The 70,537-nt window shown below is 45.8% G+C and overlaps 5 protein-coding genes across 7 annotated transcripts; 2 read left to right on the forward strand and 3 right to left on the reverse strand.

Annotated features, from left to right (window-relative positions):
* Positions 1-21,415: 21,415 nt before the first annotated feature.
* On the reverse strand, positions 21,416-25,615 carry LOC136459853 (inactive leucine-rich repeat receptor-like protein kinase CORYNE). Its single transcript, XM_066459686.1, has 2 exons — positions 23,853-25,615; positions 21,416-22,096 (listed from the first exon to the last, which is right to left on the reverse strand). The coding sequence occupies exons 1-2, from the start codon at positions 24,809-24,811 to the stop codon at positions 21,787-21,789; spliced, it is 1,269 nt and encodes a 422-aa protein (XP_066315783.1). The 5' UTR covers positions 24,812-25,615; the 3' UTR covers positions 21,416-21,786.
* A 3,907-nt stretch (positions 25,616-29,522) lies between these two features.
* LOC136459854 (uncharacterized) lies at positions 29,523-34,072 on the forward strand. Of its 2 annotated transcripts, XM_066459688.1 has the most exons (3): positions 29,523-29,683; positions 29,835-32,176; positions 33,037-34,067. In XM_066459688.1, the coding sequence occupies exon 2, from the start codon at positions 29,836-29,838 to the stop codon at positions 32,137-32,139; it is 2,304 nt and encodes a 767-aa protein (XP_066315785.1). In that variant the 5' UTR covers positions 29,523-29,683; position 29,835; the 3' UTR covers positions 32,140-32,176; positions 33,037-34,067. The 2 variants fall into 2 exon arrangements, with proteins under 2 accessions (XP_066315785.1, XP_066315784.1); XM_066459687.1 differs by having other exon boundaries at positions 29,835-34,072.
* Positions 34,073-34,925: 853 nt separating this feature from the next.
* LOC136459855 (uncharacterized) lies at positions 34,926-38,814 on the forward strand. Of its 2 annotated transcripts, none has more exons than XM_066459690.1 (3): positions 34,926-35,249; positions 38,132-38,213; positions 38,486-38,814. In XM_066459690.1, the coding sequence occupies exons 1-3, from the start codon at positions 35,091-35,093 to the stop codon at positions 38,671-38,673; spliced, it is 429 nt and encodes a 142-aa protein (XP_066315787.1). In that variant the 5' UTR covers positions 34,926-35,090; the 3' UTR covers positions 38,674-38,814. The 2 variants fall into 2 exon arrangements, with proteins under 2 accessions (XP_066315787.1, XP_066315786.1); XM_066459689.1 differs by having other exon boundaries at positions 34,929-35,249; positions 38,483-38,814.
* Positions 38,815-40,337: 1,523 nt separating this feature from the next.
* On the reverse strand, positions 40,338-41,939 carry LOC136459856 (trihelix transcription factor ASR3-like). The gene is made up of 3 exons (XM_066459691.1): positions 41,384-41,939; positions 41,223-41,276; positions 40,338-40,687 (listed from the first exon to the last, which is right to left on the reverse strand). The coding sequence occupies exons 1-3, from the start codon at positions 41,937-41,939 to the stop codon at positions 40,338-40,340; spliced, it is 960 nt and encodes a 319-aa protein (XP_066315788.1).
* A 698-nt stretch (positions 41,940-42,637) lies between these two features.
* Positions 42,638-54,171, reverse strand: LOC136459857 (histone-lysine N-methyltransferase, H3 lysine-9 specific SUVH4-like). The gene is made up of 16 exons (XM_066459692.1): positions 54,081-54,171; positions 53,486-53,936; positions 53,321-53,404; positions 53,099-53,179; positions 52,946-53,000; positions 52,696-52,805; positions 50,787-50,966; positions 46,899-46,997; positions 46,612-46,710; positions 46,185-46,234; positions 45,112-45,200; positions 44,164-44,326; positions 43,975-44,080; positions 43,457-43,636; positions 43,066-43,296; positions 42,638-42,987 (listed from the first exon to the last, which is right to left on the reverse strand). Exons 2-16 carry the CDS (start codon positions 53,927-53,929, stop codon positions 42,874-42,876), a joined length of 2,085 nt encoding a protein of 694 aa, XP_066315789.1. The 5' UTR covers positions 53,930-53,936; positions 54,081-54,171; the 3' UTR covers positions 42,638-42,873.
* Positions 54,172-70,537: the final 16,366 nt, after the last annotated feature.

Here is a 70,537-nt window from a genome sequence, read left to right on the forward strand (position 1 = left end):
GCATCTCCGCTGCTTCTTCTGACTAGACACGTCGGTCCTACCGAGACCTGCATCTGATCACTTACAGTGACCTCCATCTTTTTTATATAGGGCACCGGTGGCACCGTTGGACTATCCAAGCGCCATCTGCTCTAAACGTCATATTGACTGGACGCTGGACCTCAGCGTCTGGTCACGCGATGTGTGCCACATGTCCCCTCTCTTCAAATGTTGATCGCCCGATCTCAACGGTCAAGTGACGACTGGATGCAGCAGCTCAAACTGATTGGACGCTAAACCCTAGCGTCTGGTCATTTCCAGTAAGCATCCAGAGACAACTTTTCACGATCGGATGCGTCCGGTCATGCTCGACCGGACACACCCAGCGTCCAGTCACTCGACGACTCCTGTCTACTGCCATGTCAGTAGGATCGGACGCACCCTGTCAGCGTCTGGTCACTGAGTGACCTAGCGTTCGGTCAGAGACCGACGCTGCGCGCCCTCTGCTGCCACTGACTGGACGCGCCGGTCCAACCGAGACCAGCGTCCGGTCTTTTCTGTCTAGGGCGCTGGTGGTACCATCGGACTGCCCGCTAAAGATGGTAGTGGGTCGGGTTCGGGCGGATATCCACGGATTTCGGGTCCGTAGGTTTCAGTTTTGGTTCTAGGTTTTCGCCCATGGATTTTCGGGTTTGGATATCCAAAATCCAGCGGGTTTGGGGCGGATGTTTATTTTTACCCGTGGAGCTCCATCCGGGGCCCGAAACAAACAGCGCACCAGAGGCCCAACTAAAACCATAGTATATAATGCTAGAATCCTCACTTCCTCAGCCCTCACCTGTTGCCCTCCCACCCTCCCACTCGACGGCGGCAGCGGCTCAACGCCTCACCCTGACCCCGAGTCCTCGAGACCCCGGTAGGCTGGCAGGCGATGGCGGCCTCAGTGACCAGCACCTCACGCCCTCACCCCGACAGGCTCACGATGCTCAACGGTGGGTGGCCTCCTTGAGTCCTCAGCCCCACCCCCATCTAAACCGGAGCAGCTGCCGGCATCGGTCGCCACCGCCACCAGGCCTAGAGCGCACGCACCCTATAGGGGCGGCCCACCGGCACACAAGGCCTATGGGGGAGGCAGGAGGCAAGGACATGGCGAAGCAGAGGGCGAAGCTATGGCCTCATCTGCCCGCACCCAGGCGTAGTCCCGCACCGCACGGTGGCCGCACGCCGGCACCCACCCAACGCCCTGAGCCCCCGATGGGCGACCTCGTTGACCTCGGCGCCTCGCCAGTCCATGACCTCACCGGCTTCCTCTCTCTCCCTCGTCCCCACGGTGGATCCAGCGCGCAGACCCTGACGGCGGGCACATGGCGGACTCTACCGGCGGCGAGGAGCTGCAACGGCGGCAGGCGCATGAGTAGGCTCTACCGGCAGCGGTGGACCAACACATGGTGGCTACGGCGGTGGGCGTGCCCTCTCTCCCTGCGGCAGCGACGAATCTGCCCCCTCTCTCCTAGCAGTGGCGCGGCAGCGGGCGCTCGACTCCGTGACGGTGGCTCACCCTCTCTCAGTCTCTCTCTCTCTCTCGGTCGCGGACACGGAGTGCCCCCATCAGCGCTTGACGGGTTTCGGATTATTCGACAGGCTTTGGGGATCCGTGGGTATCAGTTTTGGGGATGGATTTTCACCTGAATTGGTGTTCAGGGCGGATTTGGGTTTTAGGTTCGGGTTTCGGTTTTGGCCAGACACTCCACCCGATCCGAACCCGCCCCGTTGCCATTCTTACTGTTTGCACTCTACGGACGGACACTCCACCGGTGAAGTTCCTATCCCTTGCTCAAATGTGCCAACCACCAAGTGTATCACCTCGTGCACATTTGTTAGCATATTTTTACAAACATTTTCAAGGGTGTTGGCCTCCACTAGATCCTAAATGCATATGCAATGAGTTAGAGCATCTAGTGGCACTTTGATAACCGCATTTCGATACGAGTTTTACCCCTCTTAATAGTACGGTTATCGATCCTAAATGTGATCACACTCGTCAAGTGTCTCGATCACCAAAACAAAGTGGCTCCTACCATTTATACCTTTGCCTTGAGTCTTTTATTTTTATTTTTCTTCTTTTCAAACCCAAGCACTTGATCATCACCATGGCATCACCATCATCATGTCATGATCTTCATTTGCTTCACCACTTGAAATATGCTACCTATCTCATGACCACCTTGATAAGCTAGGTTAGCACTTAGGGTTTCATTAATTCACCAAAACTAAACTAGAGCTTTCAGTGGCGTTGCTCGGACCCGTGACTGTACCTGAGTTGTACCAAATATGACCTAAGACTACCTTGGCGCAGGTATGTCTGAGTTTATGTTAGGAATAACTCCTCAGCTGGTTGGAATCGATTCGAGTCGTCGTCTCTCTCGGATAGTGAGAACTTGACTAAGCAGCGGCAACATATCATTAATGGATAGAATTTGATGGTTATGATGAATATGGAAATGTTACTAAGAATATGGTTACTAATGCTTGTTAGCTTAATCACATGATTGCTCTAGTATAGGTGCTAATCTAGAGATGAATAGCTATAATTAACTTGGTTACCAAATTATAAAATGTATAGCTCAACTTATGACTTTTATGCAAAATTTTGTCTAGCTAGCTCCACCTATAAAGCCTTGCATAGTACTTGTTGTCACTTTATTTCTGGTTTATGACAGGTAAGTCTAGCTAAGTACATTCGAGTACTCAGGGTTTATCCCACCATGTTGCAGGTGAGGTTCTCGGCCTGCTGAAGATGATGGCTAACTGTCGGTGGGCTCGGTGACTCTATATTTATTTCTCATCTATATGCTTTTACCAGAGGATATCATTTATGCTAACAATGTATTTAGAACTTATATTAATGTAATCATTTGAAAGCTATGTTGTTTTCCTAATTTGTTTTGAAACCCATACTTATACTATTATTTGTGAACCCATTTATAATATTATTTTCACTGTAACTCTGTATATGTGATGTGTATTTGTTTAATCATGCGATCTTGTTATGATGTTGATTTATCGAGGTCCTTCATAACACTCGGTGGACTACCAGGTTTATATAGGTGAAAGTACGCGTGCGTCGATATGTTAAACGGGGACAGACGTACATGATCTTGTATAAATTAGATAGTTATGTCACATGTCCTAGCTGATAGAATCGCACTGATAGTTTTTTCTTTATTCAACGGGAATAACCAATAGCTTGGCCCTGTTCGGTTGGCTAGAAAATAACAGATGCTAATACTAATTTGTTATGAGAAAAAATACTGTTATTTCGCTAAAACAGTATAAGTTGAGGCTACCACGGCATTACCGCGCCGCCAGTCCATGGTCCGACCGACGCGACGCTTTTTCATGTCTTCGACGAATTTCTAGTCCACGTAAAAAAACTACTCTTTTTTTAAAAAAAATCAGGAGATATTTTTCGGGTGGCGGAAATTTATTCCGCCCAGAAAAGGCAAGGCAGGGCGACGCCGTAAACGGAAATCGATCGATGGAGAAAAAACGTCTGCCTGCCTGCCTGCCTGCTCCTGCCTTGCACGGCCCAAAAGTCATGCACGTACGAACGCGCACGGTTTTTTTCCACCCCTGGGCGGTAAGAAAGGAGGAGCGCGCCAACGGTGGCGGCAGGCATGAATGGGCGCCGGGGCGCATTGACGAGGACACCTTGCTCATGCACAACTTTGTCATTGCCGGGCCTGGGCCGCTGTCGGAGATCGAGCCGGACCTGGAGGAGGACGCCATCGACGTGTATCGCACCAACGGCATCGCGCCGGTCCGTCCCCCGTTGCTGCTGCTGCTTCTTCTTCTCTATTTTGTCATTGCCGGCCGCGCTTAGAACACGCAGGAAAGCTGCGAATCTTGACGAAGGTTGTGCCACGAACTCTGAAGAACGGATGACGTTTAGTTCGTTCATGGATAATACTTGAGAGAAACTGTGTTGTAGGAGGACGTCGTGTTAGGAAAGTACGATGGACACCACACCTATTTCGAAACCCAAGGAATTTGCTCTGTTCGCTTAGGTTTGGTTGGCTGATAAGTCATGGCTGAAAGTACAAGGCTGATTTGATGTGAGAAAAAATACTATTCGTTGGCTGAAAAAGTACGGCTTATAAGCCAAACAAACCCAAACAAACAGGTGCCTGCTGATGGTACTGTTCCTAGTTTGTCTAAGTTGGTGGGGCCAGGAGCTTACACGGAGAAGATGGGTATACTTGTGAGCTTTATGCCTGCATGCAAATGACTCTGTCAGAGCAATGGCGGCAAGAGTCTGTTCGGCTGGTATTAAAGTCAGCTGATAAACTGGTTGAAGCTGATTTATTATGAGAAAAAATACTATATATTCTAGCTGATAATTCGACCGATAGGTTCAAACGAACCGGCCCGGTACGTGGCCAGTGCTGCCTTTTTTCCCCTTCACTTCACGCCCTGGCTGTCATTAGCGCATAATGGTGGTGGAGAGGAAATACTAGTACTAAAATGCAGATCAGGTCAGCAGCCAGAGCTCACGTGCGGGCGCACCAGCACGGCGAGGGAAGAGATAATAATATAGGGAGAAACCAAGGGAGATTAACAACCTCATCGCGAGGATTAGTTTAACCACGACCATCAAAGAAGAAAGGAAGAAGGAAACGGGGGGCAATAATTGCTGTGTGAAAGGAACAGAAAGTGGCGTGGCGAGGGGGTGGTGATGGGTAGTAGTGATACGGATACTACTGCTGGGCGCGGCACGGCACGGCAGGCTGACGGCGACGGGGCGGCCGCCCGGGAGAGAGGAGGCAGGCGCGTCGGTGTCGCGGCACGCGGGGCGCGGCCTGCTCCTGTTCCCGTCGCCGGGGGCGGGGCCTCCAAATCTCCAATAAACAAGTCCCCACTGCTCCACTTCTTCGGTAGCAAAGCCGGCGAGGCGAACAGTGGCAGCATCACGTCTCGGCATCTGCACCGGGCCCTCCCCTCCACGATTAGTACTCTAGATAATTAATCCATCGGCCTCCTCACCTAATCGCGATTAATTTAAACTAAACAGCCCCGTGGCCGTGCGTAGCGTCCGGCTGGCGCCAAGGCCTAGGCACGCACATGGCTGCAGCAGCAGCGGGCAGCGATCATCCTAGGAGGACCACACCAGGAGGACCGGGCGGGCTGTCTCCTGTGCCCTCGCAGCCGCGGCCGCAGCTCCCCCGGCCGGCCTCGTCGCCCCGCCCGCCCTCATCATTACCGGCTCATTACATTAGGCTGGATTAGATTAAGATTAGCCACGATAATTTGCCTCCACCACCACCACCACTGGCGTGGTGCCATTTAAAAAAATATAAAAAAGTGCCGTCTCCCGACGTGAAGACCTAACCTGGCCTGTGCTGTGGGCCTGGCCTACCACCACCACGGCCGGTGCGTGCTGGAGCTACTTGCTGCTGCTGCGTCCAAGGAGTCGAGGCGGATTAGCCTAGCCGATTAGTATAATAACTAACGGATTAATAATTAATTGATTACTCTGCCGGTTGGTTACTGGCCGTGCCTGCCCTTTACTTTTGGCGCCTACTTTGAACAACACCTCCCCTCACTCCTGTTGCAAGTCGGCACGGCAGAAGATGGATCGGATCGGATCCGATCGGGTCCAGTGGCACGGCCAGTTCACTGTTCACCTGGGTCTTCATAGGCTGGGCAGCGCTGAATTTACCGGAGAGAGAGAGAAGCGAGAGTCATTGCTTGAGCAATCTTTCCAGCTCGGCAGACAGTGCCACGTCGGAAAGGGACACGCACACCAAAGTCTCAGTTTTTTTTTGGAGCATGTAAATTTCAAGCTTGGACAAATCTGTATAGAAAAATAGTAATATTAGTATTATATCAAATAAAAAACATTAGGTTAATCATAAAATGTAAACCTATGGTAAATCTATTTATACTTTAGAGACATTTGATACATTTTTCTATAGACTTCGTTAAATTTTAAAAATTGGATTGGTTCAAAAATAGAATGGTATTTTTTTATGGAGGGAGTAAGACTTGAAGACGAGACGACCTCCAGCCAAGTAGACAGCCATGGTAAGCTCCGTCACCATGCTCTTGGACTTGGACTCTACTCCTGCAGTCCTGCACCCAATTAATTATTTTTCCTTTGCGAGGCTCGCCTGATTAATTAATTAATTATTGCTACGCACAGGTCGATGTCACCTCTACTTATGACAAGAACGATAATGGAGACGGCCCGACAAAGCCCTAATCCCCCTGTAGAGCAGACACTGTTCTCTTTTCCTATATTTTTTGTCCTAGATTTTTTTATTTAAATGCAGTACCGCTAGTGGTACCCGCAATTCAGCGAGATCCGCATTTATTTCCGAAGGAGAAATAAACAACGCGGGAAGAAAAGAAATTTAGGTCACCTTCGTTTATCTTGTACTTTTCAGCTTGTTTTTTAACTGAAACAATATTTTTTTCTTACAACAAATTAATTAAAACAATACTTCTACTTGTTTTTTTTTCAGCGAAACGAACATGTCCGATGGAGTTTGGTCTGATTTGGTTGGGATTAGTTTTGACCCGACTGGCTGATAATTCCCACGCCTCCGGGCTCCGGCCGGCATGGGGCCGCCGTTGGTGGCCAATTTGCAGCGCGGGGACTGGAACGCCGACGGCGACGGCTTTGTCGCTGCCGGCGGATCCTAGCGGCCTCGGCCGGGAGGCGCCTTCCCGCCTTGTAGCTTGCTGTGCTACTACTACTGGGCCGCGCGGGTCGTCTAGATCACCATCGTCTCGGTGACCGCCAGCGCTTGCATCGTTTTCCCCCTCCTCGGTTCCGTTTGAACACTTCGTTGCACGCTGCATCCACGGGTAGCTAGAGCTAGGCTAGCCTAGCTTCTTCTCTGTCTCGTCTGGAAGAAAGAAAGGAAAAAAAGTAGCTTTGCTGGGAGCCAGCTGACGAGCTCCCTATGAACACATTCTACCTGAGCGCGAGAGCGATTTCCCACGGTTTCCTGAACCACCGAAAAGTCTGGGCAACCTAGTCATCTCCGACGAAAAAGGCTCCTAGGAGGCTAGGAATATCTAGTATAGCACTGGTAGTAATGGTATATGGTTGTTGCTAGCACACTGTATATCAGACAGCAACGTGAAAATGTTAACTGACCAGCCACGGTTTCCAGTGCTACGTTTTTTTCCTCGTCTTTTTCCTTGTGAACCAAAAACGAGGCGTGAAAAGTGGAGGGTCTCGGGTCTCCGGAATCCACACGCAAACGCAGTGCGGTTGAGAGGAGGAGGAGAGGTGGGATGGAAAAGGAAGGAACGTTCAACCCACGCGCGTGTTGCTGGTCGCTGTCCGCCCCCCGTGTGCTTCCCGTCCACACCCCGGAGGAACAAGGGAACAACCAAGAGCTAAGAGTCACGGCACAAAACGCCACCCCTGCCAGTTCGAATCCGGCCAGGATATCCAGCGTTACATTTATCACAGGAAGTAGTCTGAGACCGTTTCCACGGAGCGCCAGAGCAAGAGGTTAGGCGAACGAGGCGAGCAGAAGGACACGGATAGCTGAAACAAAGCTAGCAAAGCAGTGTCTGAGGCCCTGTTTGGTTGGGCTTTTGGCTTTGGCTTTTGGCCCTAAAAGCCAAAAGCCCAATCAAAGGGGCTGCTTTTGGAGGGTGCTTTTCAGAAGCAGCTGCTTTTCCGTAGTTTATTTTTGAAAGCTGGGTTGACCCTGCTTTTGGCTTTTGGCTTTCTGCTTTTCGAAATTGGTGGAATAAAAAGTTCTTCCATAGTTGTTTCAAGAGAGATAAAGATAAAAGGTATATTTTATACTTGTTTAACCAAATAGCTTTCAGCTTTTCTACAGCTCACAGCCCACAGTAACTTTTTCACAGCTCACAGCCCACAACAGCTTTTTCCCACAGCCACAGCTCAACCAGACAGGGCCTGAAGCTGTGAAAATTGCAGACATTACGAAGGTTTTCCAACAAGTATAGAGTAGTAGTAGTACTCGTTGAGTAGTGACGGAGTGAGTGAGGCAGAATCCAGCACTGGCGTGGTGGGCCCGGCCCAAGAGTAGACCAGGCATGAGAGGAGGACTCGAGTCAAAGCTGCTGCTGCACCAGTGCACCAGCATCGCCCACCCACCGCCCGGAGTCCGGAGCTGACGGCACGAGAGGAGCAGGACGGTTGCGGAGAGACAGACGCCGACAGGTCGTGGCGCCGTGTCGCACGCCCGCCCGGCCCGTGCCGCTACAGGGCGCGTCGCATGGTACGCAGGCACGCCGATGGCGACGTGTGCGTGCGCGGCCCGCGACCCACCCGGGGCCCCCGCTGCCTGCAGCGCCGTGCACGTACGCCGCGACCGCCGGTGGTATGGTATGGTACCGGCACATACGCGCCCCGTCGCTGTCGCTGTCTCCGTAGTGATGGCGGATACGTACGTACGCTCTGGTAGGTATGATGTGATCTGATCTGATCTCCCTCTCCCTGGCCTGCGATGGCGACGATCCGATCGCCGCCCCGGCCCACCTCTTGCCTGTGCTGCACGCTGCACGCTGCACGCACCCCCGTCCGTCAGTGGACAAGGGAGCGCGGACGGCCCACCGCCGCTGTGCGGTGCAGGCAAGGCCACAGGCAGGCAGAGAGAAAGCGCGCGCAATTGCGCAAAGCACAGGACAGGACAGGACAGGAGCGGAGCGTACACACACCACGTTTCATCGGTCGCCTGCCTCGGCGACCGGGAAAAGGGGCTCGCGGGCCGTCCTCCGTCGTGACGTACGGCCCGACAGGCATCTCGGCCTGGCACACACGCCCCCGACGACGGTGATGCTCCTGGCCTGGCCACACGGACCACGGGCACGGCATGAGCAGTTGAGCACGAGAGGCGAGGGTGATCCGGGCCGTCCATCCCGGGGTCGGACGGCCGGGATGTGGCGCGGTTCCGTGGGCCGTACAGGCCGCAGCCTGGTGGGTGGTGGGTGACCCAATGGGCAGACATGGCCGAGACCCGAGGCCCGAGGGAGGGGGACTCACGGGTCTGCCTGCCTGTCTCTCTCTGTCGCCACCGATGCCCGCCCGCTGCCGCTGGCCGGCCTGCTCTGGCTTCGGAGCACGCCGTCCTTAGCTTGGGCCCTCATGCTCGTGCCTTCCTAGGGGCACGCCCATGCTCTTCTGCCCCCTCTCCCTCTCTCTAATTATTTCTCTCTTCGTATATGCTGTTTTCTCCTTCTGGGTAATGTACTATATATAATACATTTTAATATATTTTAACACATTTTTTTCAGATACATAATTTTTATTATATATTTTAATATATACTATATCTAAATATCTAAACATATAGTAAAAGTAATGTAGCTAGAAAATCAAAACATCGAATAATTTAACAGAGGTAATATATCTCAACAAACATGTGGCTCGAGGATCGCCTCATTTTTTTCCCTGAGCGGTTTTGATATTTTAGGTCTACTCTAATACATGCATGGTCTGCAAAAGCATTTCCTAAGCATGAAGTGATGCTACCTTTAGAAAATCTCTACAAACGATTCATGCACCAAGCGGGCACCCGATAGTGCCATGTCACCCTCTAACCCTTGAGCCGTCGGATCCGGCCAAGACGCGATATGGATCGTCCGATCGAGGGCGTAGCGGGTCTCGCACCCGTTAACCGTCCACCCGGACGGTCGTGAATCCTCGCGGCGCGTCCTGGCCATCCCGGCGTGGGAGGAGCCCCAGCGGCCCCGGTGACCCCGGCGCAGGCACGGCGGCGCAGGCCGCTCCAGTCCCGGCGTAGGCGGGGGCCCCAGCTGCCCCTGCGACCCCGGCGCGGGCGGCGGTGCGGGCGCAAGCACGGCGGCTGCGGCCACCCCGCCGCAGGTGTGGGGCTCGAGCGCTGTAGCCCCGGCGGTCCCCTCCCAATCCCGTACGCCGCCTCACACGGCCTCGCCGTGGGCTGCCCGACCGAGCTGTCTCGGGCAGTGCTCAGACGGACGCAGGCGCTCCTGCGCCACCACCGCACACGCGCGCAGGGCAGGACGACGCTGGCGGCGGTCGTGACGAGGGATGCCGCCACCACCAGCTGCAGCAGCCAGTGGTAGTGGCCCTCAAGGCCGGCATGCTCCGCGGAGTGCAACCGAAGCAGGAACAGCTCCTGCCCGAACACCGACGCGGCGAGCAAGCGTGGCCACCACGTCGCCGACCCCTCCGGCCGTGGCGGCGTCAATTTATTTGTGGAACTTGCTTTGATTCAATTTTACAGATAGATATAGGTTGAACCATCAAAATTGTTCAACGGTAGCCAATATATTTCTTGGCTATGCTAGATATTTGTCGAAGAAGAATAATTCTCTCCTTTCCTTTTTCTTCAGTCTGATCGTCTTCAAAAGGTTTTTATATATGTGCAGTCCTTGGGATGGATTTTGCAAAGAGGTCCACCCAAGTTTGCATGGAGCCAACTCTGAAAATTCAACAAATATTAGTGATAGCACTCTTGAAGGTCTTACTCAGACCATCCTGAAGCTTATAGCAGAAAAGAAGACGAGTTTTAAAGGTGATTCCTTGTAGTAGAACTGGCGTTGGTAGCTCATTTTTGTTTTGGTAGCTTCTCTAACGATTTGGTCAATGTGTTCAGTTGCAAGAGACTGTAGAAAAACATCACAAGTTATGGAATTTGGAGTCTACAGTGTTGGATTTCGTAGGACTCAATCGACTCAAGTTCATCAGATCGGGTACACAGTAATAGGAATACATGTACACAGTGAAGTAGGGGTACATGTTCTTGAATCCCAGTAATCAAAGATCCTAATACACGATCTACAAAGAGGCAGAGAGAAGGGGAGTGAGAGGTTGCAGACCATCGAAGGCCGTAGTGATCGAAGCAGTCGGAGTGGTGGAAGCGTCGGTCGGGATCTCGTTCGCTGATGCCATCTGCGCGCCGACAGCGACGTTCGGTGGAGAGAGGAGTCGGTGCAGTGACGTCCTTGGCGGCGGCGTATGCGTCGGGGTGGCGTTGCCGGCGTCGGTGGTGCTTCCCGTCGCTGGCAGCGCCCCTTCTCAAGATCGGGTTAGGGTTAGGAGGTCGGTGGGGTGTCTGGCGGCGCGGTGAACCTCGTACAGCGAGCCCTGGCCCCCACCTTTCCTTTATAGCACTGTGCGACGGGGACCCACCAACCATGTAGGGTTGGGCGCCCCCGATCAGGGCGCGAGAACAAGGCCCAAAGGCTGTTGGGCCTAATGGCGTGGCACTTTCTTCGTTCTTTAATTCTTACTCAAAACTTTCGATTCATATTTTTCTTGCTTCCATCCTATTTTATCACAGATTAGTGCATAGAACTGTCCTATCGTCACAGCAATTAGTGCCGTTAGACTAACAGCCACAATATACTTCTCCGTTTTGAAATGTAAACTTTCTTTGGGCCCTTCGTATGTTCGGGAATCATAGGCTTTCCCTTAAACCCATGCCGGCTACGTGTTCTCTAAACACGTTGGGTGGTAAGCCCTTTGTGAGCGGATCCGCGAGCATTTTCTCTGTACTTATATGCTCAAGATTTATTATATGATCCCAAACTTTATCTTTCACAACATAATACTTTATGTCAATGTGTTTGGCAGCACCACTTGACCTATTGTTGTGAGCGTACTGTACCGTTGGATTGTTATCACAATACAATCTCAGTGGTTCATTTATATCATCAATCACTTTCAATTCGGGTATGAATTTCTTCAGCCAATTCACCTGCCATGTTGCCTCATAGCATGCTACAGACTCGGCCTACATTGTCGAGGATGTAGTTACGGTTTGTTTGGAGCTTTTCCACGATATAGCCCCTCCTGCGAGAGTAAATACATATCCTGACGTGGATTTTCTTTCATCTCCCGCATAATCAGAATCTGAATACCCCTCTATCTATAGGGAATCAGATCTTCTATAAGTAAGCATGAGGCCTTCGTACCCTACAAATAACGCAGGACTTTCTTCACTAATTTCCAATGTTCAATTCCTGGATTCTTTTGATATCTGCCAAGTAACCCGGTAACAAAAGCTAAGTCAGGGCATGTACACACTTGAGCATATTGTAAACTTCCAACAGCTGAAGCATACGGTACCGCTTTCATCTGGTCAATTTCATATTGGTTCTTGGGACACTGGTGTTCCCCAAATCTATCGTCCTTGACTATAGGAGCAGGTGAAGGACTGCACGTATGCATACTAAATTTCTTCAGAACCTTTTCTATGTATGCCTTTTGCGATAATCCTAGAACCCTCTTTCTCCTATCTCGGTGAATCTCTACTCCCAAAACGAACGAGGCCTCACCGAGATCTTTCATATCAAAGTTTGAGGACAAGAATGTCTTCATTTCTATTAGTAGATTGATATCACTACTAGCAAGCAAGATATCATCCACATACAAAATTAGAAATATGTACTTTCCATTCTTGAACTTTGCATAAACGCAATTGTCCTCAACATTTTCTTTAAACCCAAAACCTTTTATCGTTCTATCAAACTTCAAATACCACTGTCTTGAAGCTTGCTTCAATCCGTAGATTGATTTCTTCAGGCGACATCCCATATTTTCCTTTCCTTTTACGACAAAACCTTTCGGTTGTGCCATATAAACATTTTCTTCTAAATCTCCGTTTAGAAAAGCCGTCTTTACATCCATTTGATGTAACTCCAAATCATAGTGGGCTACAAGTGCCATTATAATTCTAAAGGAATCTTTACATGAGACTGAAGAAAACGTCTTATTGTAATCAATCCCTTCTCTTTGCGTGAAGCCTTTCGCCACAAGTCGCGCTTTAAATCTTTCTATATTCCCTTGTGAGTCATATTTCATTTTGTAGACCCATTTACAGCCTACTGTTTTAGCTCCTTTAGAAATATTTTCTAAGTCCCAAACTTTATTGGTACTCATTGATTTCAATTCAGCTTCCATGGCCTTAAGCCACTTTGATGAGTGGTCGCTTCTCATGGCTTCTTCAAATGAGGGGGATCATCCCCCATCTAAAATTCTTCTCTTTCATAAACTTCATAGTCATCAGTAATAGCTGATCTTATTCTTTGAGACCTTCTAGGTGCCTCTAGCACTTGTTCCACATTGGGCTGTTGTTGTTCTTCCTTATGTGCAACATTTGGTTCTATAGGTTCCTCAAGGATAGGTTCCTCAAGGACAGGTTCCTCATGTTCATTCATTGTCGTCACGAAAGAACTTGCAATAGGTGTTGGCACTACAGTGTCCTGCACTATTGGTGCAACAGCAGCAGGTAGCGTGAAGAATGGTTCTTCAACCATCGGAGTGGGTACATGTACCCACTTTTCCTGTAGACTGATTTCTCGTACTACCATGCTCCCCCTGATCATGTTATCCTCCAAGAACACAGCATGTCTTGTTTCTACAATCTTCGTATGTCTGTCAGGACAATAGAAGCGATATCCTTTCGATCTTTCTAGATAGCCAATAAAATGGCAGCTGACTGTCTTGGAGTCTAACTTTCCTATGTTTGGATTAAAAACTTTTGCCTCGGCTGGATAGCCCCACACACGCAAATGGTTGAGTGAGGGTTCCCTTCCTGTCCACAATTCATATGGTGTTTTAGGCACCGACTTGCTTAGTACACGATTAAGTATATGAATGGCGGTTTTCAGCGCCTCCATCCATAAACTAATCGGTAATGTGGAGTAACTTATCATGCTTCTTACCATATCCATTAAGGTACAGTTACATCTTTCAGCCACTCCATTCTGCTGAGGCTCCCCTGGTGTGGAGTACCGAGCAACTATGCTATTTTTCTGTAGGAACTTTGCAAACGATCCAGGAATTTGGCCATAAGGGGTATGTCGCCCATAGTACTCTCTACCTCGGTCTGATCGTACTATCTTGATTTTCTTATTGTGCTGATTTTCAACTTCAGCTTTAAATATTTTGAATTTATCCAATGCTTCCGATCTTTCTTTAATTGGATAAATATTGCCATAACGAGAGTAGTCGTCTGTGAATGTTATAAACGAATCATAACCATCCACACTTTTCACAGAAAAAGGACCACATATGTCTGTGTGGATTATTTCTAAAATTCCTATGCTTCGTTTGGCATCTTTCTTAATTTTCTTGACATACTTTCCTTTGATACAATCAACACATTGTTCTAAATCTGAAAATTCTAAGTGCGGGAGAATTGATTCCTTAACCAATCGTTCTATTCTCCCCCTCGAAATATGGCCCAAGCGGCAATACCATAATTTCGAAGAGACATAATCAATTCTCTTTCGCTTCTTAGTTACATTCGCAGATGGAGAATCATTCACATTGTCATTGCATACATTGTTCGCATTCTCAGCAAGAGATAATAAATAAAGTTTGTCTTGTCGGAAGGCAAGACCAATACATTTATTATCAACCAGTATCTTACACTTGCCACCACCAAAGTGGCAATCAATTCCATCATCATCAAGTTTCAAAACGCTTATCAAATTTCTACGCAAAGAGGGAACATAAAATACTTCTTTAAGTCTAAGTACAAAACCATTATTCAATTCTAAAGAAAAAACTCCAATGGCTTCAACATTGGCTTGCACTCCATTTGCAACTTTAATCGTTCTTTCTCCTCTTTGCAAGGTTCTCGTCCCACTTAACCCCTGTAAGGAATTTGCAACATGAGTAGTTGCTCCTGAATCAACCCACCAAGTGGATTTATCATAACATAAATACAGGGATTCATCTACAAATATAATAAATTCATCACCTTTCTTTAGCAGAGATTTCAAGAAGTCTGGACAATCCCTCTTGTAGTGTCCTTTCTTGAAGCAGTGCTTGCACTGATCTTTTTTAGCTCCACCATACTGCTGATTCTCAGAATCCTGGAGTTTCTTTCCCTGTGAATTGGAGGAAGAGGCCTTATCCCACTTGGGGTTCCCTTGTGGTTTAGAATTCTTGCCATTAAAATTCTTTCTTTTGTTATCCTTCACAAAATGAGTGGATTCACCTTGTGAGGACTTTATCCTCTCCTCTTCTTGAGCATACATTGAGATGAGTCTTTCTATGCCCCATCTTTCAGGCTGCATATTGTAATTAACAATGAAGGTGTCATATTCTTTTGGCAAAGAAGCAAAAATCAAATGAATCAGGAAATCCTCCTCCTCCAAATTCATTTCCTTTAGCTTAGATGTCGTAGTGTTCATCTTCAAAATGTGTTCTCTTATGCTACCACCAGTGAATTTCTCATTCACAAGCTTCTTAATCAGTGAACTTGCTGTGGCCTTGGTAGACCCAGTAAACTGACTCTTGATTTTCTCAAGATATTCTGTTGCAGTAGCACATTCAGGGATTGAGCCCCTTATCTGTTCTTCTATGGTGGCCTTGGCCACCAACAGGCACTTGCGGTTGGAGAGAGTCCATTGCCTATGTTCAAGGTCATATTTCATTCTTATTTCAGCATGATCACGCTTTCGAGCAGCGAAATCAGCGTCAGATTCATTTTCACCTCTCACTGGGTCCTCTGGCTCAGTAGGACACGGTGAGGTGATGGCAAAATCGACCTCTCCCAATGCAAGTTCTAATTCATACTTCTCCCGCCACACACGGTGATTGGTCCCATTGAGTGTCGGGATGTTGGCAATGTTCACAATGCATTTGCCTCCTGAAACCACACCAGAGTAAGTGAGAAACATTTATATATACATATAAAACCGCATGCTTTAACTCAACGTTGGTCAAATTAAAACTTATAATTCATCCATGCAAACATTTTACATTACCGTTGGGCAGAAGTAAAATTAATGTACAATTTCTCATGGATCAAATTATAACATTGTTATTAACAACGTTGGTCAGAAAATAACAACATCATAATCTCATCAAAATTATCAGAAATTCATCACTTCTCTTAAAATTAAATTATCCCGTTGGTTCAAATTTAATCAAAGGAGAACGAAAATTATCATGCACAGCGAAAACATTAATAATCTTTCATATTATTATTTTCCAGAAGCACTGAGTACTTTACTGTTTTCTGGCAAAATATCGCTGGATAATATTTGCACAGAAAAAATTGTATCAAAATCATTCAAATTCATCAAAAATATGCATTAAAATTGCTCCTGGAAAATAATAACAAAAAATTTTCTTTTCACTTCAGCCCAGCGCGGCCCAGCTCGCCCATGCGCGCGGCCCGGCCAGCAGCGCGCGCTGCAGCTGCCCAAGACGGCCCAACGTGGCCCAGCAGCACGCGCGCTAGGGTTTCTGCCCAGCGCAGCCGCATCTGAGCCGTTCATCATATCCGACGGCTGTCCGGCGATTTTGCCAGATCAAAACCGACAGCTGACCTCCGCCCCCGAAACCCTAAAGTTCATTTCCTTTCTTCTTCCCCCGCCTCTCCCAGCCGATTCCAGAGTGAGGGAGCAGCAGCGGTGGAGCCATGGCGTCCACGGTGGCCGGAGGAAATCGGCGCCGCCGCGGGCCCCTTCGCCGGCGGGCGTGCTCGCCCGTGGCTGAGCACGTCGCCGTCGAGTGGCCTCGCGGTGGTGCCCTGCACCCGCGCGCCACGAGGGTGGCCTCGGCTTCATCCCGCACGCTGGTGCGGGTACGGGGAAGTACCGCACAGCGGCGGTCTCTTCCTCTCTTTGATTTCTCTAGGGTTAGGGTTTCTTTGACCGATTTGAAATTGGTTCGATTTGATTTCTTTCTTTCGCCCGATTCGAAATCGAGTGTCTCTGTTCTTCTTTCTATTTTCTTTTTCCCGATCCGCATCAGATCGGTCAGTTTCATTTCATTTCTTACCCCGATCTAGTTTCTTCTCTAACCTAGCTCCGGTACCATTGTTGGATTTCGTAGGACTCAATCGAGTCAAGTTCATCAGATCGGGTACACAGTAATAGGAATACATGTACACAGTGAAGTAGGGGTACATGTTCTTGAATCCCAGTAATCAAAGATCCTAATACACGATCTACAAAGAGGCAGAGAGAAGGGGAGTGAGAGGTTGCAGACCATCGAAGACCGTAGTGGTCGAAGCAGTCGGAGTGGTGGAAGCGCCGGTCGGGATCTCGTTCGCTGATGCCATCTGCGCGCCGGCAGCGACGTTCGGTGGAGAGAGGAGTCGGTGCAGTGACGTCCTTGGCGGCGGCGTATGCGTCGGGGTGGCGTTGCCGGCGTCGGTGGTGCTTCCCGTCGCTGGCAGCGCCCCTTCTCAAGATCGTGTTAGGGTTAGGATGTCGGTGGGGTGTCTGGCGGCGCGGTGAACCTCGTACAGCGAGCCCCGGCCCCCACCTTTTCTTTATAACGCTGTGCGACGGGGGCCCACCAACCATGTAGGGTTGGGCGCCCCCGATCAGGGCGCGAGAACAAGGCCCAAAGGCCGTTGGGCCTAATGGCATGGGAGATCAATCCAACATACAGCAGAACAAGAGAGGATACACTTCTCTGAAGTAGCTGCTGTTCTTGGATCTACTGAGGAAGAAATCAATTCACCAGGCATTCTGTCATTGGAGACAATTCAGGAGGTATGACAACTATTTGTTACTTTAATTGTCTATTGATAAGATGATTTAATTCTCAGTAGCATTATCTGTATTGAAGAGGAAGTCGAAAGGCTAACTATACAAAAAGCTAGTAGAATGAAGGAGCTTGTTCTCAAGAAAAGGTTAGAACTAGAAGACATCTGCAGAAATACACACATGGAGACTGATATGAGCACAGCACCAGAGAAGATCATTGCGCTGATTGATTCACACCTATATCTTATCCCTATACTCATGTTTCGTTAATTATTATAACTTCCCAACAGATTGCCATCTCAGGTGACACCAGTTCAAAAACTGGAACTCCAAAGTGAAGACTGCATGGAGCAAGGTGTTGAAGAAAAAACTCTGTTTGACCTCAAACAGATAGATCCTTTGACTGACAAGGTAAAAACACAACTCCTTGTTACATAGAAATAACAATTGCTTCAGTCTCTGTACATTGGCCAGCACTCATTATATTATTGTCTGTTAACTATACATATTCACAACAAAAGATTTCAGTGTATAGTCACACTGATATCTTTAGCAGAAAAAGAGCAATGCTGCTACAGAGCTTCCAGGGTTTGCAGCTCCAGAATAATACTAGGCGATGATGGATATGACTGCACAAAAGATGGCTGCTCATGCAAGCAATATGATTGGAAGTAAGAAAACTCCTCCATAACCAACCTGTAACATAGATTCAGTAATTGATCTTTAAAAGGTTCTTTAGCTGTATTTTCTATATGCTTCAGGTACAAAGTTTGTTTCATTGCAGCAGATGACACTTATAGCCTTCAGTTCATGTTTTCCGAGAAAAAAAGGGGTACATTAAATTTAACTGCACTCCTAATCCTTTCTGATAGGTCAGCATCCTCTTCTCTTGTCCTGCGTTCATCTGCACCAGACTTCAATGTATGGTTACAGATGAGGAAAAAAAAACTCTTGAGCAGGCAGATAAAATAGGGCTATAAATGCTGATATATAACACTGAAATCAGAGCGTCTTTTCCATACTACTCATGATATCATTTAGTTTTAGAGTACTTACCCACAAAATGACATGTGCAACGACAAGCAGTTTAGCTGTGTTGTCAAACAAATAGAAAAAAAAAAAAGATTAACCTCTCCCTATTTCTAAGAGTCTTATTTCCATTTTTGCCATGTCAACGAGATCAACCCAAACATTTTGCTATGTCAACTATAAATTGAAGAGAGCTCAAGGCTTCTGCTACAGCTTGGAAACCACATAATTTGATACAAATTTTCCTATGGCTTGTAGACAAACAAAAATCTGTCCAGTGTCTTAGAGATCTCATATTTTTGGTTAACTGCTACATTTACTAATGCCTTATGATCATATATTCATGTTAATTTGGATTAAACTTCCATCTACTAATATTCTAGGGATATCATGTTTCTCCCTACACCTGGATCCCACTGATTTATCTGGAAGATATGCCCTAATTTAAAAATAGGTAACATAGAAACACACATATCAAATTAGATGTTCAATACAACACACAATATTGTATATTTTAAATGAATTTATTAGTTCTAAGCATACATATATATGCTTCCTTATTTTTCTTCTCTGTGGCAGGGCTAGACAGCTAACAGTAAGAAAACCAAATGGAAGGATATTTTGGTGTACAGGGCACGTCAATGTAGACTGCTGCTTTTGCTTACAGTTGTGGATACAACTTTTGTCACCTGACGCTCTTACTATGTAACTTTTGGTCAAAAACACAGCTTTCGACAGCCCAGGAAATTTTTGGGCAACATGGAACAATATAGATGATGAGATGACAGGTTATAAGATATCTCCCTTTTGAGGAGAAAGATTATGTTCACTGCCTCTGCATAGGGTTACTATATCAATTTCTGCAATGCCAAGGTTGTAAGCAGTATGCTTTGTTGATAATTTCTCACCGCACACGATGTTGCCATGGTTCTTCAATTAAGGAACTAAACCTTAGGTGCTAAATTAATACCATCCTGGTTGATGAATATTACCAATCTCCAATGATATATTTCTCACTTGGGGATAATTTGATCCAATAAATTTGATTACTGGGAACAAAAATGTATTACTGGAAATAAATAGTTATCCTACTACACTCGACAAAACAACCCGTACGAAAAAGGAAGCTTTACTCTCAAAGAACAGTATCCACCTCTTTATAACATCACTATCAAGAAGAATGATTCAGTTGCTACTTGCTAATGTCTTTGATTCTAGACCACCTAATCTTTAATTTTACTGAGCACTGATGGGTGATATGGCAAAATGGAACAAGTTAATTGGAAAAGTAGCTTTTGTGCAATTAGATGACCAACGAGGTTTGATTAAATGGAATCCCAATAACAAAGGTTGTTTTATAGTATAACCCATACATTTGGTAACCTAAATTGTGTCGCCTCCTCATAAGGCATATGGGAGTTTAAACTGTCCCTTAAAATTAAGGCTTCAACATGGCTCCTTATGATGAAGGTAATTTTACCTAAAAATAATTTTATTAAGCAAATTTGGGAAGATTTTAAAACATGCTTTTTTTTGCAACAAATAAGAAACTACTTAACATTTGTTTTTTGATTGTAATGCGGCACATTTTGGAGAGTGGTTCAGGTTGCCTTTTGTTTTCATCCACTAGGAAACATTTTTTTTTTGGCTTTGGCAACTATAAGTAGACTCTAAATTGCAATCCCAAGTTTATGTGGGAGTAAGTGCAACCATCTTATCTATTTTTGTTGAGCCGAAATGATGTTTTTTTAAGAAACATATAATTTATTTTTACTTGCAAATTTCAGAGTCACGTACTAGACACACTTTTGGTCTATTCTTTAGAAGGAGAATGGTAGATCAATTGTGTCGTAGGTTAGAGACCGCATCAATAGAGACATTTTCATCAAAGGGAGATCTTCGCCAAGCTATCTTCTAATAAGATTAGCGCTTAGTTTAGTGCACAAGTGTTTTTTTAGGAGGAGTTTAGTGCACAAGTGTTCTTTTATCGTTACTTTCTTTGTTTGCTATTATCAGCCGAACTCGTAATAGGGGATGGTTACGGGCACGACGTATAGAGGTTGTAAAAAAAAAATCCATATTTTGCGCCTCTAGCTCATGTTCGGACTTCGGAGCACTACTGGTCTCCTGCTTCATCTTGTCGAATGGAAAGGTGAGCGCCGGGAACAGCCGCGCCGTTCAGTGCCCACATGCAAAGCCTGCGATGTCGCATGCATGCTGTACTCGTGCGATGCTCGTCCTGCCACTGGGCCCCATCAGCGCTACATGCATGGCCCACTGGCATGCATTGCATCGTACCCCCCCTAGTGCCAGTGTGCTACACCATCTCTGCTTCACACGACCCTAGCAGTCTTGGCCTCTTGGGGAAGCATAGGGCTTGCCACTGCATCACTGCAGCCTGCAGGCCTTGGCCATCCCGATCCAATCCTGCTGCGTTGTGCAAGTGCGCAGCTCATCATCTCCACGAGGCCCACGGTCCATCTCATGCATGCCATTCAGGCCATTGCAGGTAGACAGGATCACAGGAGTGGTTGGGTGGGCAATAAAAGCCCTTCAGAAATGGTGCTTGCAAATTGCAGTGCAGAGGAACAAGGGACCAGAGTCCAGAGCAAGGGACAGAAGATAATTTTAAGGGTCCGGTCTCAGTCTCACTCTCACATAGGATTCTTCTCGTTACTTTCAGCGTCTGACAGAGTCAAGGAGTCTACAAGAACAGGCTGCACATGGAGGCAATCAAGCGAGCACAGTGGCCAGCAGTTCATGACCACGGCAGTGCACCTCTCCTCTCAAACATGTGAGAGTGAGACGCAGAGAAATGCCATGGGAACTGTTGGCCCCAACAGCCTGTTAAATTTTTGGCATCATAGTCTTTAGTGTCTCAGGCAAGCAGTGGAGTGGAGCCGGGTGTACATGATGGGTCATGGGTCTCAGTGCACAACACATCTTTGTACAGGAAACAGGCTACAGCTAACACCAACAGATCCACGGCACAGAGCTTTCTACAAAGATATACAACCCATGGGCAAAACAACCCAACCACCAGCATGTAGCTACTACATGAGGGACTGAATCATACAGGGAACAGCTGCTGCTTGTTTGAGGCTTTGAACTGTCGGTTCCCTCGTCGACCATTTCGGCTTGTGGCTCACAAGCACCAGACACTGAGAGCTGCTACACTCACCAGTGCTAGTTGTGCAACAGTAAGCATTGATCCAACATGACATGATCCGGCGCCGCGCCCGTGATTTAAGGACATGCACAGCACTCAGGAAATTATGATGATTATAAGCTGTGGAGCTGCATTAGCATTGCGACGAGCTCATCACTGGATGGCCGATCGGTTGGCGAATCCGAGAGGCAGACAATGGCAATCCTGATGGCCATCAGCATCTCCTCTTCTTCTCCCTCGTCCCCCAAGATGTTACTATCCAGTGCTTCTTTCGGATCCGCAGATTGCTGCATATGCCGGAGCCACCTTGCGAGGCCGCCTTGCCCAGTTTCTCCGGAGAAGAAAGAGTCTGTTGGGTCTCTCCCAGTGAGCAGCACGCCCAGGATCATGCCAAGGGCATACACATCACTCTTATCTGTGTACCTGTACCATCAAATAGTTGAGCTTATATGAGATGAGGCACCTACAAATGCAAAGTCATTACAGTCTTAAATCATCAAGAAGGAAATACTTGGACAGATCAACTACAGTCTTGTACAGAAAAGAAAATCAATTTTATTCAAAACAGTCAGAATACTCCTTACTCTCAAGGGGCGAAATTCAAAATCCATCACTACCATGACTGAGGCAAAGCATTAATCAAGCCCTTATACATGGCTTAGATAAATGAGTCTGTTTTTTTTTCTGTGAGAAAGATATCTCGTGGAAAGTAATTGCTTAGAAATGAACCCTCTAAAAAATTACTGACATAGCTAGGTTTGTCAGGAAAGAGGATGGAATATGAACAGTAGAATCAGAATGCCAATCCTTAAAGGATTTATTCTTTGATGGACATATGGAAGGTCTGAGTGAAAAAGATGGCAATAACGTTTTGGAGATAAAAAAGGGAGCAGACCAGTATTCTGTATTCTGTATGCGCGCTCATGCAGGAATTTATGAAAGGCGGGAGCATCAAAGGCAGGCAAATTGAGATCCTCTAGCAAAGCAAAGATTCTCATGCCGTGAAAAGCAAAAGTTAGATACTTTCATTAAGCCCTAGGGATAATCATCATTTTTATGCTTTATGCCTTCTCAGTTACTCTTCTGGCAAGTTTAACGACAAAGAAGACTACTAGTAGTAACTTGGAAAAACTGAATGGTAGCATCCACAAGTCAATGGATGTATACTATCTAGTGGGTTAAGAAAATTTGTAATAAAAAATATATAAAGTGGAAGTAAAAAAAAAAAAAAGACACCAACCTAGGAGGAATAGGCACTTTTCATTGTTATTAATCATTAAGAGGAAAATAAATACTCAAATTCGAGTTGAAGAGGGCTTGAACCAGCATGGTTGGGTGCATGACCACACCTCTCAGGCTCCCACCCAACCAATTGAGATAGACTTCCTATATAAAGTGGAAGTTGTAAGCTTAACATTTGTTTTGCCAAACCAAAGACATCAAACTGCCACTATGTATTCTAAAACAATACTCAGATGCTTGTGGTATCACTCCAAATCCAGGCGGATGTCAAATACATAGAATGATCGGGTAAAGTCACTACAAGATATGTTTCCCTACAATGTCAACTAGCTAGACAATGCCAAACTAAAATATTAAAGGAAACTCTATATACGTCATAGATTTCTACAATTCCTTTCTTATATCCATGTTTCTATAATGAAATGCCTTTGGTATTTGTATGGTCCAAGAATTTTATTAGAGCAGTTGAGATTTGATATCAAAAGGTGAACATATACACACCAGCCATCTGGTTCTAGACTTTATATACATGCATAGCAATTAGCAAAGAACTCAAAGTCTGCAACATATTCTTCTTGTTCATGGGGTAACCATTGACCGAGCAAGAATGATATATGATCACCATCCATCAAGAATGCCACATAAGTAACATTCAGCTAATACTATAAAAGCTTGAATCACTTAGATTTATGTTTCCTTCTTCAGTTCAAGAGTAAGTACCACAAAATTTTATTTGTATGATCAAATATCAACAATAAGCTAAGGGCCCTTAGAATGTGGGTCCATTTTACAATACTCATACAAGATTTGGATTGTTTCCTGTAAAATTTCATGCTTTCCCACAGGGTTGTAAGAATGTTGATGAGATTATTCAGGAATTTAACTGGTTCTTTATATCGACAAAAAAGCACTGAAAATGGTAATGCATTGACGGTACCTGCTGCTTTGGTAGCATTCTGGAGAAGCGTAGAGGCCACTGCACAATTCTGGATCACCTGAACCTGCTGCAATCAGCCTTGCGACACCACAATCTGTCAATATTGGCTCAAAACCTTCATCTAGCATCACATTCGACGGTTTGAGGTTGCAGTGGAGTATCCTCGGATTGCACTCAAAATGCAAGTGCCTCAATCCCTTGGCAATCCCAACAGCAATCCTGCTCCTCGCATCCCAACTGAGGCTGACTTGCTGCGATCTCACCCTCTTCATCACATCCTCGAGGCTGCCTCCAGGAACGAAGTCGTACACGAGCGAGAGGCGGTCCGCCTCACGAACGTACGCCTTCAACGACAACACATTCTGGTGCCTGACGCGAGCAAGGGCCTCAAGCTGCTTCTGCACCCTCCTCATGTCTGACTTGGACGCGCTCGGGGGCATGGACGGCGAGGCCTCGGGGCGGCTGGCCGCCTCGAGGCGCTTGACGGCGACGGTGAGGTCGTTGTCGAGCGCCAGCTTGTAGTACTTGCCGTGGGGCCCATGGGCGAGCGGCTGCGCGGCGGGGAGCGCGGCCAGGAGGTTCTTGGCGGAGATTTGCGGGGCGAAGGAGACGGGGCCTTTGGCGATCGCGGGCGTGCTCTTGGCGTGCAGGATGGCGAGGCGGATGGAGTAGAGGAAGGCGACCGCGAGGAGGAAGCCGGAGAGGGAGCCGAAGAGGACCCCGAGCGTGATGCGGCGGAGGCGCGCGGCGCCGCCGGCCTGCGCCCGGGGAATACTGGACTGCGGCGGCGCGGGCGACGGCGGCGGGGACTGCGTCGCCATGGGCTCCGAGTGGAACGGCTGGGAGGAGACCGGCGCGCACAGCGCGAGGAACGCGAGCAGGAGGAGGAGAAGGGTGGTGGCCAGGAGCGGCAGGGCTTTGGTAGGGTTCCTGCTCGTCATCCTAGCTCCTACCACCATGAAACAAGTACACAAGACTTGCTAGAAGAAAGGAGCAAAATTCCTTGGGCGAGAAAGGGGGTGAAGAAATCGATCAATGCTCAGGTTTTCCCTGTTCCTCGTCCACCTCACTCACACACCCAGCAGCTTTCCTCCATGGAAATCAGAGAAAAACAACTGGAGACAAGGTGCAAAGGTTGCAAGAAACGAGGAAGTTGCGGAGCCCCAAGAACTCGCGCATGGCGCTCGTGATCTTTACCCGCAGAAACTGTTCAACAAGGAAGACGAATAGAAAAGGCAGTCGCCCAAGGCGCGTGCGGCGTGGAGCTTGGAAGGAGGAGTACCTGACGACGACGAAGAACCAAGACAGAGACAAGACCGAGCGAAGGAGCACGCCTAGTCTCACCGCCTCCCGCGTTCCCAAGCAGGCGGCGGCTCACGCACTTGTCGCCTCCCACCAAGAAATCAACCGAGGTTAGCGGCTCTCACCGCAGCACGGAGCACACTATGCAAGCATGATCTCTCCCTTTTCTTTCACTCCTCTCACAGTGGTACCGAGCTGTGTCTGTGTGCTCTCCCTCCAGAAAGCTTCAAACCAAAACGACAACAGGGAGCAAGAATTATCCAAAGCTGAGCCCTCGCCCTCGCCCTCGCCGGCTCTCTCACCTGGGGCACTGCTCGCAATAAGTTACTCGGAGAGCAGAGCAGTGTGGCATTGGTGTGGGCGCCCGGAGCTAAAAGCCGAGAGCTTTCGTGACGCATCCCTCTCCCCTCGCGGGCGGCTCGCGCCCACCACCATGCCGTGCGACCGGACCGGACCAGCCAGACATTCTCCTCCTCCCCCCGTCCCCGCTCCCCGGCGCGCGCGCGACTGGATGGCTTGGAACTTGGACTCTTTCTCTCTCCCGTTTCTACCCCTCACCCATGGGGCCCGGGGGTGCAGCGCGGCGCTAGGCCGTATAGATGTTCAACGGGCCGGCACGGTCCGATGGGGTTCGGGTCGGCACGGCACGTCGTGCCTACCAGGCCGTGCCGAGGCGGGCACCGTGCCTGACCTACGGCCCAGGCACGACCTGCTGGGCCATTTATCGGGCCGGGCCTGTCCGAGAAGCACGGTCAGTCCAGCGTGTCGAGCCAGCCCAGGCCCACGATGAAGCGCCAGCAGCCAGAGAGAGGGGAAAGGGAGGAAGCGCGAGCCGCCGGAGTGGAGGCGGGGAAGGGGCGTCCGCGTGGGGGCGCAGCATTGGCGCCCATGCGCGAGGGCCGAGGGGAGGGAGGGGCGTCCCACACGGCACCGGCCTCGATGCTGCTCGTAGATCCATGAGCTACGACCACCGGAGCAGCTGGGCCACGGACGACGTAGTAGGGCCATCGGAGTAGCCCGCGTGGCTCCCGCGCCGCCGCTGCACCACAGCCCCGCCACCGCACCACCGCGCTGCCGCAACCGCCTCCTGCCATGGCACCGCAGATCTGCGTGCCGACAGACCGGATCCGGCCAAGGGGACGACGGATTCGAGCATGGCTGGTGACGGATTCGGAGAGAGAGGAGGGAGGAGAAGGGCCGAAGGGGGGGGGGGAGACCCAGCCGGCCTTGAGCTCCGGCGGCGTCCGGGGATGAGAGCGCTGGGAGGCTCGGAGGCGGGGGGAGGAGTGGAGGCCGACGACTCGGGGAGGGAGCGAGGGCCGAGGGGTTGTGGCTGCGCGGCTGCCCGTGCGTCTCGGGAGGGGGTGTTAGGGTTAGCCGGCACCAGGCTGCGCGGACGTGGAGGCGATGGGGTGTTAGGGTTGGTTAGTCGGGCCGAGGGGGGAGGCGGGGATGGTGGGTGGTGGGCCGCACTGGGCCGTGGGAATGGGAGGAAGGAGTGAGGAGGCCCAGGAAGGGGAGGGGCAGGCCGGACCGCTGACGGGCCGACCGCCGAAGGCCAGGCCATGCCGTGCCAGTCCACGGGCCTGAGTAACGCCCCAGGCACAACCTGCACCCTCGGGCCGGGCCAGCCCGAGCCCGCACGTCATCGGGCCGGGCTGTGCTCGTGTCGGGCTAAACAAGCGGACTTCGTGCCATGCCGTCGTGACTCAAGGCTGCATAGATATTTGTACGTGGCCGTAGCGGAGGGAGAGAGAGAGGAGGAGCCCGAGACGGAGCAGAGATGCTTTGATGCCCGTGCACAGCAATTGCCCACACTGTTTCGAATCTCTTCTTTAATCTGTCCTCCGTCAAAGTGAGAACTCTCGCTTCTCCCCACAGTACTGCCGCTGCTGGTAGCAGCGGTGCTGGGAGGAGTAAAATTTTGAGTCGCACAGCCATGTGTTTTATATAATTAACACATGAATTTTTTATATCATAAGATTAAGGTTCAGCAGTTTTCATTATTTTTCTACCTCTAACCTTATACCTTTAGACAATCACAAGATTATAAATCCACAGATCATAAATCACATAGGATAGAAAACAATTTTTTTCAATGAAAGATCAAATTACAGAGCGATTGGTTCCATTGCTGTCCGTTCGTCATGAGTCACGTCATGGGCCACCTGACACCTGACATATTACAGAGCAATTCGCGTTCGCGTTTAAGGCCCTGTTTAGTTTCCACCCAAAAATAAAAATTTTTCAAGATTCTCTGTCACTTCAAATCTTACGGCACATGCATGGAGTATTAAATATAGATAAAAAGAATAACTAATTGCACAATTTACCAGTAATTGGCGAGACGAATCTTTTAAGCCTAAATAGTCCATAATTGAACAATTTTTGCTAAATACAAACGAAAGTACTGCAGTAACCAAAAGCCAAACGGCCTGCTCACTGGTTGGTTTCTGGGCTGGTTTGGGCTGGCTGATGCTGATTTATTGTGAGAGAAAAATACTGTTGGCTGGCTGGTTTGGGCTGGCTGAAACCAACAAGCGAACAGGCTGAAAAATTTTCGGAACTAAATGCGCCCTAAGTTCTCTCTCTGACTGACGCGATCAGCCACCTGACATGACCACGCGCATCGTCTCTGTCTGGCGTTCGCGTTTACTGCCTTTATATAGCATTTCTAAAAAAAAATTCTTTTCACCTAGAACACAGTACAGTAGTTACTCTGTACTAGTACTTACCGGCAGCAGTAGCATTCCGGATTCGGTAATATCACTCGCCGTGTAAAACACCGGTCAAAATACACAGCAATTCAGTAGTACGCGCAAGTGATGCCACTGATCCTATAACGACTCTTTTTTTACCGCTTTATGTAACTCTCTCACCTGGGCCTTGTTTAGATGCCATCCAAATTCTAAGTTTTTTCATTCTCTCTCTATTACATCAATTTTTAGCCGTTTGCATGGAGTATTAAATGTAGGTAAAAAAATAACTAATTACACAGTTTAGTTGGAAATCACGAGATGAATCTTTTGAGCCTAGTTGATCCACGATTGGACAATATTTGCCAAATAAAACGAAAATGGTATTATTCATCGGGTTCACTTTTTTTTTTGCAAAGTGAACGAGGCCCTAACATGAATTTAACTCGGCCGAATGGGATCTCGTCACACTGTTTGATAATGGTAATCTTGCACTCCTCCTGCAAGTGGATTACTGCTCCGGAACCGGACGAGCAAAACAACTTTATTTGGGGTCCTTTGGCTGCTGCTTTGCACTGGGAGAAAATAATAATAATTATAGGATATTTTTTTCTAAATTTGAAAAAGTATTAAACTTATTGCCTGGCAACCGATATTTCTCACAGAGAAATGAACAAGTCTTATATCTCCAATTAAGTTTACTATAAACTTATAATTTCTCCATTTAAAATTAGGATTTATCTCCTCAGTAGGTGACTGATGGAAAGATTATCCATCAGTCACCTTCTCAGCCGTTGCGTCGCTCCCGCCCGTCTCTCCGCAGCGCATCGCTGCCAAGCATGCATCCCGGTGCTCTACCTCTGCCCAGCATGCAGCATCGCCGCCCAGTCTCACAGTCGCAGACCACGCCTGACGCCCCCACTAGCGGCCCGGTCTCTCTCACAGGCAGAGGAGTTAAATCCTCCAGCATGCAGTCTCTCAGGCAGATGACCGATGAATTTACAAATTATCAGGCGACTGCGTTCGAGGATTTAAAATTATAAGGCGCTTTGACCTTTTTTAATATAAAATTTTGCTATATATTTAAATATACACTATGTCTATTTATATAGTAAAATAATGTATCTAGAAATATCAGAAAGTCTTCGAATTCGGAAGTGGAGTAAATATTTATTAATATTTCTTAGATATATAAATGTTAATGATTTTTATGTATTTGATCAAAACTGAAATGTTCTCCGGAAAGCGAGAACTGTGTTTGTTTTCGACAGAGGTTTGCAGTAAAAAGCATGGGACGTCACTGACGTGTGGGGACGTACTTTGAGGCTCCTTTTTCCTTTTCCCGCCGCTTGTGTTCGGCCCCTCTTTTCGGTCGCCGCGACGTGATTCTCACTGACGTGTGGGGACCTCGCTGCACCCCCCCACGTGCCGCGGAGGCGACGGCGAGACGGTCAGCCCATGTGAGGACCTCTTCCCAGATGGGCCGTCGTTAAGTGAGATCGCATGTCGACCCATATTAGTAGCGGGCCAGGCCACAAAGAGGACAGAGTAAACAATATGGGCCGTGCCCATGCTGTTCGTTACGACTCCTTCGAGGCCCAGTTTTATTTGCATAGCTCAGTATCGTAGAACTGGAAAGCCTCGGTTTCTTCTACACTGGCAGGATAGCAAACAAATTACGAGTACTAGCAACACCCAAATCGATCCGGTCGGTTCATCCGGCGAGATAATCCATGGCTGGCTGCTGTGCTAGGGTTTAGGGCTTCCTCGCCTAATTCCATCCGCACCCACCCCTCGGCGCTGCGGCCTCGTGGAGCAGAATCGATCGGTTCGGTAAGGACCCAATCCCCGTTCCCCATTCCCCATTGAAGGCCCATTCCCGTCTGATCGAACGCGTAGGCTAGGCTCTGGCGCGATGAGTTCGGTTAAATTCCAGTTGGAATCCGCGGCGCAATGCTTGGCTCTGACGGTGGTTCCGTCGCAGGATGGAGGACGGGGAGGCGGAGGAGGCGCAGCGGGACGCGATCACGGCGAGGATGCGGGCCCAGGACTACGCGGGCGCGAGGGCGCTGCTGCTGCGGACGCTGCAGACGAACCCCAGGCTGGAGGGCGCCCTGGAAATGCTCCCGGTGCTCGAGGTCCTCTGCTGCGCCGCCGGCAGCGCGGCCGGCGGCCGTGGGTGTGTGGACTGGTACAGGGTCCTCCAGGTGCTTCCCGGGGATGACGCGGCCAGGATCGAGGCGCGGTACAAGAGCATCGTGGCCCAGGTGGAGCCGGCCATGGGGGCTCTGCCCGGCGCCGAATTGGCCCTCAAGCTCGTGGACGAGGCGTACATGGTGCTATCTGATCCCGAGAAGCGAGAGGGGTTCGATTCAAGCAACGTTTTCAGTCGGTTCGTCCGGTCTGGTGTTGTTGATGCGCCAGCGCACGGTGGTACACTCGTCCGTACTGACAGGGTGAACAGTCTCCACACAAAGGAGATTAGGGCGGCAGATGGTACTAGCAATGCAGCCTCACATATCAACCGCGCCACGGACAGGCCATGCTTTGATGGAAGGGATCCCCTTCTTTCAAATGTGGCAAGTTCTTCCGGGACTAAGAGGATGGATCCTTGCTTTCTTGGTGATGACAGCGAGTTGCAGTCACCTGACGGCACTCATGTTGACAAGAGGCAAAAGAGTGTCTGTGAAAAGGATGTTTATTGCATGTCGCCCTCACAGGAAGATTGGAATGCCTGCTTTGATGATCCATCACCTGCCATGGAAGAAGATTTGGATGCCTGCTTTGATGATCCATCTGGCGTTAAAGAAGATGAGCTCTGCAGTAGTAAGCAGTATGAATACCATAACTTTGAGGAAGATAGAGCGATCGAGAATTTTGCTGCTGGCCAGGTTTGGGCAGCATATGACTGGGAGAGGTTTCCTCGTAGATATGCACTGATTGTTAAAGTACTGACGGATAAGATGCAGTTATATGTCTCATGGTTCAAGCCCTGTCCGCAAACTCCTGAAGAGAAGAAATGGTCCCATGCAGGCTTGCCATTGATTTGTGGAACTTTCATTGCAGAAGAACACTGTATCTCATTAACATGTTCAACTATGTTCTGTCACCAAATTTTCAGCGACAACCTGAATCAACATCTTGAAGTGCATCCCCACGAAGGTGAGGTATGGGCCATTTATAGTAATTGGGATATTGGGTGGTACACTGATCCTAAAATGTGGAAGAATAGTGCCTTCTCTATTGTTGAAATTCTTACCAGTTATTCTAGTGAATCAGGATGCACTGTTGCACGTTTGGTAAAGGTAGATGGGAATGGAAGTGTTTTCCAGAGGCAATTCAAGAGTGGAACAGAGCACTTGTTACACATACACAGGGACAATCTGATCATGTTCTCTCACAGGATCCCTTCTTTCAGATTTACTCCTGAGGCCGGAACTATGTTCGAGCTGGAACATTCCGCGGTACCAGAAAATATTCACCAAGAAAATACATCAGCGTGTGTTTCTCATTTTTCTGAGCTTTCAGGTTTGCATGATGACACAAATGGCTTCCCTGAAACTACTGTTGCAAAATTCTCAAATCCTTCATCAACAAGCAAAATGGAAGCAGGTTCCCCAATGCAAGCCATGATGAGCTACAATACCAAGTGGTCCCCCAAGGATTTTCTAGAGGGTCAAATATGGGCTGTGTTTGATTCTCAGGACAGGATGCCTAGGTCTTATGCCAGGATTATCCATGTGGTTTCATATACTTCAGTTTTTGTTTTGAAGTTGGAACCTCACCCTATGCTTAATGAAGAGATACAGTGGGTTGAAGATGGTCTACCAGTTGGTTCTGGGGTATTTCGCGCTGGTACTGAAACTACTTACAAGGATATCTGGGAATTCTCACACCCTGTAGAGTGTGACTGGAGTGCAAAAAGGTCTTTTTACCGAATTTTCCCCCAAAAAGGGGAAATATGGGCAATGCTAAAAAATTGGAAGATCACCTTGAATAGCACTGACATTGACAAATGTGAACCTCGCATGGTTGAGATCCTCTCAGACTACTCTGATGAAAATGGAGTAAATGTGTGCAGCTTGGCTCGGGTAAAAAGTTGCTTTACCATTTTTCATAGGGTAGTAATGGAAGATTTCCATTTGACAAGGTGGATTCCAAGGTCTGAAATGCTCAGCTTTTCCCATCGTGTTCCTGCTTTTGTGATTGTTGATATCAAAGATCATGATATACCAAAAGGGTCATGGCATCTGGAACCAAGTGCCCTTCCTACAAGGATCATACATTAACACATGTATAGTAGCAGAAGTAACCAATAGTCCAATTGTAATGAACTAATGACTCCACCCTTCTCTATTGCTCCATTTTAAATTGTTCTACTTGTCTCCAGTAATTATCTTGTCCTTACTGTCTCATTTGTGAAGATAACTGTTTGACCAACTCTTCAAAATTTCCATGTTTTACCAATTGCAGATCAGGTCTGTCAGGTGTTAAAATTTGGAAATGAATTCTTTTACCATGAAATAATGAGCCACAATACAAAACGAGAAAGTAATGTAACTTAAATTAAGGTTAGCATTGTTTTACCGCTGGCATCAACTGCCAATTGGTGCTGCTACAGGATCCCCGGTTGGGATTATCTGTTGTGTCAGCCTTTTCTGTTCATTTAGTTGCTTCATGATGAGCACTGTATGCAATCACCAACTTCATTCCTGATTAATATTTTGTGTAACGGAACATTAATGTAAAGGAAAATATCTCTTTATTGGATCTGCCGACACTGCAGTACTGTTGAAGAAAGGAAACACATAATCGTCAACCAATGATGTGTTTCAGTGTTCCTTGTGACATTTACAGTTCCAGTACAAAAATTGAATTGTGATAAATTTACTGAATTTCGTTCAATTATTGCGTGCTGGATATCTTTTTCCTTGGTTCCAGCCTTGTAATTGCCCCATTCAAAGGAAATGTTAGGCAGGAATAAGTAGCGTATTTTGTGGTCCTTTCATATGATGTAGGCTGCTTAGAATAAAATTAGACGATACCTTGGTATTAATGTACCCTTTTTCAATCTGACTTTTTTGGTCTGCACTTGTATACTATTGTCAAATGTAGTACGCAACTAGTTTCCTATAACTTTAAATGCTTCTGCTGATTTAACTTACTATTTTTCCCATTTTTTTCAGACAAGACCTCACCAGCTGATTGCTTGTTGAGCGAGCAGTCTATGTGTTTTTCTTGTGCTCAAGTGCAACTGTTTTTAAGTGTTTTGGCATTCAAATACGAAGTTTCCTGCCTCCCAAGTGGATATAAGAAACTTGAGAATGAGACACAGATAAATTCATGTTTGAGCAAGAGACTTGAAGCATTCTGTGGTATTCACATGCAACACTGGAGATTATTTCGAATACCATCCAGATGTCAACATCACACCTAAATTATGCTGAGAGTCGCATATTACTCTGTAAATTACACGTTGCTAGTAATGCTCGAAGTGGAAGTTATTGTCCTTGCTGACGTTGGAACCTGAAAATGCAATCTTGGTCAGTAGCGTGCCTATGAAGGGTAGTAGGTGCTAGGTGGGCAGAGGCATGCCCCCCCTTTTTTTACATGGAATTTGCAGCATTGTCTGAATTTTCATTTGGGTACTCTGGGCCTTCAGCTATTTATGGTGATTTGCTGTGTATGTTTTTAACAATCTACTAGGTGCTAACAGTTTTCAAAGTTTTTAGGTAGTGTGTCGGTGTGCCCTTAAAAATGGGTGCAAGTACATCAAGAAAATGATAGCTGCTTATCCAATCAGGGTGTATGTCTGTCTGATGTTTGACATCGTCGTGGTTCAGTTTTTGTCATCCTTGTCTTTGGAGATTCAAGGCCATTTGATTTTCAGTTTCCTTTCACGTTTCTTGAATAAAGTTTCTGCTGAGTTGCATTGAGCGATGAATATGGAATTTCAGTGGTTTTTATATGTCTGAATCCCCTCTTCTCGGTTCTAACTCCATCGTATTGGTGAACACGGAATGCATGCCAGCTATGATCTTAGGTTTTTTGCTTTAATTCTGGCCTTCTTGGGTTTGGGAGGTTGATGGTTCCTCTTTGCCTACCATTTAAAGAACAGTAGCATGGTGTCTCTTATCCTGGCCTTTATGTTGTAAGTTTGAAGGATGAGGCACTATAGTATATGCTAACAGAAGTAAAGGTACCTAAAGATTCAAGAGAAAATATGTAGCAGAAACTACATACTATTTAGGTGTACCTAAAGAGCACTTCGATTCTCCTTTTTATATCACTGCAACTGCTGTTGCTCTGTTCCTTTATTTTCAATATCAACTCTACCTAGTACATTATAAAACCATCACGCTATATAAGGTGTATATGCTGGTGAAATATGCAGAGCTGCAGGAGCATTTTCTTGCAGAAAGGGTAAAAGATCCTAAATTTCTAACTGAAACCTATTTTGTTGTTCCAATGTTACATTTCACCATCTTAGACTTTGTAGGCCTTTTTTTTTTACTTTTTGCACTGCAAGTAACCTCTCTGATGTGGTGATTTCCTAATCTGTTACTGTAACAATGGTCACAGTGAAAACAAAGAGGAGGGAGGAATCCAATACAAGGTGGGGCCACCTTCAGTTGGAAATTGGCACTAGCCTCCAAGACAAGTGACATCATATATGGGTGTGTTTAGTTCGCGAATTTTGGGAATTTGGTTATTGTAGCACTTTCGTTTTTATTTAACAATTAGTGTTCAATCATAGATTAATTAGGCTCAAAACGTTCGTATCGCAATTTCCAACCAAATTGTGCAATTAGTTTTTTTTTCTACATTTAATGCTTCATGCACATATCGCAAGATTCGATGTGATGGCTACTGTAGCACTTTTTAGAACTAAACAAGCACTATACATATAATCCTAGTCATCCAATGAAACTATGAAAGTGAATGACCTTGACACATTGGGATGGACTGAGTGGGTCTTTGGAAAGGAGATACATCAGCAAATAAGCATGATTGCTGGAGTTCACCTTCCATTCATCCTACACCAACTTCATTCACAAGTGATTAAAATAATCCGCCCTTCTCAGTGGGTGGTCTCGGCAAGTAACTGTTGTGAGTTGTGACATGACATCCTTTCTCTCTCTTTCTAGAATAGCTAGTATAAAAAGGAGAGGCCTTGGGTGCTGTCGTTGGACAGGAAAGTGGGAGCTCAAGCCTCAAGAAGAGCCCACGCAGCGCCGCCATGGACATGGAGCTGGAGCACGGAGGGGATGAAGACGAGAGAGGGAGTGAGTCCTCCTCCTCCAAGAGGAGCTTCGGCGCTTCGTCGGACGCAACCGTCAGCAGCACACCAAGCAAGCTGCAAGCTCTGAGGTTTGCAGAGGACCTCTCTCTCCCATCGGTACGCTCTCTCCCTCTCTGTCTCATCAGTCTTAGCTAGCTGATCAGTACCTAGAAATGAGAAATCTGCAATGACCTGTCGTTGGGTTCTTGAAACCAAGCTGCGATTATTACTCTGTTAGCTGAAACTAGAGCCATCATCTTTCTGCCGAAGCACTCTGTTCTTACTGCTTCGTTGAGGATGCTAGCCTTTGCCATTCCAGAAACCGTTAGCCCTGTCCATCTTTCTCAATGGAGCTGGAGCCCGTCAGTTCAGGCTTCCGTGGTGGTATGGTAGTAACAGTAAAGTCACTCCATCCTTCACTGCATTTTGACAGACAGTCTCCATCTCCATCTCCACACGTTCAGTGTCCGTGGTCCCACTGTATATCGAGGGAGAAGAGCTCTAGTTTATCTCCTTGGATTCTCAAAAGGGACCCCCCGTTTGCGATCGCTTTTGCCCTCCAGTCCGGCTTTTAGCGTAAAGGTGAAAGGCCCTGCCCCTGTTACTGTTAGTGCCAATCTGCCAAACAACTCCACTGCAGGGACTGTCTGTCTGTCTCTCTTTCTATCTCTTAACCTTGCTCTGCATGGAAATGGAAAAGCAAGTCATCTGATCAGCCTGGAAATCAGAAATTTGTAAAAATCTACACACTACTGTTCTTGTTCACTTGGAAATCAATGGAGAGAGTAGCATGTAGTAACTTGTTAGCATGACTGAATCTGGTAGCTGACACCGGGCACGCATGCAGCAACTGTAGCCTGTTTCTTGCGCCGGTCTATGCTATGCTATTGCTGCCGCTTGTTTCTTGCACCGGTACCGTCTCGGCCACAGCTGAGCTGTCGGCTGTTGGCCGTTGCTGGGAGCTCGAGCTGCTTATCTGGCCACGACAAAGGTGAAGCCGTCACCGATTTCGGTGTCTCCTCTCTCGCAGTGTTTTTGACTTCTGACCATAAGCAGTAGACAAGGCTAAGGCATGAGCATACATCACGTGCCAGGCATGAGCAGGCAACAACTGTAGCCGCCATGCCTGATGAATGCTCCTCGTTTAACTCTCACCAACCACTACCATCTTATTCCTACCGTTGAAGATTACTACATACTAGTAGTAGGAGTATTAGCCTTTGCTTTGACCGACAAGTTTCTGTCCCTTTTTTCAAAACAAAAAAGAAATAAGAAATGAATTTAGGTGACAGTGCAGGAATGTTCGCATCCTATTCGTGGAGCTAGGTTGCTTCAGAGTCATTTTCTCCGGGGTAGGCTATCTGTCTGTCCGTATTCCTGCGTGTTTATGCCGTCAAATACATGGCATGTGCTACGCAACACGTACAAGTACGCTTGCTTTGACCTGATATGTACACGCGCATGCATGTGGAATTAATAAATTTAGTAAACCATCCCCTTCACTCGTTAATCCATTCTCTTATCCCATTTGATTTTGACCATGCATGCAAGTATACACACATGCGTGCTCCCATTTGATTCAGTCCAGCATTTGGCCATCAGTTATAGCTCTGACGGAACATTATATATATTTAATCTCCAGCATCTGCACAAGTTTCTTACGTTTGGACGAAGGGAATTTCGATAACAGATACTACAATGATTCGTTCGATCGCTATCAGAGTATCAGGATGGATGGATTTGTAGTAGTAGATTACACTGTAGAATGAACAACAGAGCGTCAGCGACACTGACGCTTTCCACATCCTGCTTCTTCTTCTGAAGATTCTTTAGAGAGACGTTGTTGCGTACATGCATTACTGACATGCGTCATGGCCCTGCTACTTATATATATCCTCGCAGTAATTTTTATCCCGACAACATGGGATGATGACCACATGCATTTGCCCTGCATGGTATCTGAAAAAGTCTTGGCCTAATCACTAGACCAAGAGAAGATCACAACGGGCATGCGACTACTCCAGACGACCCAGCCCAGGCCACACTGCAAGTATTCATACTATAACGCAAGTGGCTTGCATAGCCAATAGATTAGCATATACTATATGTTAGCCTGTTCGCTTGTTGGTTTCAGCCAGGGCTTATCAGCCAGCCAACAGTGTTTTTCTCTCACAACAAACCAGCACCAGCCGGGTTTATCAGTCCAGAAACCAACCAGCGAACAAGCCGATTGTTATGATGTGCCGTGGAGGCAGAGACAAGGAGATATAATACCACTGCTGGCTGTCTGACAGGACTATAGGAGCAGTACAATCTGCATTAGGGTTCAAGAGTGGCAGCCATGTGACTTTTGGTATTTGAGAGAGGAACATATATGTACCCTATATGGCTATATCATAGTTCTCTTCCCCTGTGGTACGTATATTCCTCGCAAATAGTTTATAAATATACAATGAACTATAGACGTACGTCCTGATTAGTGGTAGGTGGATTAATGGTTTGGTGTGATGGAAGCATAGGTAGCTAGTTACTAATTAACTAGCTTTTAATTAGGATATAAGTCTGTGACCACTTAACCGTTCATGATTAATGTCAACAGAGCCTATCTATCTAACCCAACTTGCATTGGCCAGCCGGCGTTGTAAACAAGCATCGATCTGATCGATCCATACGCGCGTGCTATCACTGAACGCCTGAACGGATCGGTGGTTGGCTAGCGAGCTGGTCCATACTCATGATCCATGCCTTAATACCTTATACCTTGGGTGCCGTTTTTGCCAGGGATTTAAGTTTTTTTTGGAGAAAGAAATAACACGAAGGATCCCTATCATATGCACCCTTACTCATTACGTAGAAGCAATGCAAATGCTAATGATGCATGATGAGTTATATATGGTGGTGATGGATGCCAATAAGTCAATGGAGAGTGGATGCCAGTGTTGATGACTTGATGTGGACATGAAACTGATAAAGAGAAATTGCTGGAATAATGCGCGCAGGTGCAGGTGGTGGTGATGAGCGCCAACATGGGGTGTTCGCACTGCCGGCAGCGGGTCGCCAACGTCGTCTCCAAGATGAACGGTGAGCATCAACATTCAAAGATGTCATGTACTCATGTCGGTTAATGCACATAAATACATATGGACCCATCACCACTAATTACCTGTCATTAGGAGTTTAGGACGCATCATGTGATGTCCGTAATGCGTTTACCTTTACTAGCAGTGCTAACCAATGCATCGTTCTTCCTTCTTACGCATCCATCTTGGGCCACTGGCCGGCCATTGTACGTACGTACTGCTGCCTGCTCATCCATCAGCTCATGTACGTGCTTGGCTTGTGTCCATTAGCAGGGCTGCTGGACTACATGGTGGACTTCGGGAAGAAGGAGGTGACAGTGCGTGGGAAGGTGGTGCACACCAAGAAGAAGAAGAAGCACAGGAAGGCACTGCTGGGTGCTGCAGGTTGGGACGACGCCTCGTCTTCGCCCGGCGGCCTTGCCAGGACGCTGTCCTGGTTTTTGGGATGCTACGGCTCATGACCACAATAGCTAGTATATACGTACTCCTACCGCATGCATAGAGTATCATACCGCTGTATGTGCATGCTATATTTATATGTAACTACTAGTAGCTGCATATATAGCTGTAATAAATAGTCTGTTAGTAATCTATATTTCTTCTTCCGGTCCCTTTATTTCCATTTCATTCATTGCTTTCTTTTCATTCTGAATAATGTAGCAAGCAGCCATATGTATATATGTATATGCCACACACGTGCCCGTGCTCCACGATCCCCGTGTCTTCTTCCTTCACGCATCCATTCAGCGGAGCAGACATTTTGCTTCCACGCTGTATGCCTGTATCGATCGCTATCGTCTCACCCACTGCATGCACTGGCCGAACAAGACCACCTCGCGTCGCGGTCTGCTGAACTGAACTGCGCACTAGCCGTAGGCCCCCCAGCACGGCGGAATAACCGGATCCGTGCTGGGGACACGCCGGAGCACCGCACCGCCACCGGGCTCCGGAGTGACGACTCGGATCGAGAGTTCCCATGGCATGCACCGGTGTCGCGGCTGCAGCGACAGACAAGGCGAGAAGAACAGAGCAAGAGTTAACTGACTGCTGACTGGTCGGCTCCTGTGTCGTCGCGGCGTCGCCTGAATATTCCACCCTCACGTGAGCTGCTTGTGAAGCTGTAGCCACTTGTCTGATGAGCGAGCAGAGCAGAGGCAGGAATATTCAGGCAGCAGTGTCTCAACCCTGAACTGATAAGGAAAGGCTCGGCTGAGTGAGAGCGCTGTGCAGTGCTCACTGCTCACACCTGGCCTGGCCTCACTGTGAACTCGGCATCACAGCCTCAGACCACAGTCAGTACCATGAACACCGGCACAGTCACAGTCAGTACTGAGTGGCATGATCCCACAGGGAAGGGGTTGTTGTACATTTGAGTTGTAGTACATGTACATGACCCCTCAAACTCAAAAAGGAGTAAAATAGCGAGTGAATTACGGATGAACAGAGCAGGGGTAGATTCAGATTCAGTCGGTAAAAGCACGGACCAAGAACCGATCGCTAATCATAGCAGGGAGAGGGAGTGAGGAACCAATGCCTTTTCAGAAAGACAGAAAAGCTCAACGCAGTCTCTTCGGAGACATCCGATAAAATATGAAAAGCTCAACGCACGCACTAGCAAAAGCGAGAGTGATCCAGCCATCCAGAGCAGCTCCAAGCCCTGGACTGGAGCCACGCCACAGCCCACGGCCCACGGCACAACGTTTCAGACTTTTGAGCAAGACAAGATAGCAGCATGTTCATCCATGTTTCAGAGTTCCACTCAAAAAAAAAAAAATCCATGTTTCAGAGTAGGAGATAGATAGATTCAGAGCAGAGGAGACAGGGCAGGTGGGTAGAGATCACATTATTTCAGTAGGATTCTAAGAGTTTCCAGTTCCCAATTTCACAGCTGCAAAATAATCTGATGTATTTTTTTTAGATAATAAGGGAACAAAAAATAATCTGATGTATATATGCCAATGGTATACTTCATTGTATATATATATCGTCCTTGCTTCATGTGCACTGCTATCTGAAATTCTGAATGCATCTATGCATGCATGTCTTGTACTTTGTCATTCTTCATTGAGTCCACGGCGAAGGCAACCGAAGCATCCCATGCAGCTCGCGTCGGCGACCCGGACCCTCAGAGCTTATCGGCGATCCTGCAGACGGCGTCGGCGACCCTGTCCATGGCGCGGAGGAGAGCTGCCCGTTGCTCCCTGTCGGCGTCCCAGCTGCGCCTGTGCTCCTCCAGCTGCTGCGCCAGCGCCCGGTTGCCCCTCTCCAGGGCCTCGATCACCTGCTTCCCAATGCTGGCCGTCGCCGTCGCCACCGGCGTGGCCGTCGCGGTGCCCTCTGCCTGATCCGCCACGAACGTCGCGTCGCTGTCCTTGAAGCCGCCGCCGCCGCCTACGCCACCGCCGTCGTGCTGCGACGACGTCGAGTTCTTGTCCGACGCCGCCGCACCCGCCTTCTTCTGGTCACTCTCTGTCACTGCCGTGGCCACACGCGAAACAACTTATCGTGCAGTTCATTGGAACTACGATTAATTTCACAGAACTGCAACTATTTGTGATGTCATAAAACTACAACCTATGTTGATCATTTCACAAACCTCCAAAATTTTCCAACCACAGTAACAAATGACTACAAATTTCAGTAAAAAAAAGTTGTGAAGCCTACTTGTCATCCAGACGTCCTAGTGTAGGAAAAAAACATATCACTCAATTCATTGGATTGCCTGAATACCATCATTTTTTTTAATGAATCTCAAAAATATAATGATTTTGTACATTTTGAAACTAGAATTCATACCGACCATTTCATTGGAGCTAAAACAATGGTTGTGGCGCCCACTTGTCATCCACATATGAAAAGAGTCCACATCTATTTGGATGATATGTTGACCCACGGTAGCCGGGTCTTATAAAAGTTGTAGTTTGCAGAAATTTGCTTTCTTTTTCATAAAATATCACGTGATAATGGCATAATGCATGTATGTAACATTGATGAAACAATTCCGGCGCACCTGGACCAGAGCATTCGTGTTCAGAAGAGGCAGGAGGGGGCTCGTACTTCCTCACTGCATGCAAACCAAACCAAATATGTGATCAACTGATGCCATGGCACGGCGCACGGCAATCACAGATTCACGTGCGCATACATGCCATTGCCAGTACGAGTGCTGACCTGATATGGGCATGACCATGATGGGTGGCTGCCGGTACACCCCTTCCAGCTCCCCGTCGCCGAAGTCCGGCGGCACCACGGCCGCGGCTGCGTCCTCGCCGTCGCCGACGGACGCGCCGCAGACGAGCGCGTCATACACCTCGCGGTCGAAGGACGAGGGCAGCTGCCTGGCGCGCCGCTGGTCCCCGCGCATGTCCCAGAACGACTCGTGCTGGGCATCGCCGGCAGCGCCGGCGCCGGCGATGGCCTTCCCCTCCCACGCGACGATCTTCTTGAGGTCCCAGGACAGGTTGCCCCACCGCTTCCGGCACTGCATGGGCCCGCGCTCCACGCCGTGGCGCCGGCAGTAGGCCGACACCGCCGCCCACTTGGGCCGCGGCCGCACCGCCGGCAGCTGCAGCCCGCGCCGCTCCATGGCGCGCCTCGCCTGGATCAGGACCAGCGTCTCGTGCCGCGTCCACCGCGGCAGCCGCGACCGTGGCGTGGACGCGGCGGCGGCGGCTGCAGCTGCAGCTGCAGCGGCCTCCACCGGCGGTGAGCTCTCGTTGGGAGACATCGTGCGCCGCGCTATGACTATGAGGCCTCTCGCCAAGACGCCAGACCCGGCTGCGATTTATCGGCTGCTTTTTCTTAGCCTTTGAATCGACATCAAAGCTTGCGGTTTTCAGCAGTGAGCATAATTTTACAAGAATTGAATGTGGTACAGCAAATGCAGTCTGGCTTAGTGGTATTACATATCCATCAGATCAGACAATTAGCAAGAAGTTTTTAATTGCTGCCAATTAGCAACGAGTAACAATTAGGAAGGATTAAAACCAGAGATCAAATGAAATCTCACAGCTAACATCCTGGGAGATATGCAAATTACTAAATTAGTGTCATGATCAAATCATATGAATGAAAGCATGACATATTAACAATTTGACATACACCAGCAGCAACACCAACACCCGAAGCCTTTCCAGCTATTGACAGTACTGAGACATCGAAAATTCATAATTTAAGTCATTAGAGACCATAAGACATCCAAGATGCGATAGAGTCAGTTGTAGTACCTATTTCAACAGGAGAAAATGCTACATAAATCGATAACATTATATTTGTCGCTATTTGACAACTCAGTTGCCATCACAATTTGAAAAAAGGCATCTAGGTAGTCCATGTATCCATTGATTAAAACACACACACGATGGCACATGATAGAAAATACACAGATCCAAGCCACTGAGGAAACATATATATATTTATCTAGAGGTTAAGTGTTCCAGGACCAGATGTCCAGAAATATAAGTTAATAATTGGTTGTCTGCAAAATATGCTACCATGACCAGCATGTCCTCTAATTCCCACAAAATAAGAATGCTCTAATGGAGATTAAGTTACTCCTCTTTTGCTATATATCAGAGCATGTCAACTACATAGATACCATGACTGCTTTCCTACAATATAAGTTGTTTCCTCCAAAATCCAAATAGAAACACACTGCAGGTCTAGTAGAGGCGCTTCCGGCAATCTGGAGCACCACAGTGGCAAGGCAGCTTCACAATTTTTCCATCAGGCCCAACAACACTGTCCAAGCGATAACCGTAGTCATAGGATAGCTCCTGAAAAGCACATGGTAGTCAGAAGTTTTCTTTTGGTAGAGTCTACAGTTTTGTTAAGTGAACTCAAACACTTCTCACCTGAAGAGGAAGTATAGTGTCAGCAGCAAAAAGCGTCACTTTTGCCAGTTTAACATCATTGTGTGAGCTCAAGACGCACTGGACGAAAAGGTTCGGTTGGCAACTGTGATTTATAAATCTAGCAAAATTGCCAATAGAACTAGCGTCTATGCAGTACTCAGGTGCAGGTGGTGCGTCTGAATCATTCTCAGGATGAAGATTAGGCAGGTGCATTTCAGATCCAGCTCTTTTCTGCAGGACAGTGTACATAGTATGAGTGTCAAGAACAAATGCTCTAAAGGCATCTGATGAAATTTCAGCACACCTAAAATATCTATTACAGCAAGGACTAGTGATATATAGGAGTAGAATTTGGCAATATTTCATGTTACAGTAAATGAGAAAACTTTACCTCCCTTCCATCCAAACCCTTCATGGTTTGAAGACAGTCAATGTCAAAACAATAGTTGTTCTGTGAACCATCCAAATCTTCGGTCCTCCTCAACACCCCCGTGTACTCACAGATAGGAGCCCCAGGGAGGATAGTGTCCCAAGTCCTGACTCCCCAACCTTTTGAAGCTGTCTTAAATACCTGCAAAATTCAGCCTGTTAAGCAAAATATAGCTAGATACAAATGCTAGTAAGAGTTGTCACTCCCAACAGAAGAATTGTGAAAGGGGCGTATTGTGGAAGCACAAGAAAGAATGTGTTTTCACTGGTGCAACCCATATGTTTCAGTAGTCCTGCAAACAGTAGCTAATGGAAACAGCATTCAGTGTCCACTTGGAGCATATGTGTTCAGGAGGGGAGGGGGTTGACCCCTCCTTTGTACTTTATTCTGTTCTCTTAATGAAACAAAACACAGCTCTCCTATGTTTTTGATAGGGAAAAAGTCTAAAATAGATCTCTCTTTGAAAGAGAAATACCAACCTCTAAGCGATACTGCAAACCCTGTTGAGATGTTCTGTTTACGCAATCATGGTTACAGCTGCAGTTAGCCCCACATTCAAATACAACTGCTTTGGGTTCCACCAACCTATAGAATTAGAGGTAAAAATATGGAAAAACAATAGTTGCAAAATGCATCCAAGTGCTGAAGCATTTAAACGTTGCACTTACCTGCCAATGTTCTTATATGATACATAAGGCAGATCAGAACCATTGCGCTGAGCACATGAACAATTTTTGTTGCTAGCACAATCTCCTTCACAATCACAGCCAATAATACTAGACGGGATCTTGATGTCCTTTGGAATTTGTAGAGACTTCAAGTATGTGAAACCTAAAATGTTGCCAAAGGTGACACTAAGCAATCAGCCACTGATGATTAGTGTATAAATTGAAACAGGAACAGGAATAGAAACTACAAACAACAGTAGAACAGGATGACAAGAAAGCAGATCTGCTAGAAGCAACACGAGAAATTCTCATAAAACAAGAAACATTTGTCACTGAATTTGGGCAGCTTAGTTACTATTATGTTTAAAAAGTTTCACAGAGCACTTCATTGTATTATCTTGTTTGTTGGTACAACTTCCAAATATTCTTATTTTTTACTGAAAACTTCCAAATATTCTTGTTGGGCACCTTGGCTAACTGTTGTTTGTAAACCAAACTGCAAACGGAAGTATTGTTATATTCTACTCCCAACAGTTACAGAATAAGCTATGTTTTGGACATAGACATGATCATCAAAATACAACTTTGACTACTGACTTTTGTTGTCAATAAATTTATAAAACATAGCAAAAGTATAGTGTTATGAAACTACATTTTGATACAATCTACCTGTATCGGGTCGACACCCAACTCAAAATGTCACTTATTTGAAACTCGCAGAAAAATCAGTGCAAGAAATGTGGAAGGAGGAAGAGCCATTGGATAGTACAAGTTCCAAAAAGCTGATTTGCGATATAAACAGCTATAGTGCTATTTGATGTATTCTAGGATGTAGCTGATTCAAAATTTAAAAGTCACACTACACATTTGTTCTAGTTTATTGGAACAATGCAAACAGCCCTGCGACAAAGAAAATATGAAATAGACAATTGATAAACTTGAACATACGAGATGGAGGAACAGGCGGATCATCAACCAAGTTAGTAGCAGGAATTGGAATATTTTCTTGCCCTCCAGAGATGTCGTCACAAACCAGTCTATCAAATTAAAATGTGACATATGATTAGTTTCATTCAAGGAAACATAACCTCTGTATCACTAAGACTAAGGTGATAAAAGAATACATGGATGGATGTTAGCATTGCACCAGTCGTGAAACTACCACAACCATTCATGTTGATAGAGTAGAGTACCGTCTAGTATGACAATCTTTAAAGATATATTTAGTTATTAAGATTTCTATATGGTACAGATCCTTCCTTATCTCTAGTAGATTGGCATGTTTATACAGATACTTGAACTAAAAACTACTACTGTTTCAAAATGCAGGTCAGTTTAGTTTTGGTCTAAGGCCCTCTTTGGCAGGGCTCCGACTCCCGCCCCTGTTCACCTGTCGGCCGCCTACGGGCCGACATGGGGCTACTGTTCATCGGAGCCGTTTTTCTCTCTTCTCCTTTCCTCTCTCACAGACACCGCCGGAGCCGGAGAAGCTCGTTTTTCGGGCTCCGCGGCTCCGGCTCCCCCTGGCACCTATCGGCCCGTGGGCGGCCGACAGGTGCGGGAGCCGGAGCCACCGGAGCCCTGCCAAAGAGGCCCTAAGTTAAATCTCTATAACTTTGACCAAGTTTATATAAAATAGTATTAAGATCTAGAATACCAAATAAATAAATTATCACGACGTAATTCATAGTGGATTTAATGAAACTAATTTAGTGTTTACATTATGCATTTTTCTATAAACTTGGTCAAAGTTAGAGAAGTCTGACTTAGGACAAAACTAAAACGACTTGCATTTTGGAACCAAGGGAGAATACATACTCGCACTCCAGGCTAAGGCAATACAACCGACAAGTCTTCGAATATTCTATCCTCCGTGTTTAAGCACACACATAATCAATATGAGCTGCTTTATTTTAGAACACATAACTTATACGAAAAAATGAATTCATGAATGGTAAAATAGAAATTTCAGTTCCGCACGCCAAAAAAAAAAAGAAACTTCAGGTGTTTGGATCATTTACCCAGGTAACTCAGAAATAGTTGTGGGAGCTTCTGCACGAGTAAATCGCACCTGGACACATGATATACAAAACTGCAAAGTTAAATTTATTCAAGGGAATACAAATTCCATTTAAAAGGTCAACTGGTCAAGCACAACTAGGTGGCTGTATTAGTAGTACATTATCACAACTCAAAAGCATATTTCTGTTGCAAAAAAAGTGACACAAACATATTTCTAAAAGGAAAAGGCTATCTGCACTAGAACTAGCAAATGTGTTAGTGATTGAATTAGCAAATCTGAGAAGTCTCAAGTTATTTCCACATTTCTTCTCTACTGGTTGACACGATATGGTATAAAATTAGTGAAGTCCACCCATCCAAGCCATAACAAGACAGTGGGTAATATCAGCACAACCAACTCAGTCTATTGTCTTTGTTCAGGTATACCTCAGAAGTCGTCAATGATGGCTGACCCTCAAGCCGCTTCAGTTTAAATTTGAAAACAACATGGCCTTGCACGCCATTCTGCACCCAGTCATCTACAACCTACAGATTATCCACATGAAATAACAAAAATAGAATTGATCAGATAATGCAATAGAACTAGATACTAGCAAATCTATTTCCGGTGTGTATGTATCTCCATGGGATTGTAGAATAAAAAGCCCAAGCTCCTATAACAAGATGAGAACATATGGTCTACATTATTCATAATAGAAAGAAAACATAAAGACCTTGTAAAGCCCATCGTAGGTGTAGATCTTTCCAGTATAGCTATTCTTTGACAAATGACCTCGAATAACTCGGACAGGATTACCATTGTCCCTGCTATTCTGCAACAGTAAAATAAAATGAGGTTAATAAAATGAGCTTAATTTATATATAAGCTAGAGATCGATTCATTCGAAAGTGTAAGGCATAACATTTGTGATCAATCTCTACAACTAAAACATTCATAACTATTCCGTCCACAGGTGCGACACCAAAACCTCTCGCTCCCACGCATCCCCGGGTGCGATACCGAAAAAATGAAGCCCAGCGGCTCCCTGGCGCACCGCGACTCCTCTCCCCCGCACACGCGAGACGTGATGACTACTCTCCCACGACGTTGCTCCGGGACGGGAGGCCACCAGGGCGCCGGACCGTAGGGCACTGGCCGCCAGCCATCCGCAGCAGCAGGAGGCGCATCCGGTGCCGTAGTCGTCCAAGCCCTCGATCGCTGAGGAGACTGCATCCGGCCGGTCCTCGGTCTCGCAGCGGTGGCGTGCACAGGAGGATGTCGATGGCGTGCGGACGCATGCGCGGGATGGGAGCCTCCTGGCAGCGTCGGCGCAGCGTCACTGATGCTAGAGCAGGTATTAATCCGCCAATTCATGCCTCAGTTTGGGATTTAGGGTTCCAAGTTTGGGGAAAAAAAATTGGGGATGATGGCGGCGCAGCGGATGCAGACATCGAGTCAGAGGCAGGTTTGATTTGTTCTGCATGTTATGGTGCTAACCGTAGTTTTGTGAGAGGGTCTATGATCGATTCCAGCAGAATTGGTGCCTTCTAATTGCAGCAGCAGAGTTGTTCCGTTCCGATCAGGAGGGTCTATGATCAAACTAATCTGACGAGAGACAGTAAAGCAAATATACATCAGGAGTAAGTAGCGTATTCTTTCTGAACTCTAATCCATAATATGATTACAGAGTGGTCATTTTTTTTTCTCCGAACCATAGTTTTATGAAATCTCGATTTGGAATTATTTGCAGACAAAGACTTCGAATTATTCAAAGACAGAGACTTCAAGGCATCTATGATCTCCCGCCGCACCATACCTCCTTTGTGAGGATCCTACGTTCCATCCCCTCTTTTTTTTAATCATTTGATAATTTGGTGTATGATACTTTTTGTGTCCTTTAGAAAACCATACAAATAGTATTGTAATATTTTTTGAACTATTAATCTATTATGTTATTTAGTACTTGTATATATTAAATTATGAGACAAATTTTGAAATGGATTACTGAATTGCTAAATATGTTTTAGCAAATTGCACATGAAATTTTTTAGATCCGCGACTGTTTGGTTGAGATCATGTCAACTAGCCATCTGTTGAGTCACTGTTTTAGGAATTTGTGAAAGCATCTGACATCAGCCGTGTTGAATCATATATTACTCAAGCACTAAAAACTTCGATGACAAATATTGCTTTCCAGTTGCATCTCAGGTGGCTAAATTGCTAGAAGTTCTACCAAATCGATTGACAGCTGATGTGCTGGAGCAACTTCGTCTAAGTAAACAAGCATCGGTATAAAAACTACATTCTGGAATCAATTTCAGCGGCCACTTCGCAAAACTTTATTTTGATTTTATTTATGTATGTACTCATGTGTCAAGGTTGAGCTGGGTTCACGAGCAGGTGACCTCAAACAGATGCTTGTTGATCTCCTGAATGAAATTGCACACTTGATAGATTGAGTGATAACATAACCTATTATGTCTTGCTATGCATGAGTGTTTTTCAGATTAAACTATGAAAAAAAATCGACGTTTGGTTGTTTTCATGTGCATCCCTGAGATAAACCCGTGGCGTAGACACGCCTGAATCCTAAACACTCGCAGGTTTCGGGAGCGGACGACGTTGGCGTCAAGCGGGCGGCCTCGACGGAGGCAACGCAGCGGAGGAATACACGCCTGAACCCTAAACCCTTGCAGGTTAGCATCTATACTTTCATCCTTAATTTATTCTATACTAAAACTACATAGAGAAGATAGCAATGCGGATGTGGTAGCTGGATAGAGATAGCAACGCAACGTCCTGATATTTGCATCTTTCAGTTTCCTACGGATCCAAATCCAATACATGAATTCTACTGTAGTTAATTAAAAACAAAAAAGGCCATGCTGTGCTCCCTCTGGTGTAAATGACTGTGGACTGTGGGAGGATTTCATCAGAGTCGGGCGGCCATGTCGTGCGCCCTCAGTTGAAAATGACTGTTTTTGCTTTGCCATCTTACAAGTTAAACTGGTTTACTGTTCTGTATAGTGTTGATGCGAATTTTTCTCCTGGTTATCTCTCCTGAATTGAAAATGCAGGTCATGTGGTCAACATTTATTATGCTCATCTAAATCCCCAATAGCGTACTGCTTGAGGTCAAATGGTTACATTAAGAAACAGGGCAGGAGGTAACTTCTTAATTTTTCTGTGAATGTCGCTCTTTACATTAAGAAACAGTGATGCGACAATTGAAGTTGATGTTTTAGTTTTGCATTTAAATTTAGAGTTATATTTTAACTATCTATCTTTCGTGAAAACTTATGTAATATTGATCGGAACATTATGATTGCGGTATCTATTTTAGATAATAGTATAACACACGCTCATACATATGTTATCGTGGTATTATGTGTTCCCGTTGCAACGCACGGGCATTTACCTGGTAAGAGGGAAAAAAACTCAACCCGTCAAAAAAAGGGCCCGAAAGTTGGCTGCCCAGGACACGCCTGCGGCACGTATATCTCTGTAGACAGTTACCTATCGAAGGACGTTTTTTTCGTGCAACCAGGATTTGAACCCTAGTCGGCAGCCTCCCAACCGAAGGACCTACCACCGCGCTCAACCAAGATGTTGAGTATATAAATTAACTGAGGCACTGAAATGTTAAATGTGTCAGACATGCCATGGGCCATGGGCCATGGCTTGAACAACTGGAAAACCAGCCTTAGCCTACATTAGGCCTTATGCAACATAACCTAAACCAGCGTAAGCGTATGCACAGTCTTGGTGTTTACTTGTAACTTTTATTTTTTAATAAATTTCCAGTAGGTGGGTAAAACCCCTCCTGTTTCATCAAAAAAAAATATTTGGTGCATGTAATCACCTCCATGTTCTAGTTGAGGTGCCATGTTTTTAGTAAAGGTATGAAGGATGAGAATATTTCATTTTTGTATAAAAAAATCTGCACTGCACAAGTCTAGATACAGGCTAATACATGCAACCAATCAGACCCATAGGGTCCAACGAAGACTGGGCCTACCCTGCACACCTGGTAAGCCACACTCATAACAAACCCACTTACACTTTTGTCCGTGTTTCATGTAAAATGGTTAATATAGGGCTAGTGCTATTGGATTTTGGACCAGCTAAGCTTTTATGTTGGTGTTTCTCACCCTATGCAAGCAAGATGGGACTAAACACCCAACTTATCATACACACGTGCACATGATCCACCATGGGCCAAATCAAGTCAAGTTCGTATGTCACATTACAACACATTTTATAGAAGAACTATAATATTCCCTTTGTTCCAACTTCTAGTTCACTTTTGGTTGTCCTAAATCAAACTTCTTTAACTTCAAACCGAGCTTTTAGAAAAATATATAGACATCTACAAGTTGAAACAAAATCTCTATTAAAACTTATTTCATGAAGAGGTTGATTGAACAAACTTGATCATTTGATGTTCTAGATGTTTGTGTATCTTTGTATAAACTTAGTCAAAGTTGAGGAAGTTTAACTTAGGACAAAGCCAAAATGAATTATAACTTGGAACAGAAGCATAACCACAAAAAAAGTGGAACGCAGTACATTACATGCAATTGATATAACTAAGTAACAAATAAGAACCATTGAAACCAACCTTCAATGCTAAATTGCCACGTTTCAACTGCTGAGAGCCAATTTGGCGATGGTTACCAAGTAAATCGTTTCCTCCTTGACCCGTATAAATAATTTCATCGGCTTTGTCTAGATCATCTTCATATATCCCCGACATTACAATACAGGTGGCTAGTGGGAAAGTTAACTTCTCATACTCCTTCTGCATAATTAAATTCAAAATTATTAGTTACGGTACATGATCACTCCCTTTAGGAGTCATTTCTGGTTTGTTTTAGAAGCTAGAAATTGAATAGCCAATAAATTGCTCAACATTTAGAAAAATACAAAGAAACAACTACAAGATGCTACAACAAAGAATTACTTCTTCCGATCACAAATATAAGTCCATGAGGACATTCACACAGTCTCCACTATGACAGTTGTACACACAATATCTATAAAAATATATTATCTTAAATAATGCAGATCTTGCCAGTTGATATTAAAATATAAACAGATCTATATAACATGATCTATTTTTCATAATGCATCTTTGTTTTTCTCAACGACGCAAGAGATCTTTGTGTCATTTAACTAAGTAGGAAAAAAAACAAATGAGGCAGAGCCAACTCCCCTAGGCCACCTAGTACAAGGCTAACAGTGCCACACGCTGGAAACAAAAAACACGACAAAAAAACCATCAGGAGCCTAAGCAGCCAATGGCAACGACCTACATAGGATCTATGTAAAGCCTTAGCACCAACCCAGGACCATAGATTACACTCCTCATGAACTACAAGCAGAATCTTTTGAAAGCAAGGACTACCACCCTCGAAGACACAGCGGTCCGTATGTTTCCAAATCTCCCAATCAACTAAGGGGCTGTTTGGTTCCTGCAGTAACTCCTAAAATTCCCGTCACATCGAATGTTTGGACACATGCATGGAGTATTAAATATAGACTAATTACGAAACTAATTACATAACTTGCGACTAATTTGTGAGACGAATCTTTTAAGCCTAATTAGTCCATGATTTGACAACGTGGTGCTGCAGTAAACGTGCGCTAATGACAGATTAATTAGGCTTAAAAATTTCGTCTCGAAAATTAGCCTCCATCTACGTAATTGGTTTTGTAATTAATCTATATTTAATGCTCTTTATTAGTATCTAAACATTCGATGTGACATAAATTTTAGGAGCGGCTAAAGAACCAAACACCCCCTAAGATTATGAACGAATAAAGCCCTTTCTTTATCTCAGGATCAGCCTTGATTTTCTTCCTCCAGCAGCTACTTCTCCCAATCAACTAAGATTATGAACGAATAAAGCCCTTTCTTTATCTCAGGAACAGCCTTGATTTTCTTCCTCCACCAGCTACTGAAACGAGAGTCCTCTGGTTGTGGTGCAAAAGGAAGCAACCCCAACACAGAAAAAAAAACTGTTCAAACCTGCCATGCAAACACACAAGCAATCAAGATATGCTGTATCGTTTCATCAGCCTGATCACACAAGGGACAAACTGCAGGGTGGGAAGCCCCCAATTTGCAAGGCGGTCAGCAGTCCAACAACGGTTCTTGATTCATAGTGAATCTAGCAATACAAATCTTGTCGGTCGATATAAAATTCAGATATTGATAGTCAAAGGTAAAAAAAGTTTGACTAAAGACACACCTAGATGGACTTATATATCTGATCAGAAGGAGTAGACACTTGGGAATGCTGAAAGGGAAATGCTAATATTGAATAATTACATACAGCGGTAAAAGCATGTTGGATCAAGGTGTGATTCCCCTGTCAAATGAACACAAGAGATGCTGTGGCATGTTCAGAATGAAGTATTCCAAATTTTCCAATCCAATCCCCCCCCCCCCCCCCCCCCCCCAATCTATTTCTATTTTTTCTTGAAAAACGTCTCTACACTTCTACAGAAATGTCTGCTGCTGTTACCTTTCCTTGGTATTTCATCCCCATGTAGTCAATTCCATTGAGCCAATGACTGTGGATGCCCAACACTACCATTTCAGCACGAGAATAAAATTGATCACCAACATCAATCCCTGAGAAGAATTGGATAAGAGCATCACTTTGCACATCCATATAGCAAAATGGAAATATGGAGAAAATATATATAACTGAATTCATGCGCCTCAAACTTCAGAATACATTTTTTTTCCTTGGAGAGAAGTAGAAGATTAACCTGGTAAATGCCCAATCCTCTTCTCTGGATAAAGCACGGCATTCGTTTCTTGCATCTGGAATTTCAACAATAATAGTAAGACCAGCAACCATAGCAAACTCATACAGGGGTACAGCTTGTAACGGAGAAGAATGGCAAAGATCAATACGGTACCTTGGTGATTGCCTTCAGATCAGGCCGCTTTGATGGGCGTTTCTCTTTCTCCTCAGCTTCAGCGTCTTGCTTACTGCTCTTCTGCATATATAAGGGCAAAGGAGCATACAAATTTAGCGAACAGTTTTCGCCGTGGCGACTCATAGACCCACAGCACAGTTAACGAACAAAGGCATGAGAGAAAACGGTATTACATACAAAACTCAGCGCTAAGATTTGCACCTTTTTACCCCCTTTGGTCTGACGTTTGAGGCCACCCTTAGCCTCAATCTCCTGTAGCGCAGCCTGAGCTCTCTTCTGCTCCTCCTGTACCAACATGCTTACAAATTCAGCGAAAAACATGAACCAAACTGGATAATACCTGAGCATTCAGACACACGAAGGTACCTGCACAAAGTGGAGGTACTGGCTGTTGAACGCCCTCAATGTCTCCTTCACCCTCAGCTTGGCGCTCTTCCCGGTCCCCGTCGCATCATCTTCCGCAGCAACGCCAGCGCAAGAGACAGGCACCGCCGCAATCACGGGCATCGGCTTCCTCTCACCCGCCTCAACCTTGGAGTACTTCCTGACCGGGCTCTTGGCACCCTGCTGCTCCGCCGCCAGCTCCGGCTTCTCCTCATCCCTCTTCCGCTTGCCCCGGCCCCGGCCGCGGCCGCCAGGCTTTTTGGGCGGCTCCTGGTCCGCGTAGCTGGGCCGGGTTGGCCTATTGAGGCAACGAGCACTGCGGCGCAGCACGAGCTCCTCCACCACCAGCGGCGGCGGTGGGTTCAGGGGAGTGGCGTCCATGAACGTAGGGCTCGGGACCGGCGCCACCGAATCCACCTTCGCCATCCACCAGCTTCACAACACCAGCCCCAACAAAACCCCAACAAAGTTAGAACAGAGGAACCGAAAACCCCACTTGCAAACGAGCGCAGCAATCGCCTTCGTGGCGGGTCCCAGACCGCCGCGTCGAGAGCAGCCAGAGAGACGAGGAGCTCACCCTGCGCTCCGCGATAGCGGGAATGGCGGAAGACGAAGGGAGGGGAGAGGAGAGCAAAATAGGCAGGGGTTGGGTGCTGCGCGTCCCGTCCTCGGCCCTTTCTGGCTGCGGGAGACAAATGACGATACTGCCCCTGGGTGTTGGGGCGTATTCATGGGCACTGCCACGGCGGGATGGGCTGGGCGTGTTTGCCCGGGCGAGTTTGAATTTTGGGCGAGGCGCACATTGGGCGGCTGAGGATTGGCGATTCGAATCGCAAGGCGCTCGCAGCACCGTTCGATTGGGGGATGCGGTGTTTGAACCCGACATGACCGCTGTGCCAGTGTACGTGTACTACCAGAATCGCCAACGGGCAACGGCCCAGTGCGGGGGTTTCCTTGCATACCTTTCCTACTGTCTGTATGGTTTCTAGGAGCTAAAAAGGGTAAACTAGCTGTGGGACTGGGCTTTTCCTGGTTCCAGGCAATCCAAGAGTTGTGTGGTTTCAAATTTTAAATTTCAAAACAGCTGTTTGACTGTGACCAAAGGATAGGGTGTACACTCGGTTACATAGCATAGTATGATGTGATATATTGTCTCACTGTTTTATTGTCCTTTTCTTATATGACAGAGTTGTTGTGCTCTTTTGAATTTTGTGATGGATATACAGCTATGACCAAAAGGCATAGTGTACATTCAATTGTGTCATATGTGTGCTACATTAATATGGTGGAGCTGTCACCTTTTTGACTGACATATTCGTCGAAGAGTATTCATTTAATGGTCGTATATAAGTATCCCTCCTACCACCCACCTTATACGAACCCAAACCAGCTAAGCAAGGTGGCTACAACAACCAAGTTGTGATAGGGCAATGCAACAAATGACTTAGAGCGTGTTTGGTTCATAGCCAACTAGCCTCGTCTAACTAGCGTAAGCCTCGAAAAGCTTGCCAGCACAGAAAAAAACTGGTACAGCTTGCCAGCACACACTCCGAGAATAGCTAGTTGGCTATTCGAACACATTTTTAACTTTAGTTTCTCACTTGGCAAGGTTAGTCAATAGCTAGCTAGCTATATTAAAGGTGCCCTTATTAGGAGTTTTTGCCTGAGAAACCAAATGTGTCCTTATTTAGGACTTTTAGGCTATGTTTGATTCACCTTCCAAACGGATCTCATTGAATATGAGACATGACATGGTGTCATATGGCTAGGTGGAGAAGATCAAGAGGCGAGGCTTGGCTACGAAGGACCAAATTGCAAGCGCGAAGGGCAAGCTAGAGACTCGGGTGCGATGGATCGTCAAGGCGCTAAAGTGCGAGTAGAGGACTTGGCACCGATGGACCAAGGTAATGGTGAAGAGCAGGTCAGGCTACAATCGATGAACCAATAAGGCCATGTGAAGCTATGAAGTGGAATATATAATTCATGGAAGATCAAGTTAAGTGTTGATTTGTTGTGGTGAAGTGGCTTGATGGAGAATGAAGAAGGAGCTTCATGCTATAGGCAATTATCAAGGTAGCGTGGTTGGCTACATTGATGGATGACTATTGTTCATCATTTGATCAAGATGGAGGTTAGATGCTTGTTGTGGCATCACCGACATGGAGATAGAATGGAATTTGCAAGGCAAAGGTACATTTGTATGACATTTCATTTCACCGGTCAAGGGTTGTGCAGAGAAGTGCTTGACCGGGTTTAGGATAGATAGCCATACTATCAAGAGGGACTTTCTTGTGAACTAAATGGTTATCTTGTGCCACTAGGAGAGATCTAACTCGCGTTGCATTTAGATCGAGTGGTGTGGAAAGCAATCAACTGAAAATGCTTTGAAAAATATTTTGAAATGGTAACTTAGTGCTAAAGTGTTGGTGTTCATGTGGAACACATTTGAAGTTAGCACACTTGCGAAAATAATTTGAGAGATGCACTTGGTGGTGCTGTTTGGCACTCACCAGAGCCCTCCGGTGTGCACCAGAGTTGGTGTACCGGAGGTTCCAAATAGTGCATATTGTATGGCTAAAAATGTGCTCGCACATTACCTTCACTACTACAGAAAACTTAATGGAGGCGGGCATTTTGGGTTAATGGAGGCGGGCATATTGCAACCGCCTCCAATCAAAGGTCATGGATAATCCTGACTTTACGGAGGCGGTCGCCTTGGTTAATGTTCATTAACAGAGGCGGTCGTCGTAACTTGCCCGTCTTTGTTAATGTTTTAACCGAGACGATCGCTTTAAGACGCTCGCCTTAGCTAAAGGATTACTGGAGGCGGCCATTTATTACGTGCCCGCCTCCGTTAATATTTTTCCATTTAAAAAATAGCCTTGATAATTTGATTTGAATTTGAATCGAATTATGTTTTCACAAATTAAACACACACATATATATAATATAAAAGCAGAAAAATACACATATCGAGCACAAACATATAACACATTCATTGGTGTCGTCTCATCCATATCATACCACAAACCATATCGTCCACATTCATTGTCTCGTCCATATCGGGAGGCTGGCCGGCCTAGGAATAACGGTGGCGGGTGAAAAAAGCGTCCGCCTCCATTAAAAAGGGCAACGCCACCTAAAAAGTCATATAGTAGTGCTTCTGGTTTGCATCGGATGCATGCGCTGGAGATTTTGCATAGTAGTCTAACAACAGGCGAGAAATAGCATTTAAATGCACAGGAGCTTTGTGCACTAGAGTAGCGCACCGATGAGTAGTTCTTGAGAAGGTTTTAGCATGCGTTTTGGGCTATTTTTAGCATAGGAGCTCTCTAGTGCGCACAGGAGTGGTGCACCAGACAGTAACTCCAGAGAGTTTCGGAGAGGTGTATAGGGGGATTCGGAGCTCTCTGGTGTGCACAAGAGTGATACTCCAGAGAGGGTTTTCAATGTGTTGTTTCGACTATTTGTGTGCACGATGCACACTAGAGTGGTGCACTGTAGCTTTGCCTAGGTGACAACTAGTTTTATAGTCGTTGAAATTCGACCATTGGGAAGCTCTAGTGTGAACTCTAGTGCACCCATCGGAGACCTCCCACTAGCTGGACACCTTAGTATTACATTGCATAGGATCTTTTGTAAGGTGCAAGTGTAAGTAGATAGAGGGATGAAGTCGTGGCTAGACGATTAATTTAATTCCGCTGCTTATATCAGCTAGTCATAGAGAATATATTTCAAAACGACTATTCACCCCTCTCTAGTCAACCATCTTGAGCCTACATGAGCTCTGCCCCATGCACCCATGAGCGGTGTGGTGGCTTGGTCATGAGGCAACAGGAGCAACACAGTTGGCGGTGCTTAACTCATATTTTCACCCGCCAACTTTACATAAAATCCATACATACAAACACCAAAACTTAGTAAATAGGGTTTATACTAATGAATTCTATGAGTTTTGGTAAGTTGATCATTTGTGGGTGAAAGGATCAAGATGCCCAAGAGGGGGGTGAATTGGGCTAATTACAAATTTCTTTGCAATAATCAAATCCTATGGTTAGCCCAATTAACCCTTTGTGCCTAGAAAGTGTCTCTATTGATCTAACGCATAAAAGTTTAGCACCCTAAGTTCTAATCCTACTCTAGCATGGTAATTCTAGGAATGTAAATGACAAGTAATGAACTGCTCAAAATAAATGCTTAAAGTAAAGAGAGGAGAAGAAACGCGGAGATGTTTTACCGAGGTATCGGAGAGTCGTCACTCCCCACTAGTCCTCGTTGGAGCACCCGCACAAGGGTGTAGCTCCCCCTTGATCCGCGCAAGGATCAAGTGCTCTCTATGGGTTGATTCTTTGACACTCCGTCGCGGTGAATCACCTACAACCGCTCACAACTTGAGTTGGGTCACCCACAAGCTCCGTCGGATGATCACCAAACTCCCAATCACCACCAAGCCGTCTAGGTGATGGCGATCACCAAGAGTAACAAGCATGAACTCTCACTTGGCCACGACAAGCCTAATGAGAAGGGTGGATGCACACTTTGCTACTCTTGCTTCACTAATGAAGGCTCTCTTTGGGATTCTCAAATCTCAATCATCTCACTAGGACCTTGCTCTTCTTGGCACTCTCAAATGTGTTTCTCAGTTGTTCGAATGAGCAAAAGTACCCCACACATGAATGGAGGAAGTATTTATAACATGAGCTAAAAAATGAACCGTTATGTGCCTCTACGGGGTGACCGGATGCTCCGGTCATATTGACCGGACGCGCCGGTCAGTTTACCCCAAACTCCAGTGTTTACAGTGTGACCGGACGCTGGCCAGCGTCCGGTCAGCACTGACCGGACGCGTCCAGTCACAATTTACCCTCACTGGAACCTTACTGATGTCGACCGGACGCTGGCCCTCAGCGTCCGATCACTTCACTTCCCAGCGTCCGATCACTTCCAGCCGACTTTACCTTAATCAAATGAACTAACCGGACTCTGAGCCAGCGTCCGGTCACACCGAAGCCAACGTCCGGTCAGTATTTGACCCTCCATTCACTTCCAACTCTCGATCATATGTGAATGAAGTTTGCTCCATTGGATTTAAGCACTATTTTGGAGCTACCTAGTGCTAGTTTTAGCAAGTGTGCACCACACCTAACCCACTAGACTCACCTAGGTCAAGCTACACGTCCGTACCCCCCTTAATAGTATGGCTAAAGGAAAAACAAAGTCCTAGACTACTCTAAGTGTCACTCCAACTCCAATCGATACTTAGAACTAGTCCATCCTTAATCTTATCATCCATCCTTTGAAAACCAAAATGATTTCCATCGTAGGGGCATGACCATCATGATAGCCCAATCGATCTCCATTACCATGACCTAACTTAATTGACTCTACAAAACACACATTAGTCATAGTAATCACGTATTGTCATTAATCACCGAAACCCAACTAGGGGTCTAGATGCTTTCAATCTCCCCCTTTTTGGTGATTGATGACAATACCACCTCGAGTATGTGAAAGAGATGATGTTTTTAACATGTTTGGTTCATATAAGCTTTTTGCAATAAGAACAAAAGTGTTAGGCAAGCTTATATGACCCAAGCCAACATGATGTACTCAAAAAAGATATGAAATAAACATGAGTACTAGTAATAAAGCTCATTTGCATCGGAATAAAACGCGGAAGCAAAGCAAAAGAGCATAGCACACGTGATATGATATATAAATAATTCAAAGTAGAGAGCACACATGTCATATACCACGATCACGTAGATATCACTATCACATAGATATAGTTTAATGCATAGAAGTAAACACACGACGAATGCATAAAAGTGTATCACACATAAAACTTCAAATGTACTAGATAATAAGCTACTAAGTAAGCTAAGCTCCCCCTAAATAGTCTCTCCCCCTAAGACTATCATACTCGAACCCTCTTCCCCTTTGGCATCAAACACCAAAACCTAAGGGTCGGTCGGCGGGACGGCAGCGGACGAGCCGGGCGCTAAGGTACGAGGAGCTAGCTAGAACTGGGCACCATTATCATCTGACCCTGAGCTCTGAGCAATTTGACCCTCTATAGCTAGAAGCGATACTGAAGCAGTCTGGGTCAGATCAAGAACTAGAGCTGCTGTAGGCTATGCTGGTATGACTGAAGCAGCTGGCTCTGATGATGCCACTGAGGAAGGGAACGTCTCTATAGTCTTGGTAATAGGTGCAACGATAGAAGGACCTGGGACATGCAAGTATGGAGGAGTAGGCTGCCCTATCAACTCACTGAAGGATGCATCAAGGCTCCTAGACACTGTAGTCTCTGACACTAGCAGCGAGGACGTCTCAGCCGGTGTGAAGCCCGTCTAAAGAGGTGTAAACTGTGAGGCTATCACTGGTGAAGCAAAATACTAAGACACCTACTCTGTAGGTGAAGCAAACTATGCTGGTGGCTATCCCTGACTCTAAAGCCCACTAGGCTGTAATGCTGGAGTCATCGAAGTGATGGCAGGCTGACCAAGCTGGGGTGAAGGCTGTGGCGATGGAGCCCCAATAGCTGTCACAACATGCTGCATAAATCCAAGTAGCTGCTGCTGCATGAGGATCTGCTGCTGATGCATGGCCTGCTGCTGCTGCTGTAGAGCCTGCGTCTGCTGCTGAATAGCTAGTTGCTGTCGCTGAAACTCGTCCTATCGAGTCTAAAACTATGCAAAAGTAACAACGGTCTCCTGAGCCTAGCATGCCTGATCCTGCCTCATCCGCTCACGTATAGCAAGGAGAGCAGGGTCTGTCTATGGTGTAGGTAGAGCTGAACTAGAGCTGTCGGCCTCATGATCATGTCGACGTGCAGGCATTTGAGGAATGTCCTGGTAGTCCTTGTCTGAGCTATCACTGGGGTCGCTCTCGACCATCCCCTCCTGCTGAGCAAGCTGCTCCTCCTCAGTAGCTGCAATACCCTCGATAATAGCATCCTACTGGGCTGCAGTCTCTGGTATATTTAGACGACGGCGTGGCTGACTAGGTGCCTATGGTATACTATGGCGGATCATCTGAGTTAGGTTATATGTAGGGAACTCTATAGTAGCACCACTATACTCAGCTAGCATCTCAGGTGGCCTCACTGTAACTACCCTATGAATAAGAAATGTGATCCAATGGGCATAGGGCAACTGTCGATGACCTCTGAACCCCTTAGTAATAGTATCCTCCACCTCTGATAGAAGGAGATCCCAAATGTCAAATACAGTCTGCTGCATCAGAGAGTTGAGAAGCTATAGCTGCAAGCGAGTCAAGCCCTCATGATACCTCATCCTTGGAATTAGGGTCCTCCTCATAATGGCACCCAACACTCTAGCTATAGGAGTGAGATCACTAGGAGTCCTGCTCAACCCCTCGCCAAAAGGCTCCTTGAAGCAGTGGCGAACCAAATCCATGGGAGGCACCATACCACCATAAGGGTGTCTAGGAGGCGCTGTCTGTCCATAGCAAACATCATGTAACCTGACGGGCTGCTCCTGAAGCCTGAGTATCTCCCTGACCCTAGTGCTCATCAGCCTGTAATCTCTGCCTCCGAATGCAAAGTGAATGTATCTGTGCTGCGGGTCAATCTATAGTGTAGCATAGAACTGGCAGACCCAAGATGGAACATATAATCCTGTCCATCCAATCAAGTCTGTCAGCCCTGGCAGATATGTAAGGTAGGGGTGAATGTGCTCTCTAGCTGCTGCAACTATAGACTCAATGTTGCACACCTTCTGAGGTCTAAATATAGCTCCACTATTAAGATATGCATTGTAGAAATCCTCCTGAAGTGGTGTGTAGAAGTCCTCCGATGCTCTATCATCCCTCCTCGACGGGAACCACTGCTCAAACTCCACAAACCTGAGCTACTGCACCTGCTTGGCCGTGGCGGCCCTTAAGTCCAAGTGTGTCACAGGAGGCGGACCCTATGGTCTAGGCAGTGGACGAGAATCCCTTCGCTGTGTATCTACCCTCAGCGTGACTAGAGCATGGGTACAACTAGAGTGGCAAAGCTATGGCTGAGGTGTCTGCTCTGTCTCCTCGGCCTGTTGTCCCTCCTGAGCCTGCTCTGCTGATGGTGCCTGCTGCTGTGACTCCCCCTGAGGCTGATCCTCATCGATGGCAACATGTCGACCTCCAATCATGAGAGTCCTAGCTAGACCATCATGAAGGCGCTCAACCCACTCAAGTGTAGCCCTTGCTTCTGGTGAAAGTTGATCGGCAATCCGGACTCCACTACGAGCACCTCCTCTCTTAGCACGCTCTGTTGCCTCTGCAACTGCGGCTACTCTAGCTGTCTCTGCATCTAGGTACTTGCACTTCTTTGTTGTAGTCTTTTTCATCGCCTTGCCTTTTAGATCTGCAGGCATGCGAGGCGGACGCCTTAGATCCTCATCACCTGGACCGCCTCCAACATTCTTGACGCGAACCATCGGTTGGATCTAAAAGGAACAACTACCGCTGATAAGAAAAACTGCCAACTGTCACTTCCGAGGCTTGGCCTCGATCCGTACTCATGAGCTTAGCCCCGAGTTGACTGTCAACTGCCACTGAGACCTCAACGGCACCGACTCGCTGCACGATGGAATAGATCGGGTTTATAAATAATAACACTAAATCTAGAGATGTGAAACCCTAAGAGAGCAAGCAATTGGGAACGAAATTGAATCGAAGGCTTGCTACCTGATGAACCGACGACCCGAGAAGAAGAGAAACGACGTGTGGGGAACCACCGAATTGCGAGGCTAGGGTTAGGGTTAGGTGACGTACAGCGACACTAGAAGCTTTGCGACATGGGCAGTGAGCAATGCGGCTCGTGGAGCATAGGCAAACCCTAGGGCATGGTGGCGTAGGGTGTTAGGGCGACACGCGGAGCAACGGAGATGGTGAAGCACGGTGCACGGGCGCGGGAAGGCCGCTGGCGGCGCGGAAGCAGCGACGTGCGGTGAAGCACGGCGCACGGGTGTGACTGCAATGGCACGGGGAGCTACGGCTATGCGGTGGCGCTCGGGCACGGGTGTTGGGTGGCGTTGGCGCGGGCATGGCAAGCTTGCGGCGGCTAGGGCATGGCAATGGAGTTGGCGGTGATGATGGCGGAATAGATAAAAAAAAAACATGTGGTGGCTCACGATATAAGTGTCCCACGTGAGATTGGATAAGGAAAGAGGAAAAGAGTTCATAAGCCGCACGAATCCTATTGACCGGACGCTCTAGTGGCAGCGACCGAACATTGCCACCCAGCGTCCGGTCGTTTCCAGAGAGGTCCAAATCTCCTGGAATCATGACCGAACGCGTCCGGTGGACACCGACCGGACGCAGCCAGAGTCCAGTCACCTTGCCTTGAACGCCTTCATGCTCGACTGGACGCTGAACCTCCAACTGACCGGATGCTAAAACACAGAGTCTGATCACTCCTTCGTAGCGAGTTCACCTCCTATGAACTGACCAGGCACTGGACTCTAGAGTCCGGTGCAGCGTCCGGTCACTCTTTTTCCAACAAATCTTCAAAGTTCTTCGTGCTGTCTGTTCCTAATTAAGTCCCAACTTGAATAAGATCCAAATAAACACCAATTGGGACTAATATGAGTGACCTCTCAAAAACCCTCAAAATTTTCAAAAATATTTTGCCTTAGGCTATAATTCTTTTTAAGAAAATAGGCAATAAGAGGGCAATTGAAGACAAACGACAAAAACAACATTCATGCATATGCAATGCAATACTTGTAAGTGAATCTAGTTGCTTGTCAAGTTTGATCCAAGGTTAAACTTCTTCACATGCTTTTTGGCGGTTATCTTAACCATGTTAGACAAGCCCTATATGCATTACAAAACATTAAACATGTTGTATATTACAATGCAATGCAAGGGACAACACAAGCTCATTTTTTAGTGAAGTTACTAAAATCAAGCATATTGAGCTTATTCCGCAATCTAAAAAATGTTGCATCATCTAGTGGTTTAGTGAAGATATCCGCCAATTGATCCTTGGTCCTTACACCTTCTAGTGATATATTATTTTTAGCAACATGATCTCTAAGAAAGTGATGACAAATATCTATGTGCTTGGTGCGAGAGTGTTGAACCAGATTATTTGCAAGTTTTATCGCACTTTCATTATCGCACAAAAGAGGTACTTTATCTAGAACTATACCATAGTCTAGCAAAGTTTGTTTCATATAAAGTATTTGTGCACAACAAGCACCCACGGCAATGTATTCCGTTTCGGCGATGGACAAGGCCACACTATTTTGCTTCTTAGAGGACCAAGACACAAGTGATCTACCAAGCAAATGGCACCCTCCGGATGTGCTTTTTCTATCAACTTTATAACCGGCATAATCAGAATCGGAAAAGCCAACTAACTCAAATACAACTCTTTTGGGATACCAAAGTCTAATGCTCGGTGTGTGCTTAAGATACCTAAGAATTTTTTTACGGCAATTAAATGAGTTTCCTTAGGATTAGCTTAAAATCTAGCACACATACACACACTAAACATGATGTCGGGCCTAGATGTGGTCAAATATAACAAGCTACCAATCATAGAACGATAGAGAGTTTGATCAACCGTGTTACCACCCTCATCTAGGTCGAGATGTCCATTAGTTGGCATTGGTATCTTAATTGGCTTACATTCATCCATCTTGAATCTCTTAAGAAGATCATTTGTATATTTCTCTTGAGAGATGAAAATCCCTTCTTTCATTTGCTTGACTTAAAAACCAAGAAAGAATGTAAGTTTTCCAATCATTGATATCTCGAACTCCTTCGACATCAATTCACCAAACTCTTTGCAAGATTCTTCATTTGATGATCCAAAGATGATATTATCAACATACACTTGACAAATGAAGATATGCCCATCAAGCTTCTTGGTTAATAGTGTAGTGTTGACCTTCCCAATGAGGAAGTCTCGAAGGCGCTCATACCAAGCTCTTGGGGCTTGCTTAACCCCATATAACGCCTTGGACAACCTATAAACATGATTATGATATCTAGGGTCTTTAAACCTAGGAGCTTGATCAACATAGACTAGTTCATTAATAAAGCCATTTAAGAAAGCACTTTTCACATCCATTTGATAAAGTTTTATTTCATGATGTGATGCATATGCAAGGAGGATACGGATGACTTCTAATCTTGCAACCGGTGCAAAGGTCTCTCCAAAATCCAAACCTTCAACTTGAGAGAACCTCTTTGCCACCAGTCTTGCCTTGTTCCCCACAATAACGCTTTGACCATCTTGCTTGTTTTAGAACACCTACTTTGTTCTAATGACTCTTGCACCTTTTGGCCACTCTTCAAGAGTCCAAACTTCATTGCGGGTGAAGTTGTTCAACTCTTCATGCATTGCATTTATCTAATCTAGATTTTGAAGAGCTTCTTCTACCTTAGTAGGCTCAAAGCAAGAGATAAAAGAGTGATGAGCAATAAATGAAGTAAGTTTTTGTGAGCGAGTCATTACACCCTTTGATAGACTCTCTATGATGAGATCTTGTGGATGATCTTATAGTAGAGGTATATTTCTTCTATTGACCACTTGAGGAGGAGGTTGTGGAGCATCAACATCTTGTGCTTGTACCACCATTTGATCATGGAAGACATGAGTGTCTTCATTTTCTACTCTCCCATCTTTATCACCATCTTGTGGCACACTTGATGAAGAAGGTGGATCAATCACTTGTACATCATCTTCATCATCTTTAGGCTTGATGTCTCCAACTGGAATGTTCTTCATAGCCTCCCTCAATGGTTCATCACCTACATCATCAAGATTCTCATGTGCTCCTTGGGAGCCATTAGATTCATCAAATTCTATATCATATGTTTCTTCAACCAAGCCAGTGGCATGATTAAATACTCTATATGCTTTGGACTTTGATGAGTAACCAACAAGAAAACCAATATCACAACGTCTTTGAAACTTCCCTAGGTTGGCGCTTCTTGTAGATGTAGCATTTGCAACTAAACACCCTAAAAAAAGACATCCAGCTTCTTCCCATTGAGCAACTCATAAGGTGTCTTGCCAAGGAACTTTTGAAGGAATAAGCGATTTGATGCATAGCATGCGGTGTTGATAGCTTCCGCCCATAGAGCTTTGGGGGTGTTGTACTCATCAAGAATTATTCTTGCAAGAGTGATCAATGTCTGATTCTTCCTCTCAACTACACCATTTTATTGAGGAGTATATATTGCGGAGACCTCATGCTTGATCCTAACTTCATCACAATAGGCTTCTATGTTTGTGTTGTCAAATTCCTTCCCATTATCACTTTTTATCTTCTTAAGCTTCACTTCAAATTCATTTTGAGCTCTCTTGGCAAACTTCTTGAAACAAGATGCAACTTTAGATTTGTTATGAAGGAAGAATACCCATGCATACCTTGAATAGTCATCAACGATCACAAGACAATAAAGATTTCCTCCCAAACTCTTGTATGTTGTTGGTCCAAATAAATTCATATGAAGGAGTTCTAGCACTCTTGCGGTTGACATAAAAGCTTTTGTTGGATGTGTATTTGCAACTTGCTTGCTGGCCTGACATGCACTACAAAGCTTGTCCTTATCAAACTTCACATCCTTCAACCCTCTCACCAAATCATTCTTCATTAGCTTCTTGAGTGAGCTTATCTCAACATGAGTAAGTCTTCTATGCCATAGCCACCCAAGTGTTGTTTTGGTGAATAGGCATGTCTTCAAGTTTGCATCTTCAGAGGTAAAGTCCACTAGATATAGGTTGTTGTATCTAAATCCTTTAAATATCACATGATCATCATCCTTCTTGGATACAACAACCTCCTTCTCGGTAAATAAGCATTGGAAGCCAAGATCATATAATTGTCTAACGGATAGCAAGTTAAAACTCAATAAAGCAACATATAGCACATTGGAGATGGAATGATCATTTGATATAGCCACTTTGCCCAATCCTTTGACCTTGCCCTTTGAGTTATCTTCAAATGTGATTCTTTCTTATCCATCTACTTCTTCATCTAGTGAGGTGAACATACGAGGATCACTGGTCATATGTTGTGTGCAACCACTATCAATAACCTAATGACTTTCGCCGGTCTTATAGTTCACCTGCACATAAGAGATCAAGCTTTAGGAACCCAAACTTGTTGAGGGCCCTTCACCTTCTCAACAAGTGACTTTGCAACCCAAATTTTCTTAGGCCTATTTTTGTTAGGAGGTCCTAAGAACATCACTTTCATCTTTCCACTAGAATCCTTTCTAAGCATATAGTGAGCATTGAAGGCAAAAGGTCTAGCATGCTTGGGCAAGGGTTGTGGTGGTGGAGTTTGGCACTCATGAGCAAAGTGGTCTTCTTGTCCACACTCAAAACAACTCTTTGGCTTTGGCTTGGACTTATGTTGTTGTTGAGCTTGAGCCTTCTTTTCTTAGTTTGCCAAGTACCCAATGCCATTTCTATCCATCTTCATGATGGTGTTCATTAGTAGCTCACTTTAAAGATGCTTGCCTCTAGTGAACTTGCTCAATCCAATCTTAAGATGCTCTTTCTCTAACTTGAGCTTCTTGTTTTCTTCCTTGAGAGCATCATTGTTTTTCTCTTCTTTGAGCTTCTTGTTCTCATCTTTGAGCTTCTCATTTTCAAGGATCAAACCATCATCATGAACAATAGTTTCTAGCACAATAGACTTGGTGGTTTTGAGTTCTTCAAGATCTTTCTTGAGCTTTTCATTGTTATTTTTGAGCTTGACAAACTCATCATAATCATCGGTTTTAACCACTTGCTTGCCCTTGCTACTAGAACTTTGCTCAATGCTCTCAATAATCAAGTCATCACATGATGTAGCTATATCAATCATAACAACATCGTTAGTAGCATCATGTGGCTCATTAGATTAGAATTCTTGAGCAATAATAGGATTATCATGATTAACCTTAAGAGTAGTATATTCTTCTCTTAGCTTGTTGTGGCTAGTGGTGAGCTCATTATGTGTCCTCTCAAGTTTATCATATTTTTCTTTAAGCTCTTTCTTAGAAGATTTGAGCTCCTTGAGTTTGGATGATATAGTATCATTTGCTTCTTTAAGCTCAACACTAGCCTTTTCTGCTATATCACATTTGGCTAAAAGAGAATCATTTTTAGCTTCTAACTTTTCATTTTTAGCTCTAGTTTTTATAATAACCTTAGTGTATTGTTTTAGCAATCTAGCAAGATCATCATAAGAAGGTGATTCATATTCATCATCATCACTATCGCTATCATCATCACTAGCATGCTTATCATCACTACTATCATCATTATTAGATACCTTGCGGTCACCCTTGGCCATAAGGCATAGGTGTATATAGGATGATGGCGGTGGTGGCGGTGAAGATGATGAAAAGTCGATAACAATTGTGGCCACCTTCTTGTTGTCACTATCATCATCGGATGAGGCACTAGATGAATCAATGTCCGTGAGCCAATCACCGACAATGTATGCCTTTTCACTCTTCTTCTTCTTATGGAAGTCCTTCTTCTTACCATCTCTCTTCTTGTTTGGCTTGTTCTTCTTCCACTTTTCTTCTTCTTTATTACTTGAGTCATCTTTCTTGCCCTTGTATTTGTTCTTGAACTTGTCTTTCTTAGGCTTAGTGCATTGGTGTGCTAGATGACCAAGTTCTCCACAATTGAAGCAATCCATCTTGGAGATTGGCTTCCTTCTAGAGCTAGTGAAGAACTTCTTCTTCTTGCTATCAAACTTGATGCCACTCTTGTTTAGCTTCTTTAGCATCTTGGTAGTCTTTTTCACCATGAGAGCAAGACTTTCGTCATCAACTTCATCATCACTTGAGCTCTCATACTCAAGTCTTGCTTTACCCTTCTCTTGGCTAGCTTTGAATGCTAAGTCCTTATCTTTCTTCTTGGTAGAGGATGAGCCATCTTGTGGCGTGATGTGCATATACATCTTATGAGTATTGATCTTTCCCAAGATTTATGTTGGTGTAGTGGTGGAAAGATCACATTGACGAAGCACGGTCACAATATGCCTATATTTATCAATGGGGAGGACACTCAAGATCTTTCTTATAATATCGGATGGTTGTATTTGAGTGAGTCTAAGCCCATTGACTTTCTCTATAAGAACATTCAAACGTGAATACATCTCATTAGCACATTCTTTAGGAAGCATTTCAAAAGAGTTGAGCTTTTTCATAACAAGATGATAGTGTTCCTCATGCTCACTCTTAGTTCCCTCATGGAGCGCACAAACGTCCGACAATAGTGCATGAGCGTCTTTGTGGTTCCTTACCTGATTGAACACATCTTTGCAAAGGCCTCTAAAGATGGTGTTTCGAGCCTTTGCATTCCACTTCTCGTAATTCACCTCATCGCCTTATGAGGTTTTGGGAAGCCTTATGAGGCGGCTCTAAGAATACCAACATCTAGAGCTTCTAGATACGCCTCCATGCAAATTTTCCAATAAGGAAAATCATCTCCCTCAAAGATAGGAGGAGGTCCATCCCTGTGAGACATCTTGCTCTAGGCGGTTAAGTCTAAATACGTGAGCATAAGGCTCCGATACCAATTGAAAGGATCAAGATGCCCAAGAGGGAGGTGAATTGGGCTAATTACAAATTTCTTTGCAATAATCAAATCCTATAGTTAGCCTAATTAACCCCTTGTGCCTAGAAAGTGTTTATATTGATCTAACGCATAAAAGTTTAGCACCCCAAGTTTTAATCCTACTCTAGCATGGCAATTCTAGGAATGTAAATGACAAGTAATGAATTGCTCAAAGTAAATGATTAAAGTAAAGAGAGGAGAAGGAACGCGATGATGTTTTGCCGAGGTATCGGAGAGTCGCCACTCCCCACTAGTCCTCGTTGGAGCACCCGCGTAAGGGTGCAGCTCCCCCTTGATTTGTGCAAGGATCAAGTGCTCTCTATGGGTTGATTCTTTGACACTTCATCACAATGAATCACCCACAACCGCTCATAACTTGAGTTGGGTCACCCACAAGCTCCGCCGAATGATCACTAAACTCCCAATCACCACCAAACCGTCTAGGTGATGGCAATCATCAAGAGTAATAAGCACGAACTCTCACTTGACCACGACAAGCCTAATGAGAAGGGTGGATGCACACTTTGCTACTCTTGCTTCACTAATGAGGGCTCTCTTTGGGATTCTCAAATCTCAATCACCTCACTAAGACCTTGCTCTTCTTAGCACTCTCAAACATGTTTCTCAGCTATTGGAATGAGCAAAAGTACCCCCACACACGAATGGAGGAAGTATTTATAACATGGGCTGAAAAACGAACCGTTATGTGCCTCTGTAGGGTGACCGAATGCTCCAGTCATGTTGACCAGACGTGCTGGTCAGGTTACCCCGAACTTCAGTGTTTACAGTGTGACCGGACATGTCCAGTCGCAATTTACCCTCACTGGAACCTTACTGATGTCGACCGGACGCTGGCCCTCAGCATCCGGTCACTTCACTTCCCAGCATCCAGTCACTTACAAATGACTTCACCTTGATCAAATGAACTGACTAGACTCTAAGCCAGCGTCTAGTCACACTGAAGCCAGCGTCTGGTCAGTATTTGACCCTTCATTCACTTCCAACTCTCGATCATATATGAATGAAGTTTGCTCCATTGGATCTAAGGACTATTTTGGAGCTACCTAGCTCTAGTTTTAGCAAGTGTGCACCACACCTAACCCACTAGACTCACTAAGGTCAAGCTACCCATATGTACCCCCATTAATAGTATGGACAAAGGAAAAACAAAGTCATAAACTACTCTAAGTGTCACTCCAACTCTAATCGACACTTAGAACTAGTCCATCCTTTGAAAACCAAAATGATTTCCATCGTAGAGGCATGACCATCATGATAGCCCAATCGATCTCTATTACCGTGATCTAACTTAATTGCCTCTGCAAAACATACGTTAGTCATAGTAATCACGTATTGTCATTAATCACCGAAACCTAACTAGGGGCCTAGATGCTTTCAGCAGGATACACACATGGACTACATGGAAAAAGAGTCAAAGTGCGCAACCA

Source organism: Miscanthus floridulus, chromosome 6 (assembly GCF_019320115.1).
Source record: "Miscanthus floridulus cultivar M001 chromosome 6, ASM1932011v1, whole genome shotgun sequence".
Taxonomy (NCBI): Eukaryota; Viridiplantae; Streptophyta; class Magnoliopsida; order Poales; family Poaceae; genus Miscanthus; species Miscanthus floridulus.

What these genes read in the sequence shown, in the direction of transcription:
- LOC136459853 (XM_066459686.1), bottom strand. Translation starts at nt 24,811, where the DNA reads ATGGTGGTAGGAGCTAGGATGACGAGCAGGAACCCTACCAAAGCCCTG. An exon ending in GAATGCTACCAAAGCAGCAG is followed by an intron (nt 22,097 to 23,852) that starts GTACCGTCAATG and finishes TTGATGGTACAG; the next exon opens with GTACACAGATAAGAGTGATG.
- LOC136459854 (XM_066459687.1), top strand. Translation starts at nt 29,836, where the DNA reads ATGGAGGACGGGGAGGCGGAGGAGGCGCAGCGGGACGCGATCACGGCG.
- LOC136459855 (XM_066459689.1), top strand. Translation starts at nt 35,091, where the DNA reads ATGGACATGGAGCTGGAGCACGGAGGGGATGAAGACGAGAGAGGGAGT. An exon ending in AGGACCTCTCTCTCCCATCG is followed by an intron (nt 35,250 to 38,131) that starts GTACGCTCTCTC and finishes TAATGCGCGCAG; the next exon opens with GTGCAGGTGGTGGTGATGAG. An exon ending in CGTCGTCTCCAAGATGAACG is followed by an intron (nt 38,214 to 38,482) that starts GTGAGCATCAAC and finishes TGTGTCCATTAG; the next exon opens with CAGGGCTGCTGGACTACATG.
- LOC136459856 (XM_066459691.1), bottom strand. Translation starts at nt 41,939, where the DNA reads ATGTCTCCCAACGAGAGCTCACCGCCGGTGGAGGCCGCTGCAGCTGCA. An exon ending in CATGGTCATGCCCATATCAG is followed by an intron (nt 41,277 to 41,383) that starts GTCAGCACTCGT and finishes GTTTGCATGCAG; the next exon opens with TGAGGAAGTACGAGCCCCCT. An exon ending in ACACGAATGCTCTGGTCCAG is followed by an intron (nt 40,688 to 41,222) that starts GTGCGCCGGAAT and finishes TGGCCACGGCAG; the next exon opens with TGACAGAGAGTGACCAGAAG.
- LOC136459857 (XM_066459692.1), bottom strand. Translation starts at nt 53,929, where the DNA reads ATGGCGAAGGTGGATTCGGTGGCGCCGGTCCCGAGCCCTACGTTCATG. An exon ending in GAGGATTGGGCATTTACCAG is followed by an intron (nt 52,806 to 52,945) that starts GTTAATCTTCTA and finishes AATTCTTCTCAG; the next exon opens with GGATTGATGTTGGTGATCAA. An exon ending in CATCATTGACGACTTCTGAG is followed by an intron (nt 46,235 to 46,611) that starts GTATACCTGAAC and finishes TCATGTGTCCAG; the next exon opens with GTGCGATTTACTCGTGCAGA.